This window comes from Panicum virgatum, chromosome 2K (assembly GCF_016808335.1).
Source record: "Panicum virgatum strain AP13 chromosome 2K, P.virgatum_v5, whole genome shotgun sequence".
Taxonomy (NCBI): Eukaryota; Viridiplantae; Streptophyta; class Magnoliopsida; order Poales; family Poaceae; genus Panicum; species Panicum virgatum.
In genome coordinates, this window is record NC_053137.1 from 39,365,096 (window position 1) to 39,428,580 (window position 63,485).

The 63,485-nt window shown below is 47.3% G+C and overlaps 3 protein-coding genes, 1 non-coding gene and 1 pseudogene across 7 annotated transcripts; 2 read left to right on the forward strand and 3 right to left on the reverse strand.

The window, feature by feature from the left end:
* The first annotated feature begins 5,559 nt into the window (after positions 1-5,559).
* LOC120675980 (transcription factor tau subunit sfc1-like) lies at positions 5,560-20,751 on the forward strand. Of its 4 annotated transcripts, none has more exons than XM_039957184.1 (14): positions 5,560-6,173; positions 6,282-6,468; positions 8,169-8,267; positions 8,362-8,452; positions 10,907-10,973; positions 11,113-11,155; positions 11,792-11,963; positions 12,094-12,192; positions 17,175-17,240; positions 17,673-17,808; positions 18,542-18,737; positions 19,059-19,177; positions 19,246-19,282; positions 20,385-20,751. In XM_039957184.1, exons 1-14 carry the CDS (start codon positions 5,976-5,978, stop codon positions 20,549-20,551), a joined length of 1,677 nt encoding a protein of 558 aa, XP_039813118.1. In that variant the 5' UTR covers positions 5,560-5,975; the 3' UTR covers positions 20,552-20,751. The 4 variants fall into 4 exon arrangements, with proteins under 4 accessions (XP_039813118.1, XP_039813126.1, XP_039813141.1 ...); XM_039957192.1 differs by having other exon boundaries at positions 8,169-8,264; XM_039957200.1 differs by having other exon boundaries at positions 5,976-6,173; positions 8,169-8,261; positions 20,385-20,660.
* A 2,301-nt stretch (positions 20,752-23,052) lies between these two features.
* Positions 23,053-23,124, reverse strand: TRNAH-GUG. The gene has a single exon. It is a non-coding gene; the product is annotated as a tRNA-His (tRNA).
* Positions 23,125-37,878: 14,754 nt separating this feature from the next.
* LOC120695279 (WAS/WASL-interacting protein family member 1-like) lies at positions 37,879-39,518 on the reverse strand. The gene is made up of 2 exons (XM_039978567.1): positions 39,394-39,518; positions 37,879-38,506 (listed from the first exon to the last, which is right to left on the reverse strand). Exons 1-2 carry the CDS (start codon positions 39,516-39,518, stop codon positions 37,879-37,881), a joined length of 753 nt encoding a protein of 250 aa, XP_039834501.1.
* A 4,929-nt stretch (positions 39,519-44,447) lies between these two features.
* On the reverse strand, positions 44,448-46,017 carry LOC120695280 (annotated as a pseudogene).
* A 9,187-nt stretch (positions 46,018-55,204) lies between these two features.
* Positions 55,205-56,551, forward strand: LOC120695282. Its single transcript, XM_039978568.1, has one exon. The coding sequence runs from the start codon at positions 55,205-55,207 to the stop codon at positions 56,468-56,470; it is 1,266 nt and encodes a 421-aa protein (XP_039834502.1). The 3' UTR covers positions 56,471-56,551.
* Positions 56,552-63,485: the final 6,934 nt, after the last annotated feature.

The following is a 63,485-nucleotide window of genomic DNA, read 5'->3' on the forward strand; positions in this document are numbered from 1 at the left end:
CTTTCTGAGATTTTAAACTTGGTTTGTAATAATTAAGTTAAGACTCTGTAATATAATATATTTGTGAAATGTTGTACTCTCTGTACTCACCTTCGTGTGAGTTGCATGTAAGTTTTGGGTTTCGATTGCCGCTCAGGTGGTTTCATCGGGACTTTACCCGACTGGACTGTCGGATTACTCCATTTGAAGTGCGTGTTAGCCTGGATTACCTTTATGGCGATGGTTAGTGCACTTGAGCTGGATTAATTTGGGCGGTTCTGCCACAGAAACGCCCCAACACATTAGTTTTGGGTCCAATGTAATAGACCGGGTGCAATCGTACCGAAAAATTCCGATGCAACATCATGGTACGAACATGTGCACTAGTGGCACTAGTTCAGTCTATTTTGTATTGACTTTCGTGCAGAAACGAAATAGTTCAAAATGTCCCAAAATATGAGTTTTCAATCTCTTGTAGTGGATCGGGTGTATTCGTTGCGAAAAATTCTGACGCAACTTTATGGCATGAACTTATGCATTACTGGCATCAGTTCGGCTCATTTTGCACTGACTCTGGTGCCATTAACACACAAATTCGTACCACAAAGTTGTGCTTTCACAAATCCATATCATTGGACAGGAAACACATTTTAGAGTGTTACGAACTGTTTCATTACTGCATGAAAGTCGGTGCGTGCCACGAAGTTGAGCTAGATTTTTTGCAAAAAACGTGCCCGATCCACTCCATTGGACCCAAAACTCATATTTCGAGCGGTTTCGAACCATTTTGTTATTGAATGAAAGTTGGTGCAAAACAGATCGAACTGGTGCAATTAATACACAAGTTCGTGCCACAAGTTGCGTCGGAGTTTTTGCACCGAATGCACCCCATTCACTCAATTGCACCCAAAACTCATGTTTTGGGGGGCGTTCCGACCATTTTTGTTACTGCACTAAATCTCTTTAAAATGGACTGAACTGGTGCCATTAATGCACAAGTTCATGCTTGAAGTTGCATCATAATTTTTTTAGAACAAAGGCACGCGATACACTACATTGGACACAAGACCAATATTTTAGGGCATTTCCAACCCTTTCTTGGTGCAAAATGAGACGAATTGGTGCCATTAATGCACAAATTTATGACACGAAGTTGCGTCAAAATTTTCCCAACAAAATGCAACTGATCCACCTATTAAACGCAACATACTTTAATCCATAAAAACGATATGATAGATACTAACATGATCACCTTAGCATAAGCATACTCTAAATTGCTACCAAACCAAGTAACAAATATCATGACCATGATCATATGATTGAACATAAGAGGTTTTGGTTTATACCCTTGGGTGGAACTAATACCGGTGCCCGCAGTATGAGATCCACCACAGCCACTTTCTGTGTCATTGCCAGCAGCAGCAGCTGCCGCCGCCATAGCTACTCTCTTCGTCTGCACCATGGCAGCGACGGTCGGAGAAGTGGCGCTTGTCGAAGACGAACTACTGGAACAGGAGCAGTCGCGCCTAAAGCGACGCTTCATCTGCACCATGGCAGCAATGGTCGGAGAAGTAGCGGTTGTCGAAGACGAACTGCATGAACAGGAGCATGCTCCCCAAAAACTTGATTGGGGACAAATGAAGTCCCGGAGGACGGAGAAGTGGCGCTTATCGAAGACGAACTGCAAACCTGGCCAGGCAAGCCAAGGCCCGGTTGGTTAGGGTTTGGTTGTTGGGCCGATTACCAAAACTTGGCCCATCCAAGCACGCCAATGCAACACCACGGGTGTTAATTTCGTGCATTAGTCACTAATGCTATGCTGAAACATTGTTATTAGCGTTAATTGCACATGCACAATTATATATGAATTTGTATGTCATCACATGCAATCAAATTTAATTATGTTTGTGCAATTTTTGCTAATTATATGTTTGACGAATGTTTTAAAAACTTCGTTTAATTCAAGACCATGGTCCAAAGTCAGTCGAACCCCGGTTGAATCCCTCTTTTGAGCTGAACAGAATTTCAGCTTTTACTGCTCTTTGACCCGCTTTATCTCTCAAATCCTAACTCATATCAACTTTCGCTCAAAATCAATCTTGAAGATCTTGAAATCCTCTACAACTTTTGTTTTGGCTAAAATTCAAGTTTCAATCCAAAATTTTGAGCTTTTCTTGGTCAAAATCGAGTCAAAATTCATTGGATCTCTTTCCAATCTATCACTGCTCTCTCTGCTCCCGTACCGAATGCCCATGCCGCGAACGACACAGCGTCGGCGACCACCACGCGTCGCCGCCCCGGTGGTCCACGCTCGCCGCGCCAGCCTGTACACCTTATCCCGAGCGCCAGCCCTATTCATTTTTTCCCCTTTCCCTTCTTCCTCCTCGAGCTCAGTCAAGCTGAGCCGAGCAGAGCTGCTGCCGGCGCCGCGCCGGCCATTCCCTGCCGTTCCGCTTTGATTCCTCGCACCCAGACCGCTCGCCCTCGTCCCCCACCTCCGCTGCCCCTCCCCGAACCCGTTCAAGCTGTTCCCCGGCCGAATTGGCCCTCGCACTGGCCGGCCACCATGGAAGCTCCGGCCACACGTCGATCCCCTCCCTTCGGCCACTTCCCCACCGATTCGAGGCCGCTGTGAGCTCCGCGGTGTTGCCCTCATCCTCCCCGGCCTCTTCCCCGACCTCCAATGGCCAACCCCTTGCCGGAACAAGGTTGCCATCGCCATCCGAGCTGCTGCACCACCGACGCCCCTCCTCCGACCATCCCCGGCTCCAACTCTTGCTTCGATTCGGTCACAGTGAGACCGCATCTCTGTGTTCTTTAGGTGTTCGCGTGAGTTTGTGTGTGCGTGTTCCAGTGAGCTCGCCGGCGGCACAATCGCAGCGTCGTCACTCCGGTGATCTCTGACAGAGGCATGACCCGCGGCGCTTGTCGCAGCCGCCGGTGTCGAGGCAACGGCAGAGCGGCGTCGTGCAGGGGACGGCGGCGTAGGAGCGGGAGCGCCGTGGGTCGAGGCAGCCCGAGCGCTGGTGGTGGCCTGGAGCTGGAGGAGTCCGGGGCGAAGCGGCGGAGGCGATGGCTGTGCGGTGGCGGTGGAGGCAGCCCGAGCGCTGCTGGTGGCCTGGAGCTGGAGCGCGAGGGTGGAGGAGTCCGGGGCGAAGCGGCAGAGGCGTGGGGTGGAGGCGGGGACTGCGGATCGCAGGCAACGACACCAACAATCGGACGGTTGAAAATCTCTAGCGGGACTACGATGGCGCGGGGGGTGCGACGGTGCCGAGCGACGTACCGTCGTTTAGATGCAAGAGAATTTCCAGCAGTTTGGCAAATCGAGTTGTTATTTTTGGTTTTTAATAAAAATTTTAAAAATATTTTTCCAACAGTTTAGTAAAAGACTTGTTAATTTTTGGCAACTTGAGAAAAACCAGCCTCCAGCGCGTAAATATACGCGCGCGGTGCGCGGTTGGCATCATGGTTTTTAGTCAGGTGGGAGGGTAAAAAAAAATAAATAACAGAGAAGAATTCCTGATTTAAGTTTTCAAGAGGTGGAAGGGCATAAATATAATTTTGTTTCTCTCTCAGGATTCCTGATGTAAGTTAGATTTGGATTTGGCAAGTGAATTATGCCAAACTATGGAAGATACGTTCTTTTTTTACTTGGCATATCTTTTTATAAGTTGGCAAAACATAAGATATGCCAAGTAAAATATGGCAAACTCTTGGAGATGCTCTAAGAGCATCCGAAGAGTTTGCCAAAATTAACTTGGCAAATCTTGTGATTTGGCAACTTGCTAAAATATATATTAAGTTAAAAAGAAGGCTAACTCCAAGAGTTTGCCATTTTGGCTTGGTAAAAATAAAAACAGACCCATAAAAATTACCGATCAACTAATGTGTTGTTCCTCCCGTCGCACGCCGCGCGCCGCGCCATTGTCCCGTCGCCTGATCAGGAGCCGCGGACTCGAACACGTCGGTGGCCATCATCTACTCCGGCCGCCCATCTCCTTCATCTGCATCAAGTAGAATGTCCGACAAGCACTAGCACTCAGATCAACTTTGAAAAGATAATTAGATACCATATCAACCGAATTAAGTAAACCATTTTAGTTTTAGAATCTTGAGCAAAGCACTAGAAGCAACCTGCTGAACAAATTCAGATCCCTAGATGGACTACCAGACAGAGACAGAGTCAGCGGTGACAAAAAGCCTTTTCCGCCTCGTCCGACGGCGATGTCTTGGTAAGGAACACGAACAAGAGGGCGATGCAACACAACGGGCTCTGTCTCTGACTGGGGCAGGGCAGACGGGCAGTACAGCACTCTGAATTTGCTGAAGGGGGCGAGAGAGCAGGAGGGCGGGCGAGCTGAGGTCAGGATTCTCGGGAGATCTGCAGGGCAGATTGAGATTAAAGGGTGGGGATACAAGCCGATCTCTGATATCCGCCGTCGGCATATCGGATCTCTGATATCCACCATGACTACGAACAACGATCAAGAAGAAAAATCGAGGTGGAGGTGGCCAAATCAAGGAACTGATCGGGAAAAAGGATAAGAGAAGAGGAAGAACGAACCTAAGACCTGCAGGCGTCGGGATTTGCTGGGGAGGAGGCGGGCTTGGCGATAAGGATGACGGTCACAGCTACGGAAAAAATCGCGACCAGAGGCGAGGAAGTTTCCTCGACCGCGCGGGAAGTCTAGGGCCGGCGCCCGATGCCCCGATGCGCAGCAGAATACGCGCGTGCAAATATGCGCGCATGGACGGGAGGAATGCCAAGTCCTTAAAAATGCCAACTTTGTTTCCCAAACTGTTGGAGATCAAATTTTCTTGTTTTGCCAAATTTTCTAGGATGCCAACCCCATTTAGCAAACTCTTGGAGATTCTCTAAAAATTCAAAATTTCGAATATGTGCCGCACATACATGAAATATTAAATTTAGACAAAATAAAAAAATAATTGTTTAGTTTGTTTGTAAATTATGAGACAAATCTAATAAGTCTAATTAGACCATGATTAGACACTAGATTGCAACAGTGACACATGCTCTAATGACGGATTAATTAGACTCATTACATTCGTCTCATAGTTTAGCGAAGAAATTTATAATTTATTTAGTAATTAATCCACGTTTAATATTATAAATATGTGCCGGTATATCCGATGTGACATTTATGAGGTAAAGTTTTTCATCTAAATGGAGCATTTATTAGTTGTAGGGAAATCTTGTGTGTAAACCCTTGTTTAGATGCTTAATGTAAAGTTTTTGAAAGTGAATTTTTGCACGTTTAAAGTATTAAACATAGACTCATTATAAAACTAATTACAGAACTCACCTGTAAATTACGAGATGAATTTATTAAAACTAATTAATCCGTCATTAGCACATATTACTGTAGTTGTATTGTGGCAATTTATTGTCTAATCATGATCTAATTATGCTTATTAAATTCGTCTCGTAATTTACAAATAAATTATGTAAATTTTTTTTGTCACCTACTTATATGCCCCAAGATAGTTTTGAAATTTTAAATTTTAAATCTAAACAAAGTCTGAAAATATGCTCCTCCCCCTCACCCCAACTGCGCCGCCCCACCTTCTCTCTCCAGCCGCGTCGCCCGCTCGCCGCGCCGCCCTGCCTGCTCCTCCCCAGCCGTGCCGCCCGCTCTCCTGCCCCCGCCGTGCAGCCCGTCGCGCCTCCCCAGCCGCGTCGCCCGCCCTCCTGCCCCCGCCGTGCCGCCCGCCCGCCCGTCGCCTCCCCGCTACGCCGCCGGCCGTGCGAGTCCGGCATGAGGTCCTTCATCCTCGAGCGGCACGGGATCTGTGGTCCGAGCGAGGAGGCAGTGAGCTCGGGGAAGACGACAGCCTCGGGGTCATAGGCTGCTCAGCCCACTCCACCGTTACAACCTGCGACATCCTTTGTGCTCTCCCGTGTTGGCAGGTTGCCTGTTCCGTACGCGCCGTCTCTCCGCTAGTCTGCTGTCTGCTTCCGCCCCTCAACGAATCCGATGGCTACACCGCCCTCTTCCCCAACCCCCGCGCCGCCGGAGCCGGCGACCGAGCCGCCGTCTCCGTCCACCATCACAGATGGCGCCGCCTCCGACACGCTCCCGGCGGCCGAGGCCTTCGCGGTGCACTACCCGGGCTACCCCTCATCCCCCGCGCGCGCAGCCCGCACCCTCGGCGGCCTACCCACCATCGCCAAGGTACTACTTGCCTACAACCCTAACGCCCCGTCTTGTTCCGACTTTGCGGCGCGTCGGATCGAATTGAAACTGATGTTCGGCCGTGCGGCTCCTCCTCCTCTCTCGCAGGTCCGGAGCTCCGACCCCAGCGCCCGACTGGAGCTCCGCTTCCGCCCCGAGGACCCCTTCTGCCACCCGGCCTTCGGCGAGTCCCGCGCCTCCACGGGCCTAGTGCTCCGCCTCTCCAGGCGCAAGGGTGCTGCGGCGCCGCGCGCCGAGGTGGTCGCACGCGTTCGGACCGCCTACCACTTCGAAGGTAAGTGCTGCCCCCCTGAGCGCGACATGTTCGATGAAATGCCACCTGTTCTCTCTTCGTGGACACCCTGGTCCAGTTAGACGCCGTGGTATCGGTCGGTCCACTATATCTCTTATCTTAATATTTGTAGCAAGATGAATCTGGAGTGAATTAGGTGGCTAACAGGCATCCTATACCAAACTCTGTTAGGCAGAAAATGGGAGGAGTATGGCAAAATTTGCTTCCAGACACTCTTCGAAGGTTACATTTGCTACAAGTCACTAAAAAAACTTATCTGCTATAAGACACTATAAATCTATAGTAATATGCTACTGGACACTACACCCAATATTATATTCGATTTTACTGAAAAGCTATGGAAACTGACTAAATTATTCTCGTGTATAGCCTGTTCAGTTCTTTGCAACGAATAAAAATAGGATCATGAACTACATGGCCGGACGGCGGCACCTTCCTCCCTGCAGCGTCAACTCCCGGCTGGCGTGGCCCCCTCCCTGCTACACCCCCTGCGCTCCCCTCCTCCGGCGCATGTTCTCAATCGGCAGTGCTGTTGCCCACTCAGCGGCAGCTGTGCTCGCTCTACCTACTGTGGCGCTCAATCTCGTGTGGGGCTCACGAGGCTTTTGGAGGGGGTTCCTGAGATTGGAATTAGTCTTTTGTCTTCCAGAGATATTTGGAGCAAAGTAGTTATGAAAAGGGGTCAGATCCAAGGAAAAAGGTTCCCCTAGATTCTCAAATCTCATCCGTGTGAACCATGCTTAAGGAATTACCATCTTTCCTACTCTTATGCTTGGTTGAAGTTATTGATTAGTATTAACGAGGCGGACAGAAACCAGGCTGTTGATAAGTGTTGGACTGAGGATAAAAGCCCCCACCCCTCCCACTATAACACCTGGGTTTTATGGTCGGGTTGGCTAGGTGGGGCGTTCTAACTTGGTACCAGAGCCGAGGTCCTGGGTTCGATCCCTCCCGGCCACGCATTTCCGCTGCGCGATTTCCCTGGCTGCGTTCGCTGAGACCGAAGTGCTGAGACCGGAAAGGTGGCACAGCCCCGCGGCTCGCCCGGCTCGCACGCAGTAGGGGGAATGTTGGACTGAGGATAAAAACCCCCACCCCTCCCACTATAACACCTGGGTTTTATGATCGGGTTGGCTAGGTGGGGCGTTCTAACTATAAGTAAATGTGGGAACTGGTGATGGTGAATCTATTAATTCTGGATAAATTGGTGCAAGGGATTCTTATGAATGGCTCTTTCACTTTTATGCTTCCTCAGCAACCAAAGCACATTGCAGACTTTCTGTGTTTTGTGTCATTAGTTTGAAGTTTTACATAGTTTCCTATGTTTTCTTATCTTGATGCAAACAGCACTATCCTTTAAAGTTATTTGTTCTGTTCTTATGTTTTTTCACTGCATCCCAATGTCTCACCTGTGTTTGTTTGCATCCTTGTATCCCCAATAGGCGCTGAAAGGAATGCCAAATTTGCATGCTATGCTTGTTAACCAATGCAAATTAGAAAATAAATTTAATTGTTTTGCTTTTCCAAACCATGAATTAGGTTTTCATTATTCTTATATTGTCTGAAAGTTGATTCCCCCCATTCCTCTCCAATGAGTTTGATGACGTTTGAGTTTATGCATGTGATAAATTTAACATTGATTTATTCTATGTGCAAATTTTCTGATATACAGGTTAATGCAGGTATGGCAGATTTTCAGCATGTTGTTCCAGTGCATGCTGCACAAGTAAGAAAAAGAAAACGGTCAAATTCCCAAAATGATAATGAACATTTAGGTAGTGGTACCTTCTTTCCTGACATTCTTTATCTTGCAGATTACAAGCTTATTGTAATGTCACCATGTCTAGTAAATATCTTCTTTTTGCTGGATGGCAGATAAGACAAGACATCAGGAAACAGATGATGGAGATGTCATGATGTTGGTACCCCCACTCTTCTCAATGAAGGATAGACCCACAAAGATAGCGTAAGTTACATCAGTTGCACATAGCAAATGAGTTGAACTTTGATTTCTTCAACTCAGTTGATATTTGCAATTTCCTTCATTGCCTTCCAAGGGATAGAAATTAGCTTTAGTCTGGAAATTTGTTAGTGAAATTTCCAAGATACGAATTGTTATTGCGTGCATGTACATAGGGTCTTTGTATAGAGAATGTCTTTCACTGCTGATACCAGCCAAAGGTCTTGGTCTGTGATCAAATATCCCATTTTCTTGCTTTGCAAAGAAAAAAAAAGTTGCAGGCCCCTCTAAGTCTGTAGTCTACATTGTCGGTCTGTGAGCTAAGAACTTAGAGGGGAGCGTTGGAGTGTATTACTCACCTTTTCGCTGGCAGGTTAAGCTTAGGCATGAAATATTAGAGTTATGCCTTTTTGCTGAGGACACATGCATGTTGATCATGGCTTCTATTATTAAAATAATTTGCGTTAAAGTTTTGATTGGAAAGAAACAACCACCTAAATAAACATTTGGATTTAATGTGCATGGCTTCTGATTGATTTTTTCATTATTTGAACGTATGATATATGGTTTCAAAACGTTCAAAAGTTCAAATAATGAGTGCAGAGATTGTTATCTGATTGACTCTTTTAACTTCAGCTTTCCTTTCCTGGAATAATAAACTAGCTTTCTCTATGAAAATGGTCAGACTAAAATGAGGAAGAAGAATAGCTAGATGCATGTTCCTGTTAAATGGATTTCTTTATGGTTAGCTTATAGCTTTTTAATTTTTATAGAGAAATAATTCCCCGAAACTTAATATTTTGGCCCTTTTTTTCTTGCCAAATGCCCCTTCATAGTCCTTGACACTAATAAATGTAGTCAACTTACCTTTCGTAGGACTCATACAGTTAATACAGTAGCACCCCTAGTCTATAATAATGCATGTCCATTGATTTCAGAATTGTTTCTTGTGCTTCCTTACCTCTGATGTCTTTAAAATAAAATAATTATGTATTTTGTTGTCCTGCTTATAGTGAAAATGTTATGGCAAGTGGGCCGGCCATGGGCCTAGGCCCAGGAATACTGTAGCGCGTGAACAGTTCCGCGAATAGGGTTAGTTGGTTTGTTAGGAAAGAGATAAGTTAGATGGATTTAGTTAGGATATTTGCTTAAGGGTCAAGTCAGTCGTCTCTATAAAAGAGACCCTATTGTATCAATGAAAGGCAAGCAAGAAGAACCCTAAAAGTAGTCAGAGCCTCCAGAGGGAGGGCGACGAACAGGTTCTTCGTGCTATCCCTAGTTACTCCATAGCAGAAAAGCGCCCATGGATTTTTTTTTAAGTTAATAGCCTGCAGATATTCTGGAAATAGTGATGGTTCTCTTGTCTTGATAATTTCTTCTTGGTCTATGAACATTTATTTTGCATAACAGAATAAAGATTCAGACTCTAAAATTTTTTATTACCACGTGCCATGGTTCTTAAGGCATTGTCTAGGAGGTGACGACTAGCATCCAGGCGTGCTCGGGGTGGTCCTATGGCGTCCGCCTCAGGTGCAAGGCATCCGCCTGGGTGTCCAAAGGCATCGTCTAGCCGCCATGGACAGGCGTGCGCCATACATGGTTAGCGCGTGGGAAATCGAGCGGGGCAGCAGGAAATTGAGGGGAGGGTGGAAATCGTGCGAGAAATCAAGAGACGGGCAGGAATCGGGTGGAAATCTAGTGGCAAAACCTGCCCAATCCTGGCTTAATCGTGAGGGAAACAGAGAAGAGAGAGGGAAGGAGAGGGAGGCGGAAGAACTCCTCATGGCGGCAGCGCGGATCCCAGGCAAAACGGCGACGGTGACCCCCACGCATCTGCGCCTGCCCTCCGCAAGGCCACGGCCCCATGCGGCTCCACCTCCTCTGCGCCTCCGTGCGGATGGCGGACCTGCCTCTGCTGGTCCACAGCCCTGCGCGCCCCTGCCTCCGTGTGCCTTCTCTGCTTGTTCGTGGCCCCTTGCGGTCCTTTGCAGTAGTGCAATGGCTAGGCACCTTCAATCTCTAGTCTTCCCTAGTTCCCTTCCCTCTGCTCTGCTGCTCGTGCTTCCCTTCCCTAGTCCCCTCTGCTCTGCTGCTCGTGCTTCCCTTCCCTAGTCCCCTCTGCTCTGCTGCTTGTGCTTGCTCTGCTCTATGCCTCTACTGCCTGCTTGAGTAGTTGTGCGTGGCTCTGGAAAGGGGTGAATGTATGGTACAACAGCACAATAAAGTTATGTATATGCTACTAAATTTTGCTGTCATGGGTATGTTAGGATATGTCTATGGTGTCGCCTCGCAGCACGCCTTATATGCCTAGGCGTTGCGAGGGGGAGGGGGGGGGGGGGGGGTCGCCACGAGTCGCCTTAGCGCCTTAAGGACCTTGCCATGTGCTATTAGAATGTGTGAAATTTCATTTCACTTAAACTGTATAATTTTGCCTAATATTTACTAGTGCAATTGTTCTAGGCTTCTACCATCATCAAATGCAGTATCTAAAAGCATGCACAGGGGAGTTGTACAAGAACGATGGGAGGTACATAATCTTGGTTTACTTCCTTTATATCTATGGTTACTTACACAGTGCCATGGATACTTCTCAGAGATGCAGCCACTCTACCTAGTGGGAAATGGCTGACTGAATGAAGTAATTATTTCTTTTTCTTTGGTTACAGATGAAGGTTGGACCAACTCTTGCTCTTCCTTTCAACATTCAAGATATCCTTTGGGCACACGTGCATATGATATTGTGATCTTCATTAAGTGGGCACATACTCCTTTGTGAAAAATCAAAACTTAAGAGGAAATAAATCAGATATGGGGAAAATAAAAAACCTCTTAGGTGGGAATGGTCATTCAGGAGAAGAAGAAAAACTAATATAAAAGAGAGTACAGACTCAATTCAGGGGGAGAAGAGAGTGGTGGGCAGAGGAACCCACTCTGGGGCTGAATCCGGGGAAGAAGGTGTGATTGGTGTTATATGCATATTCGTATTGGTTCTTGAGGTGGTGGAATGGCAAGCACCAGAACCACAGCTCTGCATTAATGAGAATAAGCAAACTTATATGTGCTGCAGTTTTGCTTTCTCTTTTTTTTTTGAGCAGGTTTTGCTTTCTCTTTTAGTGAGAACAATGCTGTGTTAATGACTCTGTTTCGTTATGACCAAATGCCTTGCTGTTCTGACATGACCTTTCAAAATTCACTTTTTTAATGCGGACAGCTTAGATATTCTTCTTAGAAAGCAAAATCTTTTCCCCTCTCAAGGTTTGATTGCATGCCTGCCTCTTGTACCTTTGTCATGACGTAATTGCAATATTATTGCATTCCTTCTTTGTTACCTTAATTGACATATACTTGTTCCGGGGAAGATTAATTGGGAAGACCATGTACCAAAAAATTCAGTAGATTGGGACTGGCAAATGGCTGTCTGCAAATTGTTTGATGAGCGTCCTGTGTGGCCAAGGCAATCACTTTATGAACGGCTGCAAGATGATGGTGTGCATGTCTCACAAAACCAATTCAAAAGGTTTCATTATTCTTCCACTCTTGTAGAGCTGCCTCATCATTTAGTTCCTTTGTTATGTCTTTCAATTACTATTTTCTTTACTCATTCATTCTGTATTCTTTTGGTTTGGATGCCCTTTTTGTTTGCTCAGGCTCCTGTTTAGAGCTGGATACTACTTCTCTACTGGACCTTTCGGTAAATTCTGGATCAGAAGAGGATATGACCCTCGTAAAGATCCTGACTCTCGAATGTAAGCAACAGCTTCTTTGTTGTTAGTATTGTGTTGTTTATTATTTTACAAACTGTTACTGGTTTTTGCTTTTGATTCAATTGCATTATTGTAGACACCAGCTGTTTCCGTTGTTCTTTTTTTTTTCCAGCTGAAAATATGGTTTGAAAGTTCCATGCTCGGTTGGGAAACGTTTGTACTAACCAAAAAGCATAATAAACTAACAACACTGATGCTTGCATTAACATGTTTTTGAGGTTCATATTTGTTTTCCGTATTGGATAATGTGGTATATGCTTTAAACCTTCTGTCATTAGAACAGTGCTGTGAAGCTCAGAGAGGGAAAAAGAAGCATCAAGCAACAAGCATAATGAACTACTTAACTAGAAGGAATGATGAGAATATAATGCATGAACATCAAACTTTGGACTTCATAAGTACTGACAGTAGCATTGTCATTGAATTCTTAGTTTTCAGCATGCCATCTGTTCTGTTCATGTGGAAGAACACTGCTGTGTTCCTAAAAACTATGAAAATATGCTGCATATGGAAATGGAAAATTTGGAGAGGATAATTTGGAGAGAAATGTTAAACTTTTATTTTCTCTGGTTATCTTTTATCTCTCACCATGTACACTCTTGATTGGCAAAAACATAAATAATGTTTGGAACACTGTTCACTGAACTGTCAAATTGTTACATTACTGGTTTTATAAAAAGGAAATACTGCATATACAATCCCAGATTTTAGTGCCACTTGCAAATACCCCCAATGTTGAATAGTTGCATTCAAAATCGTACATATTTCTTATTGCAAAATCTAAGTCAAAACTCAAGTTGGTTTGCAATGCTTACACTACTCAAAATCAAAATCCAAACCACCATTTGTTGCACTTCAAAAGACAAATTTATCATGATTTCTTTCACCATAGAGCTTACCCTGAACCCTCTGAAACTCTAGTACCACACCATCGAACAGAGAAATCAAGCTCAATGGAGTGCACTTGAGCACATGAGGCATTCTTGCCACTCGATCTATGCAGTACCGATCTGGCCCAAAGGGCCCCAGCCCATAACAGTCTATAATTTATAGCTGCCTCCTTCACCATTAATTATTCATTTTTTCTTATAGAAACTGTTTCTATTTTTCCTTTTAAAAGTTACTTTTCCTTGGTTATCATACAGGACTAGGGCATGCTGTTTGCAACAGATGGTATTACCACTGTAACATGTTCTTTTCAGTAAAGTTTACTGCTAATGCTTAGAAACTGTGAACACAAAAAGTAACTAAAAATAATTTGAATTTATCTGAACTTATTCTCCTTTTGCACCTAGTTCACTTTCTGAAAAAAAATGTGTTTAATATTAGGTGGCATCTGCACTTTTCGAAATTGAATTATGATATTAAACTTTTCATAAAATATTATGACTTCCATCTAAAAAAAACTTTTCTTCTTGGGAAAGTAGCAAATTGGCATGCTTACATGGCTGGTATCTTTTTCTTTTGAATCGTGTAGCTCTCTAGTGTCTTCTGCTATATTCTTTTTTTTTGTCTCCCAAAATTTTGTCTCAGCATAGCCGGTCCCAAGCCCGGATAAAGGAGGAGGGTTGCGTTAGATTTTGGCAAACCAGCATAAAAATAGCCACTCTAATGGATTTGAAACCCACAAGAAACTCGTTGGGGCGTAACCCTCTTAGCGACGCGCTACATCGGAATCCGGGTGGTGATAAATGGGCAAGGGCCGGGTCGCCATCCCCCCAAGGGCGCGTCGTATCATGACCTGGGTACGATGATAAGTGAGCAAGGGTCGGGTCGTCACCTGAATGGCGCGCTACATCTACGTCCGGGTGTAGTGAAAAATGAGCAAGGGTCTTCGCACTTCCCTCGACGGGTGCGAAGGGTAAGGAAGCTAGCCGAGCCAATTAGGATTCGTATAGGTAGCTGGAACGTAGGGTCCCTAACGGGTAAGTTGCGAGAGCTAGTTGATGTAGCAATTAGGAGGCGTGTAAATATTCTATGCGTTCAGGAGACTAAATGGAAGGGCCAGAAGGCGAAGGAGGTTGAGGATACTGGCTTCAAGCTTTGGTACACGGGAGCAACTCCGGGTAGGAATGGTGTAGGCATCTTGATTGATAGGAGCCTTAAGGATGGAGTCATAGAGGTTAGAAGGCAAGGCGACCGGATTATCCTAATCCGGTTGGTAGTTGGAGATTCGGTTTTGAATGTGATCAGTGTTTATGCCCCTCAGGTAGGCTTTAGTGAGAGCACCAAGATGCAGTTCTGGAAAGATCTAGATAGCATGGTTAATACCGTGCCTATCAGCGAGAAACTCTTCATAGGAGGAGATCTCAACGGCCATGTGGGTGCGACTAATGTAGGGTTCGAGCGAGTATACGGGGGTTTTGGGTACGGTAGCAGGAGTCAAGAGGGGGAGGATGTGTTGAACTTCGCGTTAGCCTACGACTTGTTGATAGCGAATACTATGTTTAAGAAGAGGGAATCCCATCTTGTGACGTTTCGTAGTGGGCAACACTCGAGCCAGATCGACTTTATCCTTGCTAGGAGGGAGGATAGACGTGATTGCTTAGATTGTAAGGTGATACTTGGGGAGTGTGTTGTCCCTCAACACAAGCTTGTGGTGGCGGACTTTCGTCTTCGGGTACGTGTCCATCGGGACAAACGTGCCAAGATTGCGAGAACAAAGTGGTGGAAGCTTAGAGGGGAAGCGGCACAAGCATTTAAGGAAAGGATGCTAGGTGAGGGGCCTTGGGAAGAAGGAGAAGACGCAGATGACATGTGGCTAAAGATGGCAACATGTGTTCGGAATGTGGCCTCAGAGGTGTTTGGTGTGAGTAGGGGAGGCAAACAGGAGGGGAAAGACACCTGGTGGTGGAATGACGAGGTGCAAAGGGCTATTAAGGAGAAGGAGTGTTTCAAGCGCCTCCACCTTGACAAGAGTGCAGCCAACATCGAGGGTCATAAATTAGCGAAGAGGGTTGCAAAGCGAGCTGTGAATGTAGCAAAGGGTAAGGCGTATGATGACCTGTATCAGCGGCTAGGCACGAAAGAAGGGGAGAAGGACATTTATAGGATGGCTAGGATCCGCGAGCGGAAGACAAGGGACATCAACCAAATCAAATGCATTAAGGATGGGACAGATCGACTGCTAGTGAAGGATGAGGAGATCATGGATAGATGGAGAGAGTACTTCGACAAGTTGTTTAATGGGGAGAGTGAGGGCCCTAACCTTGAGTTAGATGACTCTTTTGACGATACCAACAGACATTTTGTGAGGAGAATTCAGGAGGTAGAGATCGGGGAGGCTTTGAAGAGGATGAAGGGAGGTAAATCGATGGGCCTTGATGGTATCCCCATTGAGGTGTGGAGATGCCTAGGAGATAGAGCAATAGTATGATTAACTAAACTTTTTAATCTCATTTTTCGGTCAAACAAGATGCCGGAAGAATGGAGGAGAAGTATATTAGTACCTATCTTCAAAAATAAGGGTGATGTTCAAAGTTGTACTAACTACCGTGAGATTAAGCTGATGAGCCATACGATGAAGCTTTGGGAAAGGGTGATCGAGCATCGCCTAAGAAGAGTGACAAATGTGACCCAAAACCAATTTGGGTTCATGCCTGGAAGGTCAACTATGGAGGCGATTTTCTTAATACGACAATTGATGGAGAGATATAGGGAACAGAAGAAGGACTTGCACATGGTCTTCATTGACCTTGAGAAGCCATATGACAAAGTACTGAGAAATGTCATGTGGTGGGCCTTGGAGAAGCACAAAGTCCCAACTAAGTATATTACCCTTATTAAGGATATGTACAAGGATGCGACGACGTTTGTCCGGACATGTGATGGCAACACCACTGATTTTCCTATTAACATAGGCCTACACCAGGGGTCAGCATTGAGCCCTTATTTATTTGCTTTAGTGATGGATGAGGTCACAAGGGATATACATGGAGATCCCTTGGTGTATGCTCTTTGCTGATGATGTGGTACTAGTGGACGAGAGTATGGCAGGGGTTAATAGGAAATTAGAGCTGTGGTGACGCACGTTAGAGTCGAAAGGGTTCAGACTTAATAGGACCAAGACCGAGTACATGATGTGCGATTTCAGTGCGACTAGGCATGAGGAGGGAGACGTTAGTCTAGATGGACAAGTGGTGGTCCAGAAGGATACTTTTCGGTATTTAGGATCGGTGCTACAAAAGGATGGCGACATTGATGAAGATGTTAGGCATAGAATTTCAGCTGGCTGGTTGAAATGGCGGTAAGCTTCTGGCATCCTTTGTGACAAGAGGGTGCCACAAAAGCTAAAAGTCAAATTCTATAGGACAACAATTCGTCCGATGATGCTATACGGTGCTGAATGTTGGCCTACAAAAAGGCGACATGTCCAACAACTGAGTGTAGCAGAGATACGGATGTTGCGGTGGTTTTGCGGGCACACAAGGAGGGGTAGAGTTCGGAACGAAGTTATTCGGGATAGGGTTGGAGTGGCACCAATTGAGGAGAAACTTACCCAGCATCGGCTGAGATGGTTTGGACATGTCCAACGAAGGCCTCCTGAGGCGCCGGTGCGTAATGGGGTTCTTGAGCGGGTCGATAATGTAAAGAGGGGTAGAGGTAGACCTAAACTGACGTGGGATGAGTCGGTTACCTTAAGGATTGGAATATTTCTAAAGAGATAGCTTTGGATAGGAGCGCTTGGAGACTAGCTATCAATGTGCCTGAACCTTGAACTTATTTCTTTCGGGTTTCATCTCTAGCCTACCCCAACTTGCTTGGGAAAAAAAGCTATGTTGTTGTTGTTGTTGGAGTATTAGAAGATTAATACGTTACATCTGATATTTGGAGGCTCTAAAATGAATGAACCCAATGTTCAAGATTATTATGGTAATCTTTTCTGTGCATTTTATTTTACCATTTGAATGGGGAAGTTATGTTTTAGCAATACTGTATCAGCTGAGATGTTTTTTGTTTGCTAGATATCAGAGAATTGATTTTCGTGTGCCTCCTGAGCTAAGGAATCTTCTAAGGACGAAGGATTCTGGGTGAGCCATATTTTTCCTTTTAGTTAGTAGTTGAAGTAATTTCTATTAAAGAACTCTGATGACTAATCTAAGTAGATTTCCAAATGGAACAAACAGTGGTCGTGGACAGCAGAGACGGGGCGAGTGAGAGGGCTACTCCTCCCCTGGTGGCCTGGGCATGGAGGCAGCAGCCCTAACCCTGGTGGCTGCTGCCTTCATTTCGGCTGTCTCATATGGCCCATAACAAGATGATTGCTTTGTCTATCAGCATCTTTTTATTTGTTCTTGATGGCTCCATATTTGTTTCCTTTCAGAAAAGATTTCTTTCAGTGCAACTGAGAGCTATTGTTTTCCCTGGTCTGCAACTCAGTATGAGGGTGTTTTTCATTGTTGCTTGCATTTGTCCCCCTTGCTTATACATGTCTGTTTCTTAATGTGTTTTGGTACTTGCAGATCTCAAAAGTGGGCAGAGATGTGCAAGCTTGAAGTGATGCCATCTCAGAGTTTCATCTTTCTGCAATTATTTGAATTGAAGGATAACTTTATTCAAGAAGAAATTCGAAAACCTTCTTATCAATCAATTTGTTCAGTGAGTACCTAGACAATTGCGTTCAGGCTTTATTTTAGTCTCTATACTACTTAGAAATTGTGTCTGAACTCTTCATTATTGCTCATTCACTTCATATCCACTACGGTCGATTAATTACATGATATTTGTGCTTTCTGGGATCTGATGTTGGTATCGATATCAGGAGCTCATTGTAAAGAAACAGTAGTAATAGCTAATTGGTGTGGCAGAAATTAGTTTTTTTTTTTACTATCTTTCACCAGAGCACATCAAGTACTCCTGCACTCCAATCCTTGGACCATCATGTGACTATTCATGAAAAATTATGACAAAGTTTGGTGATGTAGATTACTATCATCAAGCTGCTTACAAAATTAAATTGATTCGTTCAATGAGAAACAAGAATAACTTTCAGATTTTTCATTCAATTGTTTTTTATGATTGCCTGAAACTATTATTCTTTGTTTCTTCTTTTACAAGTACTGTTTGAAGCTGAAATTTTTTGGAATCTTTAATGATAGCATACTCTAAATTCTCAAAAATATTTCCTGACTATTTTATGTGGTGTTTAAAATCTTCGAATGTTGAAGTATGGGTGCACTAGATATTATCTCCATCTTTCACCAATTTTAATTTAGACCAAGTTTACTCCACTTTGCTGTGATTATTGTCTGTGCAGCACCTTATCTATAGCTAGTACCTAGATTATCTTTGCGCTATAATGTATGCTCTAGAATAACTGATTCCTTTGTAGCATTTTACAGGATGGTTTTCTAAGCCAATGATGAAAACTCTGAGGTTGCAAGTGAGCATAAGGTTCTTCTCTTTATTACCTAGTGAAGAGGCAAAAAGCTTGTTGAGGAATGCCCACGAACTTATTGAAAGGTCCAAGAAGCAGGAAGCCCTTTGGAGATCTGAGCGATCAAAAGAGGATAAGCATATTGATGAAGGTCTGTTTGATTCCATCTACTTCTTATCACTAGTTAAAATGTTAAATGCATTACCTTTGATTTATATGAGCGATGTGCAATCTGAACATATTAACATCTGTGGACCTGCCGAGCTAAGCAAGCAGTATGAATATATTGCTGCTTGGAGCCTTGGACAGCTTACAATATTATCAAGCTAATTTGTAGTTTTTGTATGGGCATAGTGCAAGTTCAGACCACATAGCTTACTTTCCATACGAAGAGTATTGCAATTGTTCTTTCTCGGGAGAGATACCTTAGCCATCTATCCTAGATGCTAAGTCCCCCTTCTTCTCCCTATAGAAGCTCCTTCCACACATACAGGAACTGAGGATCAAGTTGGCCTTAACAAATCTGATAGTGAAGATGTAGATGACGAAGAAGAGGAAGAGGAGTCGAATGGTTATGATTCTCCACCTATGGTATGCCACCACCTGCAATAATTTCCCATTATATGCTACAAAAACATAACTTATTGTACCTGTTGCAGGCAGAGGGTTTTCGCGATTTCAACTTGGATGATTCCTGTATCCTTTATAACATTAATCAATCAGTTTTGGTTTCTGTTCTCACTATTTAATGGTGGGCTGGTTATATTCATAGTTATGTTCATAATAGAGTGCCACATTTAATTTCACACATTTATTTGAAATTTGGAGATTAAAAATGGTTGAGAATTTTTTATTTCAGCCAACCCATGTATTATAGTAGTAACCTTTTTTATCTGTACATATCTACCTATCAAGCATAAATCTTTCGTGTCCAAGTAATGAGCTCAGAAGTGATCCACAAATCTTCTTCCATGACAGTTAATAGGTTTTAGTTTTCTTTCTCTCAGTGTTCCCATTCTCTATTTTTTTAAGACCAGCTTTGGTGTCTTTTTGAAATGTCACATTGGCATTTATTATTTTTTCGTTGATACCATTAACATTATTATGTTGGTTTTCAAAAGAAACACAGCAAAATGTAAACGAGTTATGGTTTCGCACGTCTTCAGCAATTGGGTCATATGAATTGATTTCACCATGTGCTTAATCTCTGATAAACACTATTCTGTCAGAATATGACATTACTCCCTCTATTCAGTTTTGATTGATATACTCCCTCCGTTCCAAAATGTAGGTCGTTTTGGTTTTTTTAAATTCATAGTGTTTGTTATGCAACTAGTTATAATGTATGTCTAGATCCATAGCAAAATATATGAATCTAGAAAAGTCAAAACGACCTACATTTTGAAACGGAAGGAGTATTTCCATATGGCGCAATGACCAAGGGCACCACAAGTGTGCTTATCAATCTAATAAATGCAACAGATTTTTTGTTGGTCCAATATTTTAACTGGGAACTTGTAACTAGTGCTATTTATTGCCACAACCTATGCCAATAGTAAATATAGCTATCATTTTTGAACATTTAAATTTTTTAAATATATCTATCAAAAGTGAATGGAGGGAGTACTACCAACATCCTTATTTTCTGCCAAGGTCAAATTGTCTAGGTTCTTGTTCCATGTCAATATGGATTCAACTTTTATAGCATAACAGAACGTTCTACATACAAACCTATTGCGTCAATCCAAACTCACCCTTTGATGACATCCTAGTTGTTTTTCCTATGACCTGTTATCAGATGCCCTCGGTGAAGGCTTCTCCAATGGATACCTTGAAGAAGTGCTGCGCAGCTTTCCATTGCAGGAAGATGGCCAAAACAGATCAGCTGATGCCCCGAATGCTGATGGTAGCGATGGGGAGTTTGAAATTTTCGAACAACCCAGTGACGATGAGTCTGATGGTTAGATTGGTTTTCATGGGAGTTGATCTTCCACAACTTCAATTTTGCAAGCACATAGATCAGATGCATGTAAGAATTGCATTTCATGGCTTTGTTAAATTATCCTTTTTTGTTTCGTTGGCCGTTGGGTACTTCCCACATGACCTTATTAGGCATTACTCCGTGCTGACAAATCATATAATCCCGACACATCGATCAGCCAACAGTCCAACACCGTCGTCGTGGAATTGTGCTATGACGTCAGACAGTCATCAGACTGTTGCTGTTTGCCTGCTCGCAGCAAAGCTCTACCTGAACCTACTCAGGCCGTGTTTAGTAGAGCTCCAGCTGCAGCCCACAGGGATGGTGTGGTGAAAAACGGCTCGTTACAACCTGCAACTCTCGGGTGGAGCTGGCCGGAAGAAAAAAAACATTTGGTACAGCTTCTCAGGATATTAGGGTTTGAGGCTAGGAGCTCTACCCAACACAACACATTCCCAGTTTGTTGGGGTTGAATGTTGAGGCCTTGTTTGGATGGCTAAAAGGGACTAAATACTTTCCTAGGTGTGGCAATGGGCTAAACATGAGCTAACAGTAGACTAATTAGATCTGATGGGATCCAACCATCAATTATTTGCGCAAATTAGCTCACAGTTAGCCTATGTTTAGACCTATTTTGCATCCAAATCCGAGGACTAAAAATTGGTCCTAGGATCCAAACGTAGTTTGAGTATGTCATGGCAAAGATAAAACTGCATCACTGGATTGTCCATAAGACCATAACTTCTTTTTCCTAGGCTTGAATAAGGTTTAAAATTTCGCCGAGAATCACGTCTCTTAACCATGTAAAACTGATGATCAGCCTAAGAGAGACGGCAGTTGGTTGAAAGGTTTTTTAGCGAAATCTTATGGCCGCGCTAGTTAACTTGAGGGTGGTGTACGAGGTCTTACATACGATCAGCACCTTTGGCAGGACTCTGAAGAATTTAGAATTGGTTGACTTTTAAGCCACAGTAAACAACGAATATAAGCACAGGAACACAGGAAACAACGATTATACATACAGGGTACAAACTAGAAGGAACAAGTAATAAAAAAGATATGACTGGCTGCTAGGATTCAAGCCCAGGTCTCTCACGGCCACAACATGGGATTCTCACCACCAAACTACAGCCACTTTGTGGCCATTAGATTCACTAATTCATAATTTTCGCAAGCAGTGGCCGGACCCAGGGCTCGAGTGGAGCCCGGGCAAATCACAAGGATCTCCAATAGAACTGACGAACTATAGTTTTGATGGCTAGCATCTTATAATTGTTGCACCGGAGCCCAGGCAGGTGCCTAGGGTTGCCAGGCCCTGGGCGCGCCATTGACCGCAAACTTACTTCGTCCTGATCATTGATTCTTAATAATCATTAGATCCATCCATAAGTGGCATTTGAAGTGGTAGTCAATATGTAGCGAGATACTTTCTTCGTCTCAGAATAGTTATTATGTTAATTTGTCCTAAGTTAAACATTTTTAAGTTTAACTTTGAATAGCAAAAAAAAATATAAAGATTGATAATATAAAAAGGATGCAAGTACATTCATAATGAAACCAACTATTATAATGTGCAAATTTTTTATTTAAAATAAATTATTTTTAGAAATATTGTTGGTCAAATCAAAAAAGGTTAAGTTAGGGCAAACGTAAACGTGGTTATATCTGGGACAAGGGGGTATATTAGATATCATTTGGTGGATATGCAAGACGGATGAAGAAGCATTCTTGTTTTGTGTTGTACGTGAAAAAAACTTGTGTCCCTATGCTAAAAGCGATTCACATTTCACTTTTTTGGTAGAATCATGTCTGTGTATTCATAGATGTGAGGGTTCATACATACTCCCTCCGTTCCAAATTATAAGTCATTTCAGGAATCTTGGAGAGTCAAAGTTTTTCAAGTTTGACCAAATTTATATGATAAAATAATAATATTTATGATACCAATTAAGTATCATTAGATTTTTTGTTAGCTATATTTTCATAATACACCTATTTGATGTCATAAATCTTTATATTTCTCTCAATAATCTTTTTGAAATGACTTATAATTTCGAATGGGGGGGGAGTATTTGTGAATATCTGCATTTGTACTGTGTTTCGTAAGAAAATATCACTGTGTTTCTCGATCCACACTGCTTGGCCAACTTGGAACAATGAATCATAAGCCACGCCATAACAAAGCGGTTGTCCTAATTTTGTTTTTTTTTTTCCAAATACCTAATCATAAGACTGGTTCAGCTAGGCTTACTTCGAGCTTAATAGCTGATTACCACAGAGAAGTGCTGCACAACGGCACGACGCACAAGTTATGCGCAACCCTTGACAGTTAGGTTGCTAAAAATTGGTACCATACCAAAAAAGCAAGAAAAACTTGCGGTCTCAAGAACCTACAGATCTCGGTGTCCGACGACTCCGAGCATGCAAGTTTCATCTCATCAACTTATTCATGATAGTAGAAGGGAAAAAAACAAGTAAAAACAAATGTGGCTGCTGGGATTCGAGCCCAGGTCTCCACGGCCACAACGTGGAATTCTCACCACTAAACTACAGCCACTTTGTGATTGTGGCACACCAATCATCGTTTATAAGCTGTTAGAGCGCCGGACCAAATGGGCATAAAAAAGACCAAGCTGCATATGCGGGACACCTCAAGTTGGGTCTTCGAATGTGAACAGTCTGCATGACTTCCACACCAGAATCATCGCCTCATTTTCATTAATTTGTTTGGTTACCTACACCATCGATCGGTAGACTCCTGTTTGTGTATTTCTGAGATGGTATTTATTTTTGGCCAATTTTTTACTGCTGCTATGGATTGGAATTGCTTTTCATATTTGAATTTCAGAATTTCTTTAACACTATTTGTTTATTTTCCGTGTTTTGTATCTCTAGGCGACCTGATGCAAAAGCATATTTCTGAAGGAATATCGTGCAAAAATGGAGATTACCGATTGAGTAGCCGTAGAACCTAACATGCGAAGAGGACCTTTTGTGGCTCTGCATGACTGAGCTGCGATGAAAGTCAGCATGCAAAGTACAATGGCACTTTCACGAATTTGATGAGATCGACAACTCACTTAACGTGTTTGCTTTCTGTAATACCCTAAAATTTACCTTTAAAAGTAATTAGCTTAGTTCTCGAATTCTCAGGGTTCAATAGGATTAATTACAGAATTTTTAAAACTCATCATAGGCTCCAAATTGAATTGTTGCATTCATGTAGGTGTATATTTTATTTTTATATGGTTGTGTTTCAATTCTAGAGCCTTTCTAGAATTTATCCCATTTTTCTAAAAAATTATTTCTAATTTCTATGAACCTACTTTATTTTCTAGGCATCAGAAATAACCCTTATTCTTTTTTCTTTCTCCTCTCTTTATTCTTTTTCTACTTCTTTCTTTACCGGGGCCACCGACCATTTTGCTTTTCTCGCCAGTCTCTTTCTCCGGGTGCTGCTGGGTCACGCACGTGAGAGTGGACTTATCATGCTGTCACAGCAGCCCACCCCTCCAAAATTTCTTATTTTGAGCCTAATATCAGCCCAACAAACAGGGCCACTTGTGTTTTGTTTTTGGAACAATTTTTTTTGTTGCTGAAATATTTTTTTGTTGCGGAAGCAATTGTTCTAGCAAAAAAAAAATTTCCCAACAAAAAAATTGTTCCGCCTGGTGGGATGATTCGACTGCCAGTCACACGTGTGGCTCCTAACATTTGCTCTTTCTTCTCCTACTGGCTCAAAATTCCCTCTCCCCTCCTCTTTTTCTCTTTTTCTTTTCGGGCCCAACCCCTCTTTTCTTTCTTGGGCCAAGGCCGGCCCAGCCCGGCACCCTCACCCCCTCTTTCCTCTTCCTCCTCCTCCTCAGTGACGGGCGGGGCCTGCTTGTGATCCTTGAGCTCCATCCGTGTCATACTCGGGCATGGTCGTCATCCCTTGGAACCGCAAGCCGAGGCTGGCGCATGCCCTCCCTTTTTCTCCCCATGCGACCCGGCCCCTACACTCCTGCTTTACTGCTGCACGCACCACCCATTTTCCTCCCCTGTGTTCTGCGCAAGCATGTGCGGCTTCGTGACCAAGCTCTGCCCTGACCATGCCACTGTCGATCTGCCGCCGTGCCCCTTCTTCACCCTCACCACCACTCGCTTTAGCTTCACGGTGAGCTCCTAGTCGTTTTCTGCCTCATTCGGCCACTGCTGATGCACCCTAGTTTCTGCGCGGCCTCACCGGACCGCCACCCCCATGCTCGCTCGCCGCCGGCCGTCTCGGGACCTCCTTGGCTGCTCCAAACCCTCGTGCCCGCTTCCACTCGCCGCCCTCTTGTGTTTGCACCCAACCGTGGGGTTTTTGGCGCACTGGAGCGCCAAATCGGGCGCACTTCGGCGAGCAACCGCCGCTCGGGTGGTAGCACCGCCACACCAACGCTCAGCTCCACGCTAGAGCCCCGAGGGCCCCCAAATGCTGTCCCATAGGCGATCCACGGCCGCAAATTAGAAGCTCCCTCCAATCAAACCGGAGGGCACCCATTAGCTTATATATCTTTTGTGAAACCCCATGTTTTTCTCTGTAATCAACCCGCCGTACAAGACAGTTCAAAAGTATTTCTATTTTAAATCCCCATGCGGTTCTCAATATTAGAACCCACCGTCCATAGATATATTTTAGCATTTTAGACCTTAGGTTTTTATAAAATTACATTTTAGCTCTTAGTTTATTTGTGTTTAGCCCTTTTAGTTAGTTTTTCTCGCTATTAAGCCCTTGTAGAGCCGTTTTTAGCATATCTTTTACATTTTAAATTTGTTTAAGCATTCTTAGCACCCTTTTGATCATTATAATGCGTAGAAGTGGTTTTAGAGCCTTTACCTTTATTTTTCAAGAATTGATGTACTGTTTTAATTTGTTTTCTTGTGTGTACTTGTGTGTTGTTGTTTGATCATGGAGTAGACAAGGAGCAGTTCAAGGAGTTCCAAGAGCAAGGATTTGAAAATTTTGAGCAGCAACAAGTGACTGAGGACGACAAGTATACGTCTTAATCATATTTGGTCCCAATAACTTTTAATTACTTTATGCTTGCATGCATTATTTTGATGGATTCCTATTTATCCATGTCCTTGAAAGTCGGGTTATGTTTCTAAATGCTTACGGGTGGTTTATAGAAACAATATTTTGATACATGTCTTACCTCTTTTGGGAACCTCTTTGATGAACTGACTATGATAATTAATTAAACCATGGAGAACCATTCGGGTAAAACGGTGCGACCACAAGAATTACATGGCTATGGTCTTAGCTAATCGATTTCTTTTCACTAGCTTGTTAGTAGCTTACCCTGGAGCAAGATGGGGGGACTAGGTTTAAGTGGGGTACTCGGTTTGCCAAAGGAGTTGGTACCTACGGATTATGCTCGCTTTGGAGGAGGGTGAACTCGCTTAGCGGCTGAAATCACAAGCTACTACTGGTTAGGAAGTCTTTGTAAAAGCCTCGTAGTAAATCCCTGTCACTCACCTCGGAAGTGTTTAAGGACCTTACAAACCCGGGCATCAGAGGAGACACGACTTGAGGGTAAAGTGCTTACGGTCAATAGCGGCTCGAACCCTCACATGACTTAATTAAACTTTTTTTGTCTTTTAAATCAGTTACTTATTTGTTCCAAGTTTTGTTTACTACTCAGTTACCTCTTTATTTCATAAATGTGGGCAATGTTCATCTATGATTAGTAAAAAGATTGCTAATGTTCAACAATTTATTTAAAATGCTTACCGCTTTATGCGACCAACCTTTATCCTTGTTATTGTCTTGCATGCCATTTATTTTCCAATATACTTATCAGTACTAACTATAAGTATACCTTTCTAAATTAACACTGCTTAGAATAAGGCCAATTTGAGAAGTTTCCAGAGGATATTCAGAAGTTCTAGGCGCACTTACCCCAGTCAGCTATCTGTGGAGTTTGGTCGTCTCGGTGCTAGAAAAAATGTGAAATATTTTCAAAATTTTCTACAATTTATAACACATAAATCAAGTTAATAACAAATAAATAAAATCTAAACTAGGTTTATTGCACAAAATCCCCTTTTGTTCTCTCTTCCCTTCCAACTCTTCCCTCTCTTTCTCTCTGACAGGCGGGACCCGACTTCCTTCTCTCTCTGCTCCCGACCATGGCCACGGCGCCGAGGCAGGCACGGCGGCCCGCTCGCCGCCGGTGGTCTCGCCGGAGACAGGGCTCGGCCCCACAACACCACGGAGCTCAGACCACCTCTCTGGTGCCCTTCTCTTCCTTTCTCCCAGCCACACGGTCTTGCCCAATACAGAACGCCGCCGTGGCGATGAGCGGCGGCTCGGTCCACGTACGGTGACCGGCGGCGCTAGGGCTTCGGGCCCCCAACCAGTCGGCCGGTGAGCACCATCGCACGGCCTAGAACTCCTCCAACCCCTTTCCCTCAACCAAAACCTACTAGAGCTGGGTTCCCCACTGCCACACCTCCTGACCGCGGCGGCAACCGTGACGGCGGAACAGTCCGTCCAAGGGTTCTGGAGGATAGTTCTCACCGGCGTCGTGACCTCTCTACGCGGCGGCGGACAGATGGCGAAGGCGGCGGCGGTGTGGTCTCTCTGGTGGACGGAAGGGGCTGGGGTCAACACAAATCGGTTGCAGAGGTGCTGAACATGGCGTGTGTAAAAGGAATTGGGTGGAAAGCAACATACAACAACGAATTTTGCCTGCCCGAGGAGGAACAGACTAGCGAGAGGAGGAAGACAATGGCTCCTCGGGTGGTATTTATTTGAATCTGCAGCGCCTGAGCGGTCTCCAGCACCTCCATCTTGCTCGGTTGCAGGTGTCCGTCAATCGAATTGACGCATGGCTCACTTCAATTTTTACCACCTTTAATCAGAAAGCGGTGGTGGCGACGTCGAGAGGATAAGCTCCAAATTTCTGTTTCTGTTTGTGAATTTCTGAATGGCCTTGATTGCCCTCTGAATCAGCAAGTTTGAGCTCAATTATCTCCAGAATTTACTACTGAACTTCAAAATATGTCAAAATCAAAGTTGTAGCCCTGATATTACACCTTTCATTACAGGAACTTCCATTGGTTGGGCCTTGATGCCATACAAAAACTACTCTGAATATTGCTGTTTGCACCAAGTTAAACTGAATTTTTTTTTGAGGGTCAACGGGGGGGGGGGCGTCCCCCACCTGATATATTGAGGGGGCTTAGCCAAATGCTTTTACATCAAAGTTTGAGCACTTTTTGAAAGAGAAACTGAAAAATATATGGTGGTTGTACTACATGGGAGACAGGGATTGGCACCAGGCTTCAGCTACACAACGATCTGCATGTGAGGAACCGCCCAAATTATCTCGATTAAATTAGGTTATCGTCCATTGATCAATCCCAGCTTAAGCGAGATAATCCCGGTTGTCCCCGGTATGCGCCTTGAGCAACGCCCAGGATCAACCCGCATACCGTTTGTTCACATCATAGCAACCATCACAAGGATACATATGAGAGCAAAATTTTAAACTTTTGATTACAAGTCTTAATCATCTTACAAAAATGCATGAAGTTAACTATAGCATAAGCAATTAAACACAAGAATTTTCAGCATCTAAAGGTTCCTTACAAATTAAGATGTATTCTAGGTCTAAGTGGATAACCTACCATGTTTTTCTTATGATTCAGAGTCTAAACGCAGTAGATATTTAGAGAGTATTAAGTAGCAATAATGACGTCCTTGCCCAAGACACCACTTGCATAAACTTTGAGCGAGTTCCACCGTCCATCCACTTTGCCGGCTCCGGCGGGATGAACGTGGCGGTCACTTCTTAGGAGAGAACCTGCAAAACAACTTAACGGCAACACCGTAAGTACATTTCGTACTTGCAAGACTTATCCACAATACTATACATTTGGTGGATGCAAGAGGCTAGTCAAGTTTTAACATTGGTATATAAAAATGCGAGCATAGTTGTCAAGTGAATAAGCAAAAGATATGGCATCTAATATTTCTATATCAAGCACCAATACAATTGTATAAGTAAAGTGATCATGTAATTATGAGCTCAATATTCCATAAGCCCTTCACGAAACTCTACGTTAAAGTCAAAGTACAAGAGCGTGCTCAATGTCCGAGAGCGCGGCTATTGCAATAGATTATAAACCCTGCAGGGGTGTACAACTTTTCCCACACGACACGAGACCATAGGCCATACGACCCGTCGATCCGTAAACAATGATTCACGTGTCAACCGTTGGCATACCCATCCCCAACGCTGAGACGAACGGCCGGGATGGACAGGTGCAACGGAACCTTCGACTACACCCCATCACAAACCGCGCCGAATCCGTTCAGTGAAGGGTGCGTGTATGGTACTTAGCTTACCATCCCATTATAAAGCATGTGGCTTGTACGGAAAAGTGCTCAAGTATCAAAGCGATGACGCATCTGTCCTTAACCAACTCAAGCAAGTCTAAACCATTTGGATTCCACTTCCAACATGGCCCTACCACACTTGCTCAAGACTCGATCCATCATTCATATCTTGCTCATATTTTAATCTTTCTCATCTACTCAAGTATATTTAAGAAAACACACTATAGCTCGCGAGTGATGGTGACCTTGCCATCTCTCGACTTCTACCGTAAGCTAAGCATGGCTAAGCAAATTAATTTGAGAAGTCTAAGCATACATACTTTACCTAGTATAAGTTGTTCTAGAGCTATAAGGGAAACATGCCGAGCGGGTTCTACACAAATCACATGACTAGATACTTAGATAGGGTTAACCCATGCACAAGCAATACTTTATAATAGCAAATTAAGGATTCAAAAGTAAGGTTTGAGATACATAGGTGCCTGCCTTGGTACTCTGCAACCACGACACTCCGGAACATCATCCTCTAAGAAAGTAGAAAATGCATGAATTAGAAAGAATGCCAATGCATATGCTTATGATGAATTAGAAAAGATGTCATGAATGCATATGCTTATGAGATGCAATGATTTATGAGAGGTAAAAGCTAACATGATTCAAGGTCATAAAGGAATCAATTCAAAGAGGTAAATAAGGCCACACAAACATTACATAGGGTGGATATACAAAACAATTACTCACACATTTGCACACACATTTTACAAGACAAGTTGTAACATGACGATACTATAAAACTAGTTATGGTATTACTAGTCATCATATAAATTAAGAGTAAGTAACTCATTTCAATGTCAAGCATCAACCATAGGAGTAGTTAATGATTGCTATCAACATGGAGTGCAAGAGACTAGAGTATGCTCATACAAGTTAGGAATATTGTTATAGCTAAATTTAGACAATTCAAGAATTAATGGGTAACTCTAGCAACATCACATTTTAGTTAAGGCAAGATCATCATTATAAAGAAGGGAAGCTAGCAAATCATGTTCTATCTAATTAAGGTGACATCATTACTATAAGTTATTTCATGGAGGTTACTAACCACAAAAGCATATCATATTTATTTTTAGTTATCGGAGAACGGTTGATAGCTCACATGAGCACAAGTGATTCACTAGGCATTTTGCAAGTAGATTAATCCTAGAACAACATATTCAAATTTGTATCCTCCTACAAACATCTAATGAAAGCTAGTATTTACAACAACATATCATGGCCATAGGTAATTAACAAGAGTGGTTTATGATTTTAGAAAGAGCATCATAAACTAATTAACCATGCATTCAACTTAGGGAACAAGCTCTTAATTAATAAATTAGAAACTACAAGAGTATATAACTATTTTCATAGGTGTTATTAATTTTAGATAGTAGATAAAGGTTGAGTAAAGTAAACAAAACTGGATTTACAATTTTAGAGGTACATATGTATTTATTGTGCATCATACTATTTAACTAGTGTTAAGCAAATATAGATTAAACTGTACCAATCTATAAGCAATTCATGCAAAACAACATATCTAATGGATAGTACACATCATAAGGAAGCTAGCAAAATTGGTTTCATAATTTTTGGACTAGCAGAGAATTAATTATGCAATTAACAAGGTAAACACATATTTAATTAAACTAGAAAATAATATAATTATTTTGGGAGCAAACATATTTTTAAAAGGTAGAGGACATCAATACGAAACCAACAAAATTTGTTTCACATCAATCGGAGTTATATTCAATTTTATATGAATTATGCAAGACGATGCATGCTTATGCACTTAAACAAATAGGGCTGCTATTGCGCTACTACATTACCGAGGACCGTCCGGTCCGGAAGGGCCGACCGTCCGCAGTACAAGCCCGAGATGAGTTCCAGAAACACATCGGTTCTGTGTGGAAATGGGAAGTGAACTGCGGACCATCCGGGGGTGAATGGCGGACTGTCTGCCGTAGAAAATTCTGGGGACGTGTTTTTGTGCAGAGGCTCGGTGTTGGAGGCCACGACTCGCGGACTGTCCGGCCGTAGGTCGCGGACCGTCCACTCGTCGGCCGAGGTTCACCGGCGAGGTCGCCGGCGGCAGCTCGGCATCGGTTTTGAGTGCGGTTTGTTTCTATAGGTTTCTAAAGACATGGGAAATTTATTTTAGTTAGAAGATTTAACATGCATGGAGTTTCTAAAGCTCTAGGTCATCAATGGTGAAGGACCATGAATGGGCTAGAGAGCTCGATTTAGGGCAAAGGAAGGGAGATGATTGGCAAGGGGAGCTCACCGGCGACGAGTAGAGCACGAGCAAGGGGCCACTTGTTGGAATAGAGCGGTGTCGGTGTAGATCGGGTCGAATTCATCCTTGAGGGCTTGGGGAAGATGAAGAAGAAGTTTGAGGATGTCCTTCCCCTTGGTCTCCGGCGAGGAAGAGGTGGCCGAGGTGGTGGAGGAGCTCGTCGGCGTCGTCCTTCTCTAGTCCTCCGTTGATCTCCGGCGAGGGTGGGTTGGATTTGGTGAGAGGGTGTGAGTTCTTCCTCCATGGCTTGGTTGGGGGAAGAGAAAGGAGAGGAGATGGGTGTTCTGTGGGGAGGAGAGCCAACGAGAAGGGGAGGGGGCGCTGGTGGTGGTGGGGCACAAGTGGGGCCGATGAGGATACATGGCACCGCTTCTCTATGCAGGCGACACACAGGCATGGGCCTCTCGCGGACCTTCCGCGGTAGAGGAGCTGACCGTCCGAGGGGAGGGTAACGTTACAGGCTGGTTCTGTATAAAAATTTCTTCCTTTACTTCAACTCCCAAAACTGATCTTCCAAGCCTCCAAAAATTCCACCAATTTTTGTGTTGATACTAGAAATCAAAAGCAACCCATTTTGCTTGGAATTGGTAGAAAAACTATTGTGGATTTGAAATCAAAATTCTTCCCGAAATGCTATTTTTGGGTTTCCGGCTAAGCTGTTTGGCTTCAAGATGGTTTCCTAAAATCCGGGAAAAATCACCTAAATTCAAGTTTTTCAAAGTAGTATTTTATCAAAGTATTTCCCAATATAAGTCATATAATAAAAATGCAATTTTCTTCACAAAGCATGAGTTCAAGATGCATTAATAATTCAAAATTAAATTCAAATGCATTCAAATGAAGTACAAAATTTTTATAACACTAACAAGAATGCTCATGATGCAATGCTTAACATGATAATTACATTTGGGTCGTTACACTGCACGCGGCCACCTGCTCGGCCAGAGCTTCGCTTCTTCTATGCAGTCCGCCCAGAAATGAGTGAGGGAGGGATCCAAGCTTTGGAAAATCACACCATTGCGATGCTTCCACAGCTGCCAGCATATGAGGAGAATAAAGCAGTTGTAGTACTTCTCCGGCACAGTGTCCGGACGAGGGACACACCACAGATGCCTCATGCTGCACCCCGCTGTGTCGACATGAAGCGATGTCCAAACACTAGAAGAGAATGGGCATCTAAAGAGCAGATGGTCACAGTCTTCCACGCCGGCCCGGCATACTTCACAGGTTGCGTCCTGCACCACATTCTTCTTCAGGAGATTTACTCGACACTGTATGCGTTCTTGCACGAGTAGCCAAGCAAAGAACTGGACCTTCGGGGGAGCTCTGTTCCCCCAGACGAAAGCGTGGAAGTCGCATGGTGGCGCCCCTGCCGCCACCATGGATAGCTGATAGGCAGGTCCAGCGTGAAGCACCCCCTCGGCATCGCAGAGTGGCGAGCTTCTGCGATCGTCACCGGGGCGGAGCCGCACCCGAGTCAGAATTTGGCGGAGCTGCTCCAACTCTGCGGCCGCCCGAGCAGTGAGGCGCGGAACCAGGTAGCGTTCGAGGCCGCCTTCCACAGCCATGGAGACCGTGATGTCTTTGGAGGTGGTGTGTGTGTATAGCAGTGGGAAGAGATCCTTCAGTGTTCCCATAGAGAGCCAGCGGTCCTCCCAAAATGCCGTAGAGAGCCCATTCCGCACCTCACAAGTTGTGACAGCCCGATACATTGGCAGCAGGGAGGCAAGATCACGCTAGTGTGCGCCCACGACCTCGCCATCCATTGTGACCAGGTTGATCTTGGCGCGCACCCATTGCCCCCAAACCGAGTCACCTGGGGTCTGAAGTTGGTGTAGGAGCTTCAGCAACAAGCACTTGTTCTGCATGGCCAGGTCCTTGATCCCAAGGCCGCCCTGTTCCTTTTGTTGGCAAGCCTTCCCCCAGGCGACGAGGCACTGAGCACCACTAACTTTCTCGTCGCCGGCCCAGAGGAAACTACGCCGCCGTAAGTCCAACGCGTCGAGGACGCCTTGGGGAAGAAGCAGGGCAGACATAGCATGCACCAGCTGACTGTCCATAACAGAGTTCACAAGAACTATCCTCCCCATTGGGTTCAAGAGCGTAGCCTGCCAGCCACTCAGATACTTATCTAATTTGCAGATCAGTGGAGCAAAGGCAGACAGCGGTAGCTTCGTGTTGGATAGCGGCAGCCGCAGGTAGGTTTGGGGGAACGCCCCTTGCTTGCAACCAAGGATTTGAATCAATTCCTCCGTCAGACCAGCCGAGACATGCATAGGAACCATAGTGCTCTTGTTGTAGTTGATTTTGAGCCCAGTTGCGGCCGCAAAGCTGTCCAACAGGTTCTTCAGGTTTGTTACATCGTGGGCGTGCGCACGCACCAGCAGAAGGGTGTCGTCCGCATACTGTATAACCGGGCACGGCAGACTGGGTTCGGCGGGGTGGTGCACAGTCCCAGATTGCTTGATAAGCTGCTGCAGAATGTCGGCGACTAGAAGGAACAGGTAGGGCGATAAGGGGTCGCCCTGCCGCAGCCCGCGCTTGCAGGAGAACCACGGCCCGGGCATTCCGTTAACCAGGACAGCAGACTTGGACGTAGTGAGAATGTTACTGATCCAGCTGCGCCAAGTTGGGGGAAACCTCTCACGGCAAGCACCCTGTCCAAACTCCCCCAATCCACCGAGTCGAACGCCTTGGCGAAGTCCAGTTTGAGCACCAATGTGGGGATCTTCCGACGGTGGCAGTTGGACTAGCTCCACCGCATATATGAAATTTTCTGAGATGGAGCGCCCTTTGATGAAGCCCGTTTGATCAGGATCGATGAGGTTGGGGATCTCGACTTGGAGGCGCGTGGTCAGCATCTTCGCCACAATCTTGAGAGAGCAATTTTGCATGCAGATAGGTCGATAATCCCCGGGTTTCAGAGCTGCTTGGTGTTTTGGCAGCATGACGATGTATGCACGGTTGAGGCGTTCCAGGCCTGCAGTTCCCGCCTGAAAAGCTTCAGCGAAGGCCATTACCGTGGGCGCGGCGACGTGCCAGGCTGCAGGCGTAGAAGCCCGGGCCAAAGCCATCCGGGCCGGGGGAGCTGTTGCGGTTCATGGCGCGCACGGCCATGCGCGCCTCGCCTTCAGTGAACGGGGCAGTCATGGCTGCCGCGTTCGGTCGGGCAGCGTCGCGGTAGAGGCCGTCCAGGTTGAACGACCAGGCGGTGTCCTCGGCGACGCCAAGGAGGCCCCGGAGATACGCCGTGAGGGCGCGCATTTTGGCATCATGAGCGGTCACCACAACCCCGCCGAACTCCACGCCGTGGATCTGGTTGCGGCGCAACCGCCCGCAGGCATGCGCGTGGAAGAACACGGTGTTGGCGTCCCCCTCGTGAAGCGCATAGAATTTGCCGCGCTGTTTCCAGTACGCGTCTCGTTCTCGAATGGAGAGCGCCAGACGCTCCCGACACTCATGGCGCAGAACCAGTTCTCCTGCGGACAAGTTGCGTGCTTCCTCAAGGATGTCAAACATGTAAATAACAAACTTGCAATTTTGGTGGAGAGTTGGAGGAGCACGCATGCGCTTGGCCCAAACCTTTGCCGCGCACCGAACTGCTTTCAGCGAGCCAACCAGCGCGCCAGCTGCATCGTCAGAGACACCTTCATGCCAGGCCGGGAGCACAGACGGGAGGAAGTCCTGGTGATGGAGCCAGGCATTCTCGAAGCGGAACAGGTTGGGTTTCGGGATGGAGGTGGAAATGGTGAGCAGAATGGGCGTGTGATCAGAGGTTGGTTTTGGAGCTAACACGAGTGTAGAGTTGGGGAAAGCAGTGCTCATCTCAGCGTTGAAGAAAAAGCGATCAAGTCGCGCAAGGGTCGGACAGTCGCGGTGGTTTGACCAGGTGAACAACTTGTCTAGCAGGGGGATGTCAATAAGTCCCAGCTTGTGGATGGAGTCATTGAAGGCGTCAGCGAGCCGAGTGTCAACGGACCCACTGCTGTTGTCACTCGCACCCCTGGTAAGGTTGAAATCCCTGGCGATAACCCAGTTCCCCGAAATTTGGGCGGCAATCTCCTCCAGGTCGAGCAGGAAAGCCAGCGTGTCCCGGTGATCTGACGGCGCGTACACGTTCGTGACGGTGAACGCGGCGCCAGACGTGGTGGAGGTGAACGCCAGGGAGAGAATGTGTTTTCGAGCAATGAAGGAGTGCAAAAGGACTGCCCGAAAATCCAAGGCAGTGAGGATTCCACCACGGGATCCAGACGCGTCGACGCAACGGAAGAGCGAGAGGTTTGGCGGGAGGAACGCACGAGCTCTGCGTTCGTCCACGGCGTGTAGTTTGGTTTCCTGTAGGCAAACGATGTCTAGCTTAAGCGACTGGATTAGATCGCGCACGACCTTACATTTGTCAGCATCACCCAGACCACGCACGTTCCAGGAGAGAACGGAAAGCTTAACAGTTTTAGCATTCATCAGCACACTAAACACACCAGGATAGCATTGCAGTTAAGACCGCAGCCAAGCCGCCATGGCAGCAGGCTAGGACACTAACAGAACCACAGACTAATAACGAGGACAGGTAACTAGTAAAAGCAACGACACGACTCGCTAAAGAGGGGCTAGAGCTGCGAAGCCTAAGCAGCCCAGCACAACAGACAGCAACGACAGGCGAACTAGTGCTATCGCTAACAGGGAAGGGCAAAGCGATCCGCACGACGGTACCCTTGAGTTCAATCATGTGGCATCGTGGAGCGCCTTGTCGAGAGCAGCAGCAGTCTCGTGGGTGACGGCAAGAACACTGTCAAGAGCACGCGCATAAGCTGCGCCCAGCCCAACAGCCTCAGCCAGCTTCTTGAGGTCGGCAGCACCAATGGGTTGCTTGGTCTTGTGCATGAGATTCTTCTTGGCGACGTGCGTTTTCACAGGCTTGGAGCACATGGCCAAGCTTTCCTTGAGGGCCTTCAGTTGGGTGGCCTTGGCGGTGGAGTGGACGAACGCCCCGTTGGTTTTGGCGGCTAGGCGGGAACTGTTCCTCGTTCCCACCACCTGGGTATCTTTTGCTTTGCGAGTGTGCCTTTCAGCAACAGCACGCAGGGGGCGGTGATGGCAGGGTGGGCGAAGGCGGTGGCACTGCAGGTGGAAGCGGTGCAGGCAGCGAGCAGTAGGCAGCAGAGCGGTGCGAGGACGCAGGGGATGGGGGCGGCGCAAGTGGTGTGGTGGTGTCCTGGTGCCAGGTGAGCAGGAGCGCAGGCGTCGCAGAGAGGGCGGGCGTGTGGCGCCGGTGAAGCAGCAGTGACGGCCAGGCGTAGGATGATCGGGAAAGCAGGGAGCCGCGGCATGGGGTAGGCGTTCACGAACCCAAAGCAGAGGATAGCGGCACCAAAGAAGGCAGCAGGGTGGAGGGGGTCGGCTTGGGCTGGCGCAGGTGGGGCAGGTGGGGGTGCCGGCCCAAAATGCGGCGGCTGCGGGAGGAAGTCGGCCCAGCTCCCCCCTGCGGAGCGCAGGAGGCCCAAAGAAGGGGATCCAAGCCCCCATTCCGTCGAACTGGTCCGCCCTGGGCCAGATTTCCATGGCATTCAGGCGTACGACAGCTCCACGACCGCTGCGAGGGTGGATGCCGATGCGGTACGGCACCCGGGGCATCACCAGGGTTAAAAAAACCGGCCAGAACCGGTCCGGTTACCGCGGTTACCGGTCTTACCGGCCCGGACCGGTTCCGGTATGGGGCGGTTAGAAACCGGCCCAAATTCAAATTTTAAATTTGAATTCCAAAAAATGGAAAAATCCCAAAAAATTCCTAAAAATACTTCAAGGTGCGACGAATCTAATGGTGTCATTTTCTCAAAAATTCGTTCATTTAGTATAGTTTGCGGAGATTTGAAGTTAAATCAAAAAAGAAAAAGAAAAAAATGGGCCGGCCCATTAAGGCCCACCAGTCAAACCGGCCGGTAAACCGGTAAAACCGGTCGGTAAACCGGTCAAACTGGCCGGTAAACCGGTAGCACGGGAGCTTTTGAATTTGGATTTGAATTCAAACCGGTAAAACAAGCCGGTAAACTGGTAAAACCGGCCGGCAAACCGGTCAAACCGGCCGGTAAACCGGTCGGAACCGGTTGTACGGGAGCTTTTGAATTTATTTGAATTTGGATTTGAATTCAACTGGTTTCCACCGGTTACCGGTCCAACCGGTCCGGTAAACCGGAACCGGTGGCCGGTGGTTTGGGTTAACCGGTCGGGAAAAAAACCTTGGGCATCACCAGCTCGATGACGAAGCGGAGGGAGGAGCGGTCGTTCCCGGTGAGGCACTCCGGATCGATTTCCATAATCGAACCAATGCAGCTAAAAAACGGCGCGCTCCTTGCCTTCGTCCCAGTGCTCCTCCGGGAAGTCCCAGACGTGCACCAGAGCCAACCAATCGGGCACGCGGATGAAGCGGTTGTCGGTCTCCTCCTGGCGCTCGAGGCGGACCGTGGTGCCGTTGTAGGTGATGGGCTGCAAACCCATTGCCACTTCGCGTCCGAACGCGGAGCAGAAACGCAGGAGCATGATCCCGCGCGAGGAGGGAATGAGCTGGTATCTGAGATCCGGCGCCACGCTGAAGAGGGCCGCACGGATCAGCGCGTGGGATTGGCGGCGCCAAGCAGAGGCTCGAGGTAGACGAACGCCGTTTGGGACGCCTTCTCCCAATCCCCTTCCTCCACCCAGACCTCGACGTACTCAGGGCCATCGTCAAGGTCGTCACTTTCCATGGACTCTTCTTCCGTGGAGTCCACCTCGGCACCGGCATCCCGCGGCGCCAGAGGAGGCGGGGGGTTGGGGGCCCCGCCGGTAGCCGTAGTCGCCCCAGGCAAGGCCACCGGCGCGGAGAGAGGCGAGGGCGGCGAACGCGAGCTGGAGGCCCCAGAGCCGGTGGGGCTCGAGGCAGCAGCGGTGGAGCTCGCGCTGGAGGAGGGGCGCACCATGTGGATGTCTCGGGCCTTAGGGATCAAGCGGACATCACGCACCGGGGCAGGACCCGCGCCCAGGATCCCTTTCCCTTTATCGCAGGGCTCAGCAAACAGATCACCCAGGAAGTAGACGTCGTCGTCACCAGGTGGGATCACCACTCCAGTGGGAATGGCGGGGGCGGAGCTGGAGGAGGCATACATGTTGAGTGGGTCGAAGGACGTGGTGAAGGGTGGGAGGTTCAGGGGGGTGGGTGGCGGCGTGGGTGTGGCGGACGGCGGCGGCGAGGCACGGGGGCTGAAAGGCACAGCATGGATGGGAACGCGGGTTGCAGGCAGTGGAACAGTGGGGCGGCGTCGCGGGGAGGGGTTTGCACGCGAGGGAGCACCATGGTGCAGGCGTAGCTACGGTGGCCGGAGCCGCGGCAGATGCGGCACCGGACGGGGTCCCTGCAGTCCTTGACCCGGTGGTCAAGGGAGAGGCAGCGGAAGCAGCCTGGGTGTTGCGCAGGAAAGGGGGTTGGGCGGCGGGGGGAGGGTTTGGGCGGGAGGGCGGGCGAGAGGAGGGCCTGGAGGTAGGGTTTCGTGTGCGAGGGCGGCGGGGGAGTGAAGGCTGAGGTGACCGTCTGCACGACGTCGCCCCAGGTGGTGGGGCACAGCAGGTGTTTGGGGAGCAGTAAAGAGCGTAGCGGAGATCTTTTGGGCAGCGTTGGAGGTCTGAGTCTGACTTTGTTCTCGCGCCAGGCTGTCTGCCCGTTTGCTTTCGGCGCTGCCGGCCTCGGAAAACGTAGCATGGGTAGGGGCATTAAAGGCTTCTTCTTCCCCAAGCGCCCCAGCCATGGAGAGAGCCGAAGCTTCGACAGCGTGAACTCCAAACTTGAACTGATTGAACTCAAGGGAACCACGCACGGCTACAAAGTTAGCTACATTTTGGTTGGCAACCCTAGCGCGGAACACACCTGGGCAAACCTCGCAAGCGCGCAGAACGTGTGGAGGCGCAGTCAGATGAAACGAGAGCACACAAGAGACGTAGGCAGAGTTGAAACGCCGAGCACGGAAAGGCGGCGTGATCCAGATGAAAGCAGGGGAGGGGGTGGGGGGGAAGACACCTGGGAAGACAGTAGAATGCAGGTCACTCAGGACGAGCTCCTGGAACTGCACTCCTGGCCTGGGCACGGACAGCACCTTGACGACACGAGCAACGTCGGCTTCGGCCGCGAGAGGCGGGGCGGTGCGCGGCGCCGGAGTGGGGCGGCGCAGTCGAGCTCGGGGGAGGGGAGGTGGGTCGCCGCGGGGGGCGGGGTCGCCATGGTCGCCCGTATCGCGAGAGGCGATAGGCGCCATCAGTTAAACTGAATATTCCTGAACCAGAAAATTGTAGTGCATTTTCCTCCGAATTCTTCTACTTAACTGCAACATCTCCAAAAAGCAAAGTTGTATATTTGACCATTATCTACAACTTTTATTTCAGGCACATTTGCTAATGTAGCCTCTAACCCTTCCAAAAACTGGTCTAAACAGTTGAGGTCCGAGCTGTTTTTCTGAACATTCAGCTGAGTTCATTCAAACTACCTCCGTTTGAATTCAAATTTTACTATCTTGTTAAATTTTTTCTGAAAAATGACATATTTGCATAGATCATTCAACCAGCTTTGAAGTGGAGTACTTTTCATCCAAAGTTATCACATGCAATGACACTTTATTTGGCCTCAAAGTTGACCCTTACCACTGAAATTCAGACTGAAATATTCGAAGTGTTGAGCTGTTTCAGCATCTCTTTTCCAAATCTGATCCCTTCAAATAAACTCGTATAATCTTCAGAATACTTCAACTTTAGCTCCATTGCAAAGTATGTACGTTAGCTCCATTGCAAATTATGTACGTTGTACTACATTTCCATACCAATCCTTGGTTGACTTGTTTAGCAAAATTTCATATAATAAGCTGTTAAACATGGCTACTTAGCCATCTTTGTCGTTTCATATGACTCCATATATTCAAACTCTTTCTCCTTGAATTTGAATTCGAAACATCAAACTTGAGTGTACTTGGTCAAAATAAGCTTTGTGAAACTTCAGAGAGTGTGGTATACAAACTTTTCAAACTTTTCAAATTTGGGCAATGTTTGACCAAATTTGACCAAGTTTGACCTCTTCTCCTTACTTTCCCTTTTCTTTTCTACTTTTCATATCCTTAAGCTTAGTTACCTAGGGTTAAAATCTGCTCATCAAAAGGTGGGTTGTCACAGATACGGTGAGGACCACAAGTACAAGAGATAGCGTCACTCTGTCGACGATAGGCATGAATACCGATCTCATACCAATCTCGTGACGAAGAAAGCCCGATCTGCGAAAAGACGATCAACAGAGAGCACGACAGTCTAGGTCGGCCATTGTTGACGCTCAATAACGACTCATTTTGAGCGTTAATTTGAGCTAAAATTCATGAGAATTCAAATCTCATGCCTTCAAACTTTAATTTATCCAAAATGGGCTAATTCCGCGTTTCTACTTTGAAATATTGCTATATTGGAATTTGGGTGGAAATGCAGGTAAAACACGCTCCAAGTCCCAAGCTACAAAGCCCGACCACTCCGAACACACCGGTGGCCACTGCAGCTCTCACGTGCCGAGCCCAAGTCATCAGCTCCTGCATGGACGCACAATGGACGAGCGTCGAAATTAGTGGTAGGAGTTATTGCTAACAATTTTCACAAAGTGTTGGGTGCATATTTGTGTGCAGGTTCGTTATGCTTGGAAATGAGAAGAAAGCACAGCCCATAAGCAAGGTGACACATCATCGATCAGAGACAACATATTCTCGACGAATCAGGCGCGTTCACGTGGATCCATGGCTAGCAAATCGACTAAAGAAGAGCCCACTCACCAGGAACCGGCATGGGGACCCACTTGGCAGCCTATAGACCAAAGGGGGGGGTTGGTTGGCCACTTTTTTCGATCGGCTGACCAAAGGTTGACGCCTCTGGCCCCCCAACTTCCACGTGGAGCTCGCTCATTGGATGCTGAAGTCGGTGCAGGGAGGCTCGGGCTCCATCTCACAGCTGAAGACCCCATGTACCCCTTCTATAAATAGTAGAGGAGGGGGTGAGAATAGAACACACCACACCACACAACACATTCACTCTCCTCTTGAGTTTCCACTTCTTCACTTGAGCTTTAGGCTCATTCTTGAGGTAGTGCTCCATAGGGAGATATGGAAAGAGTGAGGGGAAGTCGGGGAGGTGCCGACACCCCAGTGTTCTTCTCCGCTTGTACCTCGACGGATACTTATCAATCATAATAAGTGTTCATGTTTTCTTATGTTCTTCAGAAATAGAGTTTAAGTTCTAGTTCTAGTTCCTACTGTTTACTGGATTGAGTATTCACTAGAGTAGTGAATGACCCTAACCTAAAACTACTGATAATCCAAAATTATATTATTATTATTTCAATCTTAGCCAGAGATGTAAATAATTGTGCCAATTTCCACTTGTATATTTGTAAATATCTTGAAATGTGACATCGTGTTACTTGTATATTTGTAGATATATTATTATAGCTTCCTCTTCCATCCACTAAAGCACCAATAAAAAAAAATTTAGGCACACCCCATTTGTGCTTCCCATAGAGATGAATTTACATGGTACGCCCCAATTTATCCACCCAGGATTCCAACATCATCAAAATCAAGGGCTCGCATATCTTCCTAGGAGGCTCCGACGGCTGAAGTTGCTTGAATCATCCCGCAGGCTTCAACACTCCTCACACAGGCCACCGCTCCCCCGCCACGCGCCACCCTCTCCCGTGCTCTCCGTCCATCTGCCCTGGGTTTGATTCCCATTCTCCTCTCTGTTCTTATTTTCTCTCCCTCTCTTTTCTCTTCTTTTCTCCACCAAATCTACCGCTCCTCCTGGCCGGCAGGTGGCGGCTCGTTGCCGGCGAGAGCGAACGGTGGCGCCTAGACGGGAGACTGCAGGGGCTCTGATGGGAACGTGGTCCGATCTTCCAAGTAGAGGTACATTCGATTGGTGGAGTATGTGACGTTGGCGATCCGGGCTTCTAATCATATTGTTTACACAAAAATCCCACCGTAGGGGACTCTCAGGCTCCACGTACGCTAGGGCCGGGGAGATATGCTTTGCTACGACGTACCGAACTCAACTGGCGCGCGTACGGTGCGCTAGGCGTGCCAGTCGATTTGACCTGCAACTGACAAGGAAGGTAGACATTAAAGATGGATGAAGGATGCCGATGGCTTCCTTGTTTGAAACACCCGAGGAAAATAAAAGAAGTGGAACGAAATAAATTTTACCAAGAGACCATGAAGAAGGTTGCGGCCTACATATCGCTTATGATGTCATGATGGGAAGACATGGATGTCATATATATGTACCATACCACATCCAATAAGTCTAATATCAATCGTTTGATATAATAAACACTTACTCCGATCCATGCCTACAAATCGTATATAATACTTTTGCAGGCTCGCTGGTTGCTTTCCATCTACAGCCAAAACTTGAAAAAGTCCTCGTATTGGACTTCTTGGATTGGCCAAAGAGTAAATACAAAGAATTCACAGACATCCTAGAATTGTGATTGAATTTCTTATCTTCCCTATATACATCGTCGTAATTTCTCCACAGAAATATACATATGTAAATTAACTTCTCATTTCTTTTTTTTCTTTAAACAGGGCTTACCGGTTCTATATTTATAAAGAAGGAGCTGATCCCAAGAACATAACAAAGCAAATTACTATGCACACGAGGTGCCCGTGACACAAGCAACCTAAAGGTTTCGTGTACTGTGGGTACTATATATGTGAGCATATGATGGTGCAAGGAAGATACACTGCTGATCCCGAACATGTAAGAGGCTACTCTTTATTAGGGAGATGTATATATGATTATTTTTTTACTGCAACTAGCACTTGCTTAATTTTACCATAGATTCAATATCTGCATATTCATCCCAAGAAACAACTTCTAAATGTAGTTGACGATTTGCACTGTTTCATTATGCAAGTAGTCAACATGAGGGGCAAATTTTTTCACGAAGCACGAGAATTTGCAATGGAAGATAAATACAATGGACTTTGTGAGTGCCACAATCAAGAGCACCGTGCCCCCTCAGCAAGTGATCCTAGGGAATAGGGAAAAACATGTATTCACTGTGCACTTTAATGACGTACTCGAATGATGTTGTATTGTTATATAATTTAATTTTGTATGCTTAAGTGCTTCTATCAAATATATTCCATGTCTCGATCGCGCGAACTAACTTGAGTTATCAAAATTGGTGGGAATTCAAATTTTAAAAATAGCAAAAAATAGAATAAAAAAATTTCAAATTCAGATCGGGCTGGGAATCCATTTTCAGGTGTTGATCACCCCCTCACCCGCCATGGTAATGGGTTTTCAAGGGCAGGTAACGTACTCGCCCCTGCAAACAACTATTTTAAGCTCCGGAAAGCATGGGCGGGCGCAGTACCCACCCCTAAAAATGTGTTTTTACCCGTCGCTACAAACTCTTTTCGTAATAGTGTTAGGTTGTTTTCTATCTTTACAAAAGAGGCGCAATCTCCAAATTTTGCAAACATAATACATAAACTCTTGGAGATGCTCTGAATGGGTAATCTACACTTCTTAAGGAGTGTAGTGGTGTAATCAATATTTTTTCCATGGTGTAAAGAATACAGCAACACAAGGCAGATGAACGGCAACGCATGTGGTGGAATGTGTGCTGTATGGCTGTATGGTATTTTTTTTCTTTGGAAATGCTAAGATACAGATGTCCGAATGGGGAAGAAAAATCGGACGCTCCGACATATGTTTCAATTGTTAATCCTCGATGTTGTAACTATTATTTCCGCATGTTTCATGGTGATTGTTGCATGAAACATGGTGTTCAAGTTGCGGCAGAATTTTCATATCCGAGAGTCAAACAACTTAATTAGTTTTTTCACATATTTTTCAAAGTTACACCTATATAGTTTTGATGTTGCAAATATTTATTTCGATGTTGAAACTAAGTGTCCAATGGGAAAGTCCGAGTGATAGTAGGGGTGGTAAATGGCTCAAGATTTTGAACTAGAAAATCTAAGAGTCAGGCCCTTAAAGGGCGAGCTCTAATTTTATATAATTTTGAGCTAAATAATTTAAAGACCTTGTTGAATTATGAAGAGACCACTAGGGACATGGCCATTACCACCCCTAGGTGCTGGCATGTCCGTTTTTTCTTTGATTGCCCACAACAGCGCTAGGCATCACGCTGTCGCTACCATCCTTCGCGGCGTTGCCTTCTCTTACCAACGACATCGTCGCCGCGATGTACGCAAGCTTGCAGAAGGGGAGGCCATGGCAGAGCGCACGGGTACGACGGCCCGAGGTGCCGGTTCCTCACGTGCTCGCGCTCCACCTCCATGGTCTCCAGCTCCACGGAGAAGAGCCAGATCTTCTCCGCCGGCGTCAACACCACGAACGTGTTGCCCGCAGTGACGATCCTCGCTGGCTGCCGAAACAACCGGCAGTCCCCGCCGCCGGGCAGCCCCGCGGTCGCGTCCCTCAGCCCGATGCTCTTCTCCATCACCCACTCGCCGGAGTCCGGGAGCTGGCCGAAGACCTCGAGCTCCTCGGCGTCCACGCGCACGAAGCGCGCCCTGTCCTCGCCGTCCACGCCGCCGCTGCCGATGACACGGAAGCTGGTCCTCCGATACGGGCCCCGCATCGGCGCCGGCAACGTGAGGAGCGAGAACTTGAGCGTGCGCTCAGCGCTCGTCGAGGACGAGCACGGTGCCGTCCTCGATCCCCCAGTAGATCCTCCCGGCAGCTCGCCCGGCGAGGTGGATCGTCTCCATGAGCGGATAGGTGCCACCCGCCGTCGCTACCTGGAGCAAACACGCAGGCCCATGGGGTGCCGGGCTGATAGCGCCACCTTTCGGGCTCCCTGAAGTTTGACATGGTATCGCCGCCACCGCCACCGTCGAGCAGGAAGGCGCCGAGGAGTGGGAGATGGCTGAGATCGGCCGGGCGCGCGATCCTCTGATACCGCCGTGACACAGGCTCGCAGACGATGAAGTCAGGTGACCAGCGCATCGGGTGCAAGGTTTTAAATCGCCGGCTAAAACGTTTAGCGGCAGAGCTGCCGTTACGGCGTTTTGCAGGCTATAGCCGGAATTTAGCAGGCTATAGCCGGCTTTAGCGGACTAAATGCCATAGCGGCCGTCCTTTCTAGAAGCTATAGCAATCTATAGCGGAAGCTATAACCGGCTATTTAAAACCTCGCTCGGTGACTCCCGTCGCCGCCCGTTGGTGAGCAGTAGTAGGCTGCCGCGGCTGTCGACGATCTCCCTGCACCGGTTGTGCCGGACACGGCGGCGGAGGTAATCGTAGTAGTACCTGCGGCGAGGGCGGTCAGCCTCCTCCGGCGGGACGTAGAGGAAGTCGAGGGAGAACCGGCCGCCGTCGACGGCAGCCGGCGAAGAGGGCACGAAGGCTGCTGCCGGCTTCTGAGCCGGCCAGCGCAATACTCCGGTCACGTCCGGGGGCTGCGTGTCGGTGACGTAGTAGCGGCCGGCGACGCGAGGCGCGCCGTGGATAGCGTAGAAGCGGACGAGGAAGCCCTCGTCGGCGATGGCGCGGCGCCAGCGCTTGCAGGTGGCTGCAGCCCGGATGAGGTCGAGCGGCGAGCCGAGGTATAGCAGGAGCCGATCGAGGCGCTCGTCGGGGAGGTCGTCGACGGTTGCCGGCACGGCGGGCAGCGACCTCCGCGTGGCCTTGGACTTGTTGCGACGCGCGCCCTTTCCCATTGGTCGATGATTCAGTAATAAATAATAAAAGGAATAACCAAAGAAGTAGATCTTTTTGCTCTTCTTGTTTGTGTGGGATGCAAAATGAGACTCTGCTGACGAAGTGACGAAACACAGAGAATGAGCGCCTGTGATCGAGCCCCTAGCTATTTATACAGTTGCTCCCTGCTTCTTCTTTGATTTGTCATGTTCAAATACAGGCCCAATTCATATGCTTAAACTAGCAACACAGCTGGCTATATGCCTACGCCTATATGATTGATACATCAGTACAAATTGTTATGATAACCTCTTCCTCTCACTATAATTAATATACTCCATATATATATATAGTATACATTGTTATGATACGAATCCTTGCCAGATCACTACTACCTCTCTTACAATAGTGGATCATCAAATCTGACACATTGCTGACAATAATTATGAATATAATACTAGTTACTTGGAGGGCGCGGTACGCATACGATTTAATTTGGGTCAAACACGAAAGCAGTGGGAGGCTGGATACTTGGTCGCCACTGTATATTGGATATCAGGCTAGCACGGTGACGGGGGTAGTCAATACTGCATCAATAATGCTCATACTGCTGGATATTATTATACTTTCTCCAAGTTGGTAAAGGAAGTCGTTTCAGACATCGACACGGTTTCGAGAAAGTGTGACCACTATCTTTTTCTATAAAAAAAATTATAAAATATAATCAATATATATGTTTTTAAAGATGAATATACTTACATTACTTTCATATTTTCAAACTCAACACAAAAGAATTTATTTATAGTCAAAGTTTAAGATATTTGACTTAAGACAAATTTGAAACGACTTCCTCTTCATATACTGAGGGAGTATCTTGCTATAACATGCACAAGTTGTGCAGAACAATTATTTTGCTGCTATTTGTTATCTATTCTTCTTGAACTTGACCTCTTCTAGATAAACTTCTTTTGATTGATTAATTTCCTTAACCGAATCCACTAAGAATCTGACTGCTGGCGACTGTTAATTTCATCGGCCACGCTAAGACTTTGGGACATACCAAATTTTTGTGTCAACAGTGACCATAAACACAACAATGCAGTTACCCTCTATATAAAAATACTTACTTGCTCCGTCTCACAAAGACTGTTTGTTTAGCCTTTAAATTTTATATCCCGCAAAAACTTTTCTTTTAGATTGTCGTAAAGTCCATCTAATTAAAGTAATATCAAATATCAAAAAATAATTACATAGATAAAGAGTCTGTTTGGTTGGACTGTGTCTTTTGAATAAGTAGCTATGGGCTGTGGCTGCGAAAAAAGTTGTTTTAGGTAGTGAGCTGTGAAAAAGCTAAAAGCGGTTTGGTTAGGCAGCTGTGGTTTTTGAGAAGATTGTTAAGCGGACCCCATGTGTCATCCACCACCATCCCCACTCAACTCTCCCTGTCTCTCTCACTGACGAGCGGACCCACCTATCATCATCTTCCTCTTCCTCCCACGCCATTCTCCATGGAGCTCCTGAACGCAGAGAAGGCCGGGGCAGTGAGGAACGACGAGTCTTCCTGCGGTGGTGGAGCTCGGGCCTGCGGTGGCGCCCGTGTGCGGACATTGAAGTAGAGGTGATCACTGTCTTCCACTGTTCCACACAGTTTGCATTCCTTCGGGCCATCCCACCTCCTATTTTTCAATTGAACTGCCGTTTGCAGTCTGCCATGGAACAACATCCATAAAAAGATCTGTATTTTCAACGGCATAGTAGTGTTCCAAATGTCGATCAGTTGTAGGTCTCTGCATTCGGGATCTGTCACAAATCTGTATAGCAATCTAACTGTATACTTCCCAGTGGGGCTCAAATCCCAGCAGACTATCTGGTTGGGAGGTTAGTACCAGTTCGTTAAGGTAAGCCTGCAGCTGTTGCCATTCCTCCCGTTCTGCTACTCCAAAGGCTCTTCTAAAACTAGGCTGCCAGCCTTTCCCGTGCGCTGCCTCAACCGAAATTAGCTATTCTGAACAGATGCCAAACAGTTTTTGGAACACGTTTTTTGAAACTACACTTTCCTGCCTAGACATCCAGCCAAAACCTCGTCGTTTTGCCATTACCTACTCTGATACTCCTACCAAATTGATACCATTCTTTCGCTTTTAGCAAACCTTGCCAAAACTGCGAGCTGTTTCTGGTCGACTTCTGGAAGAAACCACCGTCACCCAGATACTTTTTCCTGAGTAACTGTATACAAGGGCTTTCCTCTTCACTTTCAGTTATGGAAATCCACCTAGAGATCGCTCTGGTGTCAACGAAACCCAACCCCCAAACTCCTTTGATTTGTTCAGCGCATCCCATTTGATCATATGATACTTTTTTCTTCTTGCCCACCCCTTGCCAGAAGAACCGAGCCCTAGCTGTGTCCAAATGCTGCTAGGTACCCTCATGCAGCCAGTAGACCCCCATAGTGTACATCCGAATGCTGGAGAGGGTGGAGTTTAGCAGTACCTCCTTCCCCCCTAGGAGAGTTGCCCACATTTCCAAGTTTCCAACCGTTTCTCTACTTTGGCGGCCGGTTCACTAAGTTTCTCCTTGGACAGCCTGTCTTTATCAATGGGAATACCCAGATATTTCATGGGGAGCTCACCCAATTTACAGTTAAATTTACCAATCACCATCACTGCATGTTGGTTGTCAGCACCCACCACAAACACTTCACTTTTGTTATAATTTATCCTGAGGCCCGACATCTCCTCATAGTAGAATAGAAGAAATTTAAAATTGGTTATATTACTTTCCGAATCTTCAATAAATAGTATGGTGTCATCTGCATATTGTAGGTGTGTGAGTCCCCCTTCTACCAATTCTGGGACGAGTCCTGTATTTACGCCTTTTTCTTTTGCTTTACTTAAGATCTTTGACAGCGCATCAGCGACCAGATTAAACAGCAATGGGGAGAGGGGTCTCCCTGTCTCACTCCCTTGTAGCTTCTGAAGAAGTCCCCCAACTCACCATTCAGATTGATAGCTACTCGCCCCCCCCCCCCGGGTGTAGCTTGCATAACCCACCTAATCCATTTGTCGGGAAAGCCCTTTTTTATTAGCACTTCAGCTAGAAATCTCCACCTTATTTTGTCGTAAGCCTTCTCAAAATCCAATTTCAATATGATCCCCTTCTTCTTCTTCTGCGTTTTCAGTTGGTGCAACACCTCCTGCATCATGACCACCCCATCCAGAATATTTCTACCAGGTATGAAAGCAGTTTGGCTCAGGTCGATGATCTTGGGAGCAACTTTTGTCAACCCGGTCTGAATTGTTTGATATTTGTAGGCCCTTTGACTTTCGGGGTCAGTGTGATAATGCCGTAGTTAAGCCGAGCTAAGTCAAGAGCATCTCTATGCAATTCATTCAGCATTTCTAACAGAATGTCTTTGCACTGGTCCCAGAACTCATTAAAAAAGTAGTAGAGAAACCATCCGAGCCAGGAGCTGTATTGCTTTTCATTTCTTTAACAGCCTGCTCCAACTCCTCTAAATTGAAAGGTCTGATCAACCACTCTTTGTCAACGGCTGAGAGGCCCCATGGTCAGCCTAGAAATCATCGGCTAGATGTACCTCCGATTCAGGTTCACTTCCAAACAACATCTTATAGTAACTCGTGATGTGTCTTTTCAGGTCATCAGTTTCAGAGATCAGGTTTCCCCCCTCCTCCAATGTTTTAATTGTACATTTCCTTTTCTGACCATTAGCTAGCCCATGGAAGTGTCATGTATTAGCATCCCCCTCCAATAACCACTGTTCCCCTCCTCTCTTCTGCCAAAACACATCTTCCTCTTTATAGATATCCATCAATCTCTCCTCTAACGCGTATCTCTTAGCCCACTCCTCCTTAGATAAATCTTTTTTCTCCACCTCTTCATCCAAGTATTTGATGTTCAGTAGGAGGTTATGTTTGCTCTTTCTTTGCTCACTGCCGACATTAGCACCCCACCCTTTCATGGCCCTCCTCAAACAACTAGAAACCTTATGCCAGTGATCTACGATATATTGGTCAGTTCTTCTTGGCCACTTTTGCAGAACCCAGTCACGGAAGCTCTCTTGGTTGAGCCAGCTGGGTTCAAATCTAAAAATCTTAGTTCTATGTATGGCATTCTCCCCAATGTCTACCAGCAGCGGGTTGTGATCAGAACCAATCCTAGTAATCACCTGCACTGTGGTTAAAGGAAAGATCTCCTCCCACTTGCCCGAGACCAACACTCTGTCAAGCACCACTCTAATGGGAGTCTCCTAGTTATTTGACCAAGTGAAACTCCCCCGTATTCTATGGAGTTCCCTTAGCTCAGCTGATGTAATAAAATTATTGAAAGCATCCACCCAACGCCCAGTGACCCTCCCAGTGGATTTCTCTTTAGCATCTCGCACTAGATTAAAATCTCCTCCAACTAAAACTGCATCGTAGGCCTGCTCCACCACTAAAGCTAGTTTAGCCAAAAACTCAGGTTTTTTATTATCATGCACAGGGCCATAGACATTGACCAGCTCCGAGCAGGTATCAGTGTCTTTGTGGCAAATAAGTACACTCTCAGAGTAAGTTCTTTTCACTGCTTGCAGGACCACAAAGCAATCCTCCTTAACACCCAACAGGAGCCCCCCCCCCCCCCCCAAATGGCCCTCCGCTGGTATCCAGGACCAGTTAAACTGCATTCCTTTACACAAACCTCCTAGCTCTCTATCAGTGAAGGATTTTTTTATTGTTTCTTGCAAACACACCCCATCCACTTGATGTCTCTGCACCAGCTCCACCAACTGAGAATGTCTCCCTTTTTGCCCCAAAGCTCTGATACTCCAAACGAGGAGCTTCATTTGATAACATTTTAGTACAATTCCTACCTTCAGCTCCAGGGTTGCCCTTATGGACAACTTCTGAAGGTAAGACTAGCTCTTCCTCTAGAATGCTCTCCATCAGTTTGCTGTGTTCCTCCACCAAAGGTATATCCTCCACCACCACACTTTCCTCCTCCACCAACTCTAGGTTCTCCTGTGTAGCTGATTTGGAAGTCGCTGCCAACACAGCCTGTGCTAACTCCCTAGCTTTTAGCAGGTTTATGTTCTTAACAATTTGCTCAGGGTTTTTACCCAGCACAATTCCACAATCAGCAGCTCTAGGGGCTAAACTTTTGTTTTCAATAGAATGAAAAAGCCAAGAAATGCGATAAATTACCTTCATCGAAAGCGGCCGCCTTCCTTCTTTCAGCTCTGATGTGGATAGGAGTGCCATTGCCCTTGGATTTGTTGCTCTCTCTCGTGCACTATGTGAGAAAAGGCCAATAGTGACGGGCGTCATCTCCCTAAGGTGACGGGTATCGCGCCCATCATTTATACATCGTCACTGATTAGAACAGAAAAGTGATGGGCAAAAGCCCGTCACTTATGTACGTAAAAGGTGATGGGCATCAGTACGAGCCGTTACTTAGTATTCTTAGCCCGTCACCTATGTCAACACATAGGTGACGGGCATCATTATTTTACGTGCTAAAATAAATATTTGCAGTGTGAATAAAAATTAAAAAATATTTTCTTTTTCGCACTGCGCTCACGTGCGATTTTTTCCGGTCGATTTTTTCCGGCGTTACTAGGATTCGAACCCACAACCTCAGCCTCGCGCGTACCCTCCCCTACCACTGGGGTACATCATCACATGTGACCAACAATGAGATATTTTCTTTTTATCATCACTTTCTAATATCTTATATAGCATGTTTCTAATATCTTTTCAACTAAAAAGTTGTAGATCTGGGGGGCGAGCTACAACTTTTGTATATACTTTTTTTCCATCTGAAGTCATTTGAAAATTTTGAAAATTTAAAATTTAAAATTTAAACTATATATTTGGGTACCAAAACAACCTCAACTGAAAAAATTTTGAACTACAAAGTTGTAAATCTGGTTGAGGCCTACAACTTTTATATAGACCAATTTTTTATTTGAGACAATTTGATTTTTTCAAAAATCGCATGTTCAAATATTAATAAAAGTCCCAAAGGTGACGCGCCTTGATGTTGCACGTCACCTATTTCATCACAAAGGTGACGAGCTTTAATGTTGTCCGTCACCTTGTACTTATCAAAGTCTTTCACCTATACTAACCTTATAGGTGACGGACCATAAGTGTTGCCCGTCACATATGTCATAACAAAGGTGACGGGCAATGTTTTAGAGAGGCCACCAAGAGGTAAAAGGTGACGTGCATCATCTTTGCGCCGTCACCCAGATAACAAAGGTGACGTACTACAACAACATTTCATCTTTGTGCATGTCACTATAGATCATTTTTTATATAGTGGTGGCCATGATAGGAGCAGCACCCTTGCACTCACACACAGTGGGGGCAGTAGAGTTGAGCGCGGGTAGGCTTCTCTCCTCATCTTCCTGAGTCATCATACCCTCCACATCCAACTCAGATTGTTGACTGACCCCCAAAACTTGCTCCTCCTACGGCATAGACCTCTTCGCTTTCCTTGTTTCAACTTGTGTTCCCATCATGTCATCAGCAGCCACCACCCCCTCAGGCTCCTTACCCCCTTCCTCAAAAGACTCCACCATATGGCCCTCAACCAACTCAGTGTGTTCATCAATGTAGGACAGTAGGAGGGGTTTTTTTTACCTCCTTAGCCACAGCTTGTGAGCTAGACACCTCTTGCCCACTTATAGATTTTTGCTGGCTTTGTGGCTGCGGGTTTTCGTTTTGTTTAGCACCAGATTGAGAGCTGCTTCCTCCCCCCTCACCACCAGACTTTCCTTTCGCATAATCTTCCAGTAGCGGGGTGTAGTTGTCTGAGTTTTCCTCATCCTCATCTTCCTCATCCAAATTATCTTGAGAATCAGGGTCTTCATCCTTCCTTGAATTGACCCCCCCTTTTCCCACTTTCCAAGAGATCTTATATCTCGCGCCATTGAAAAAAAAACTGTTAGAGCCATTAATTTCTGCTGGGTTCTTGCATCACACTCTAAGTCTAATGTGGCCCTCCCTTGCTAAGCTTGCGGTATCCACCATGTCAGGATCACCAATCAGATATGCCACTTCTTCCACAATCTTCTCATACCAAGCCCATTTGGGGAATCCCATCACTTGTACCCAAACTTGTGACAGAGTGTTGAAAGCTCCCGTGTCCATGCCATACCTCTCAACAGAAACTGTCGTATCAGAGCTCTTACATTTGAACTCGGTGAACTTGATTAAGAGATCAAGACTCATAAATGACTCAGGTATATGATTCAATGAAATCATATTTAGATTGGTTGCACAAAATCTCGTCAAATAGAGCAGCGATGACAAGAATAGAGATATACACAATGAATAGACATCTGCTAAGAGATGGCTTATGCCTGTTCGGTAGGTGACTTCCTGGTGTAGTTGAATGGCATTTTTGAGTTGTAACACGGATCATGCGCGCGTCCCGCTCGCACGGTTTTGCGGGGCTCTTGGCATCCTCCTCTCCATGCAAAACTGTTGTGCACCGCTAGCTGCTCGACTTCAGATTTTTTTTTCTCTTTTTTCCCCACGAGCCACGATGAAAGCAGCTTTTGAATAAAGAAGGTGGACGGGGCTGTGCCGTTTGGTTGGCTTTTGGACTTTGGCAGGGGGCCACGGCGCCTAAAAGCCCAACCAAACGGAGCCAAACTATGCACCTAATCAAATACTTAAGTAGACATTACTTTTCTAGTTCCAATGCATTTGCATTTGTTGAGGTACTAGAGAACTAAATAGAGTAAAATGCACCACCCAGCCATGAACTTGGTGGCGGGTGTCATTCCGATACTTCAAAAATCCAAATCTGGATCCCCAAACTTGTTAATTCGTTCAAGTGAGATGCAAATCACCATTATCCTTATTAAACCGCCAGCATCTCAAGGCAATTAGACGTTGACGTGGACCTGACATGTGGGGCCCACATGTCAAATCCACCTCCCTCCTTTCTCTGCCTTCCTCCTGCGCGTCCGTCCAGGGCGGAGCGGCGGCGGACCATGCCGCGGTATCTCCCGCTCGCACGGGGATGCTGAGCGGCCGGCGAACCACCCACGTAGTGGCGACTGCTCGCACCGCGGGGGTGGAGCGGCGGCGGAGCGCACCGCAGTAGCTCCTGCTCCATGAACGGCCTCGCTCGTCCAGTGGGGTTCGAGTGGTAGCGGAACTCGCTCGTGGTGGCTCCCATGTGCCTGTCCGCAGCGGAGCTACATCTAGGCCAGGAAGGAGCGCTGGGCGATGGCAGGCGGGGGCGCTTGAGCTTGCTACCACCACTGCAGTCTACTCAGGCCGTGCGCACAGCTCCCATCCACGCACGCCCGCCACCACTGTCCGCTCAGGTCACGTCTTGTTCCCTATCCGCGAACGGCCACTATCACCGAGCGCTCAGGCCGTAGCCTTGGTCCCTGTCCACTCGTGCGCCGGCCGTTGCGGCCCCATCGGAGATATGCGCCGCTGCTCCATGAGCCACGCCGAAGATGTGCTGCCGCCTCCCATGGGACTCATCGAGATGCTGCTGAAGAGGAGGGAAGAAAGGTGAGGAAAGAGAGAAGACAATGAGTAGATGCTGAATCTAACATGTGGGCTCACATGTCAGGTCCACGTCAACGTCCAATCAGCTTGACATGCTAGTGGTTTAGCAAAGGTAACGGTGATTTGGACTTTACGTGAACCAATTAACATGTTTGGGGACCTAGATGTATATTTTAGGAGTTTGGGAACTGAGATTACACCAGCCGCCAAATTCGGGGGCCAACAATGCATTTTACTCAACTAAACAAATGGTATGATCTTCAATCATAACTACTATAGTTATTAGACATAATATGATTATTTTTCACTACCAGTGATATATTTGAAATTTTCTAAACGAAACAGCCTTTGTGAGATGGAGGAAGTAGTCAGTACTTTTGAAGACTCGCACCGTTGAGAGATCTGATAGAATTCCAAGGGCTTAGCTTTAACTAATTTCACCTGATTTTGGACGATATGTAGTTTGTATAAGTCATTATCACCTAATAATTCCACCTTTAGGACGGCAAGCTGTATTGCCTTGGCGGCGACGGCGTAGGAGCCCAAACACATGCTACGGTTCGTGTCCTCGTACAACTCCCAAAGATTGTGCAGACCTACTTATCCGGGATACATGTACAAGCGGATCGGAAGCCCGTGTGAGCTCGACTCTTTGTTAACCGACAAATCCATGGGGAGCAATAGGCCGCGTCCTCGGCCCCGGCGGCCGAGGGACGCGCCCGTGGCGACCAAGCAGCCGACGATAGCGTCGCGGAATAATGAGGAAGAGCCAACGGTAGGGGTGCCGACGGCGTCGACGACCGTGCACGACTTCCCCGACGACGTCCTGGAGCTCGTCCTCCTCCGCCTCGGCTCCTCCGTCTCCCTCGTGCGCGCCGCGTCCGCGTGCAAGCGGTGGTGCCGCGTCGCGGCAGACGCCGGATTCCTAGCCCGCTTCCGCCTCCTGCGCGTACCCCTCATCCTGGGCCTCTACCACAACGGCGGCAGCCGTCCGGTCTTCTTGCCGTCGCCAACGCTGGGCATCCCCGTCAGCCAGCAGTCCTTCTCCCTCGACTTCCTGCCGGAAGTCGATGGCACCTGGGAGACCGTGGATAGCCGCGACGGCCTCCTTCTCCTCCGGAACATGTACCGGACACCATCGCGGAGCCGCCGCTCCGACCCTGACCTCGCCGTATGCGAGCCCAAGACACGGCGGTGCCGGGCGATCATCTTGCCGGACCGGCTGAGCGGCCGCAAGTGCCTCGGCGTGTTCCTGCTCAGGGGCGGCGCGACCGGCCGGGCCGGCGGCGACCTCTGCACCAGCATGTCCAACTTCAGAGTCATGGTCGTCCTGCTCAGAGAACACATGCTGGCTCGCCGCCGCGGCGTGCCGGAGGCCTGCGTGTACCAGGCCACCGGCAACCGTAGCTGGCGCGACACGAACTGCACGTGGAAGGGCCGCAACATCGATATCCCGAGCGCGACCGCCTGCTTCTGCTTCGCCGGCCGCGCCGGTGGTTCCCTCTACTGGGCTATCAAGGACGCCGGCGGCGCCGCGCTTGTTATCGACGAGGCCACGGCGGCGGTGTCGCTGGAAGCTCTCCCGGAGAGCATCGAGGGGTGGCACGACGGGGCGCGCTTCTTCCGGGTCGTCGGCGGAGAAGGCGCCGCGCCGCGTGCCGTCCGCTTGGTAGACCGCGACTTCAGGGTCTTCTCTCGGCTCAAGGGCGGCGGCGAGTGGGTGCTGGAGAAACTGGTGCGGTACCCCGGGAGAGCTACGATTGTCGCGGCGCATGAGACGTGCGTCGTGGTGGAATCGTGGAAGGGAAAGCGGCGGTTCTTCGTCGACCTCGAGACCATGGCGGTAGTGGAGCGCGTCTGGATGGGGAAGCGCCACAACTACGCGGGGCCAGCCTACCCGTACGTGCTGCCGTGGCCGCCGAGCTTAAACGCCTGAGCACCATTGTGCGTTTTAATTTGTAATAGGTGTTGCGAATCTTTTAGTTTGCTAATTAATCTTTCTTTATTGCTACTAGTAGGGTGCACGTGCGGCACACACGTATTTGAATAATTATATTGTGATCAGAAATTGCTTGAAAACAATGTAGCACACACCACATTCATCTGTGACTCACTTGATTAGCAATAGAAAATAAGATATCCCGGCATAATGGTAAGTGGATTATAGTTTAAAATATAATATATACTACAACAACTGTAACATGTAATTAGATTGCATTACAGGATTATAAATCTTAAGTTTTGCAATAACCCAAATATTTGCATGCTGATGGTGCTCTACGGAATGTACCCACGCTCCTGCATCATAATAAAAACAAACAAATATCTTCATATCGGTATATATCTAAATTTTAATCAAAACTTGAGTATTCGAAATTGATGATTGATCATAAGAAACCTTACATCATGGAGTACATCTGTGTAGACAATATTCTTTGTTCTTTTCCCTGTTGGGTCAATGTCTTTGTTTGGTTTGAACAAGAACCATGTAGTTTCATGAGAAACACCTCTTCACAATGCAACGTACAACTACCCGTGAGAGAACACATGTTCAGGAAGATATATTCCAACATTTGGGATAGTTTGTCCCTGGGCTTTGTTAATAGTTATGGCAAAACTGAGTCTAATTGGGAATTGTTTCCTTTTGAACTTGAAAGGAAGTGTAATATCCTCCGATGGGCATAGCGGTATCCTAGGAATGAAAATCCTTTTCCCAGCATTTGACCATTGACAATCTCAGCATCAATTGCATTATCGTCGAAACCTTTCACCACCAAACGAGTACCGTTACACAGACCGTTGTGAGGGTCAAGATTTCTCAGGAGAACAACCGGACAATTTTTTTAATCCTCAGCTCGTGAGGCTGTAGCCCATTTTGTGTGATTGAGTTGATAAAATCCAGAGGATAATTATTGTTTGAGTCATCATCAACAGAGTCATGGCTGTAGAACACCTTTTCTTTGCCAGAAAATATATCAATCATCCTAGCATTTAGTCCATCAACATGCTATTCCTTGATGACAAAATAGCACGTTCACGCATATAAGATGCAGATGTCCAATTTTTTTCCAAATCAGGGAACACATGCTCTATGAGAGTGTCAATCGAATTCTTTGGTTCATACTCTATAACAATTTCATCTGGCAGCTGCACGTAATCGTTTGTATATGTCACCTCAATCCTATTTCCAATCCAAAGCAAAAAATCAGAATACCACGCATCGCCTTGCGCTCTCATGTTCTGCTGAAGCTGTACTTTATGCACCTCCTCCCATATGTATGACCGCTGAAGCGTGGCATCGGTAACTTGTGCCCAACTACCCCAAGGCACAACTGGAAGGACTTGTCTAAAATCCCCTCCAAATACCATTACCTTACCACCAAAAGGTTGATTGCATCCCATTATGTCCTGCAAAGATCTATCTAGAGTTTCCACTGCTTGTCTTCGTGTCATGGCCACTTCATCCCATATAATCAGTGATGATGTGCGCAACAATGCAGCAGTTCCACTCTGTTTTGTGAAGTTACAAATGGAGTTTTCACAAAGCTTTATTGGAATTTTGAATCTAAAGTGTGCAGTATGACCATCCGGCATAATAGAGGCTGCAATTCCAGATGTCGTAGTAGCAACGGCAATAAGACCCATCGATCGAACTTTTGCCAGCAATGCCCTATAAAGGTAGGTCTTACCTGTTCCACCAGGGCCATCAACAAAAAAGACATTTCCTTTATGGTTGAGCACATGATTTAGAATCTCATTATACCCGGCCATTTGTTCGGCATTCAATGTGTCAATGAGTTTCAAATCCTCTTCTTGAAAGCCAATATTCCTTTCCTCGGTGAGTTCTCTGTAGTAGTCTCTAGATGTTTCATCTGTAAATTTGTAAAATAAAAAAGATATAAATTATTGAAGCTCTTATTAGTTGAATGCATGTTACTGTTGTGAAATATAATTTATATAGTGAAAATAACAAAAACCAAGTATATTATACTAAAAATAATTCAGACATGATTTTTGAAGACAAAGTAAATAATCTACACCTGAAACATCCAATTCTGGGAGTCCATAGTTTTTTTTTATATCTTTGCCCATTGATCGTACAATATCGGCTATATTCCTAAGCACAAGTTGAACCACAATTGGAGTGTTACCATGATTCCGTACATAATCATCAGCCATATCTTCAAAATGCTTATCCCACAAAGCTTTGATATTTGTGCATTCACAAAATACAATAATAATTGCAAACATTCTTCTCAAAGCACAAGGCATTTTAAATGCTGAAGCCTCGGTGAGAGCGTCATCCAATGAACTATTTGTCTCGACGAGACCAAGTACCTCACATGCTTCCGGGAATGTCGAGTGTAACACATTATGAACTGTACATAGTGAATCAAATGAGGTGGGACCTCTCAAATGATTCAGTAACACACGCAAATAATACCTTTCACCTTCAGCAGGATTCGCATACACCAGCCTGCCAATTTGAAACCTCCGCTTCCTAGGTTTCCAACCTGCCAATTCCAGGTGTAGTGCTTGGGAAACTCCCTGTACAATAGCCTCCGGGCATTTGGATCTTCCATATTCATTCTAAAAAAATTCAGTAAGCATAGACCTCTGAGACCGAGAACGCTGCTGTAACATCCCGTAATATTTACGGAATGTTATATATTCCAAAAAATGAGTTTTCAAAAACTTTTTTTGTGATTGTGTCATTAGCTAGAATAATATAAGGTTGTCTTCAAATTCTCGCTAAATTCCCAGAAAATAAAAGCTAATGAAACATAAGGACCTTAATGCTAGTGTGATATATTTGGATTTATTTGGATCTTATTGAGTCTACCTTGTTTCAAAACCCATTTGAACATTTTTCTTTGCTTGGATGAAATTGTATGGGAATTTATTTGAATATGGACATTCAAATAAATTCTAAAAGCTAACCCTAACCTCTAACATCTAACTCCCCTAACCAGCATGCTAACTATCCAACCCAAGCCCACCTAACCTCGGCCTGCTAACCTTGCCTCAGCCTATTATCCTTCCTCGGCCCGTTTCCGCGCGCGCCCCGGCCTGCTCCACGCCCTTGGCCCGTTGTCCCGCGTGGCCCGATCCTGGCCCAACCTTTCCCTCTGGCCCGACAGCACTGCGTCAGCCCGATCCACGCCACGCACGCGCGCCGCGCAGCTTGGTCCCCAGCCCGCTGCCGCTGACGCCTTGACCCCACTCGTCAGTCGCCTTTTCCCCTCTCCCCTGTTCTTCTTCTCCCTCAAGCCGTCCGCTCGCGCCGCTCACGCCATCACGTTCCTATCCGCGCGCGTACGCAACCGCTTGGTCGCGGGGGGTGGAGGACAAGCCCACACTTGTCAGAACCTGTCGGCACACCTGTCCATGCCGCGCGCTCACTGCCGCTGGGGCCCGTCGGTGCCGCACCTCGCCTTTACCCGCGTCGCCCGTGTTCCGCGCCGGCATCGCATGCTCCGAGCCAGCCACAACCCCGCGCGCGCTCACGCATGCCGCCCGCGCCTACCCTTGACCAACCGCGTCCGCTCGAGCCCGCGGAAAGCCACCGCGCGGAGCCGTCCGATGCCCGCCGCGTGTCCCTGCCTCGCGCCCCGAGCCCGTCCGGTAATCCTCGGCGTCTGTGCCACCCCGGAGCCTCCAACCCTAGCCGCGCCACCTATTAGACCCCCCAATCGGCCGTCCCCAAACCCTAAGCCTGGGGATTTCTTCCCTTTCCACCGCCGCCACTAGAGAAGGAGAAAGGGAAAGAAAGATGCAGAGGAGGGAGAGGACGCCGCCGCGCCTGTAGCCCAGCAAGAAGAGGAAAGAGGAGAAGGACATCGCCGAGCCCAAGGAGGACCGCCGCCGTCGTACTTCGCCAAGCCTGCGCCCGAACGCCGACATCGGTGTTGCAGCTCGGCACAGCACCGCACCGCGCCATATTCATTCGCCCCCAGTCCGTCCGGTAGGTTCCCTCGCCGCCAAACCCTCCGTTGCCATCCTACATGCTGTCGTGTGTAGCACCGTAGAGGGACCCTAGGACCCCGTAGCCGTCGTCGCCTTCTCACACCACCGTGATGCCTCGCAAGCCCGGAGCGCCGATGCTCCGCGTTCGCGACACAGCCACGCCGCGGACCTGGCACGCCAGGATCCCGCGCACGAGTGCACGCACCCGACCTGCTGGCCGAGCCCAGGGTCATGCCCTGGCACTCTCAAGCCATGCCCCCTGCCCTCGCCATGGCACCGTTGCCACGGCGCTGTCTCGACGTCGCCGCGTGGCGCATGCAAGCACCTCTACGGCATTTCACCAAGCGCTCTGCGTGCAATCACACCGCGTGCACACGGACCCGCCATGGCCTTTGCCATGGATGCACCTCGCTTCGCTCCGCATGCAGAACACCCTCACACACACGCGCTCTACGCCGCCAGGTGCCGCCTTCGTCTGCTCCGTTCAGCCTTGACCGCTCCGCTCGCCGTCGTGGCCGCGCACACGCTGCGCCCTCGCACGCACCCACGCCTTGCACCACCTCGTCGTCGAGCCTGCCGCCGCGCGGCACGGCCTCACCACCACGCCAGCGCCTCACGCACGCAAGCACCGCCGGAACCTCCGCCTAACCTGCCTCGCCGTGGCCGTGCTTGGCCCGAACACACCGCCATGTCGCTACAACGCAGCGGATCTGTGCCAGCCTCCTAGCCCCGCCGCCGTGCTGTCCTGCACCGCCGGCGTGCCGCATCGCCTTACCACGAGCCCGCTGGACACAAACCCAGCCGCTCCCGTGCCACGCGCACCCCGGCCGCACGCACACATGTCTCTCCTACGTCATGCCCTGTCCTCGCCGGAGCAGGAACCCGCCATTACCCCGTCGCTATCGGACCTCATCGCCGCCACCCTAGGCACCTAGCTCACGTCGCGCCGTCGTCGCCTGCCAAGTCCGCCGAGCCCAAAGCCGTCCAGCCCGGCCTCACCTTCGCTCCGGCACACCGCCGCGGATCTAGCTCGCCGGTGACCCGCGACCTCGCCCACGTGTTGTCTCTGTTTCCGTCACCGCCTCGGCCTTGCCCTGCCATGGTGTCAGACCAGACCACCAGCCCTCCGTCCATGACCCCGCCTTGCCCCGGTCACCCATGTCTCGCCGTCGTCGCCGCTGCCGAGGAGCCCTCGCCACGCCGTCCCTGACCGCGCGCCCCTGCCAAGGTTCGTCGGAGGAGATGAGTGAAGCAGAGATGAGGAGGACGCGCTGCCACGCGGGCTCGGCTCACCAATGAAAGGAAGGAGATGAAAAGGAAAGAAAAGAAGTGGAGAAGAAGAAGATGGGCCGCCGCTCTCCACCGGTCCAGTTCCCCGAGCCGAGCTGCAAGACATGGGCCGGGCCGATTCCCCAAGCCGGCCTGCTGAGCCGAGTTCCCGAGACGGTCTGCTTAGCCGTGAATCGAGCCGGCCATTCTTTTGAGCCGTGGGCCAAGCCGAGTTAGTGGGCCGCCAAGCCGGCCTGATCGTCCTTTGAGCCCAGAAACCCTTTTCTTTTTCCCTTTTCTTTTGCTTTAAACCCTGCTGACTCGCGGGACCCGCATGTCAGTGTCTCCTGTGAGACTGACTGTTGGGCCCCACTGACCGCGGACCCGCTAACCTGGATGTGGACCCATTGACCGTTGACTTGGTCAATGTTGACCGAGTCAACACTGACGTGATAATGATGACAGCAGAGCCTGACCCCGTGCTGACGTCAAGCATGACACGTGGCGCGCCCAGAGGCTGCCACATGGCTGACTGTGTGTTTTTCTTGTTCCGAAAACCTTTATTTAATTTTAGAAATTGTTTTAAGCTTCAAAAATTCGTAATAAATCAACCAGAGCTCCGAAAATTATGAAACCAGTTTCATAATTCTTCTAAAATTATGATCTGCGTTAGAGCAGGTTTTGTTGTGATTTGGATCTTATTTGGACAGTTTTGTGCATTCTAGCACTTTGGCCCCTATAGTAATTTGTAATTACAAATAGGTCCTGCTGCTGAAGAGAACATCGTCGCCTCGGACGCCCAGAAGAACCAGGAGGACATCCTGGACTACGAGAAGACCCCGAGGACCCCGAAGGACTACGAAGAGCTGCCAGGTTCACGCCCATCTTTGACTTGAATGCCTATTAGGTATTGCTTGCTAGAATTGCTATTGCTTTACTTGTGTGTGTGAGAGATAAGCCTGCATGGCCTACTTATACCGTATTCCTTGCATCCCTATACCTTGATTGATTATTGGATGCTTTGGTGACTATGAGAGTGATTGGGTATGGGATTTCATGATATGATAGTCTTGGCTTGCATGAGATCCACTTTGTGAGGAGCCAGAGATAGGGCTTTTAGCAGGGGCAAGCGATTGGCCGGGGATGTGTGGTGGGCACATCCTAAGGAGCACCTATGGCGGGTGCGGGATGAGAAGGGGTGTACCTATGTGGTTGCCCAAGGAGAGGCGATACCTGTTATGGGTGCCTTTGGCGGACCTTTGCGGAGGACTGCGCGAGAAGATGTTTGCCCTGGCAATATAGTTCGAGATAGTGCCCCTGGTGACGGAACTATGTCAAACGTGCACACCACTTACCCCCGTATGGGAAGGGGTTCCAGCCATTTCTAGCTGTGCGGTATCAGACTATGGCTGTGTTTAAGGAGAGGGTAGGCTGAGCACGCCCATGGGAATTCGGGGTGCGTCGGGCCCGGTCGGGTGTTCCGACCCTAGTCTCCACGAGAGGGTAGACCGTGCACGCCCAATTCGGGGTGCGTGGGCCCGGTTGGGTACTCCGACCCTAGTCTCTGAGATTCTCGAAGTCATGGCCAGGCTAGAGATCCACAGACCCGGAACATTCGTTGCGGCGAATGTATCCCATCCCGGGAATGCAGGATGGTACTGTCATGATTAGGGAGTCATGTTTGTGGGCTGTGTCTCAGTTGGGTCGCTCCCGGC

Coding starts and splice junctions, on each gene's coding strand:
- LOC120675980 (XM_039957184.1), top strand. CDS start 5,976: ATGGCTACACCGCCCTCTTCCCCAACCCCCGCGCCGCCGGAGCCGGCG. Junction 8,453..10,906: donor GATAGACCCACAAAGATAGC/GTAAGTTACATC, acceptor CAATTGTTCTAG/GCTTCTACCATCATCAAATG. Junction 19,178..19,245: donor GTTATGATTCTCCACCTATG/GTATGCCACCAC, acceptor TACCTGTTGCAG/GCAGAGGGTTTTCGCGATTT.
- LOC120695279 (XM_039978567.1), bottom strand. CDS start 39,518: ATGGCGACCCCGCCCCCCGCGGCGACCCACCTCCCCTCCCCCGAGCTC. Junction 38,507..39,393: donor ACGTTGCTCGTGTCGTCAAG/GTGCTGTCCGTG, acceptor TGTGCCTTTCAG/CCCCCGTGCCTCGCCGCCGC.
- LOC120695282 (XM_039978568.1), top strand. CDS start 55,205: ATGGGGAGCAATAGGCCGCGTCCTCGGCCCCGGCGGCCGAGGGACGCG.